This window comes from Sylvia atricapilla, chromosome 9, assembly GCF_009819655.1.
Source record: "Sylvia atricapilla isolate bSylAtr1 chromosome 9, bSylAtr1.pri, whole genome shotgun sequence".
NCBI lineage: Eukaryota > Metazoa > Chordata > Aves > Passeriformes > Sylviidae > Sylvia > Sylvia atricapilla.
Window position 1 is genome coordinate 583222 of NC_089148.1, and position 71083 is coordinate 654304.

The 71083-nt window shown below is 40.2% G+C and overlaps 3 protein-coding genes across 5 annotated transcripts; all 3 read left to right on the forward strand.

Moving 5' to 3' along the window:
• Nucleotides 1-13836: 13836 nt before the first annotated feature.
• Nucleotides 13837-31185, forward strand: RNPC3 (RNA binding region (RNP1, RRM) containing 3). 3 transcript variants are annotated; one of them, XR_010744186.1, is made up of 16 exons: nt 13837-14095; nt 15136-15183; nt 16273-16391; nt 17020-17100; nt 17844-17955; nt 18433-18501; nt 19102-19250; nt 20163-20288; nt 21032-21168; nt 21956-22117; nt 22283-22377; nt 22456-22514; nt 23040-23172; nt 24011-24083; nt 27637-27713; nt 31135-31185. XR_010744186.1 is itself a non-coding variant. In XM_066324569.1 (15 exons), exons 1-14 carry the CDS (start codon nt 13856-13858, stop codon nt 24068-24070), a joined length of 1590 nt encoding a protein of 529 aa, XP_066180666.1. In that variant the 5' UTR covers nt 13837-13855; the 3' UTR covers nt 24071-24083; nt 26718-27864. The 3 variants fall into 3 exon arrangements, 2 of the variants coding, with proteins under 2 accessions (XP_066180666.1, XP_066180667.1); XM_066324569.1 differs by lacking the exon at nt 31135-31185 and having other exon boundaries at nt 26718-27864; XM_066324570.1 differs by lacking the exon at nt 31135-31185 and having other exon boundaries at nt 27637-27864.
• On the forward strand, nt 31178-39078 carry LOC136364620 (pancreatic alpha-amylase-like). The gene is made up of 10 exons (XM_066324571.1): nt 31178-31346; nt 32826-32972; nt 33255-33452; nt 34324-34554; nt 35399-35532; nt 35619-35741; nt 35838-35937; nt 36156-36277; nt 36381-36506; nt 37105-39078. The coding sequence occupies exons 1-10, from the start codon at nt 31179-31181 to the stop codon at nt 37292-37294; spliced, it is 1539 nt and encodes a 512-aa protein (XP_066180668.1). The 5' UTR covers nt 31178; the 3' UTR covers nt 37295-39078.
• Nucleotides 39079-41077: 1999 nt separating this feature from the next.
• LOC136364621 (pancreatic alpha-amylase) lies at nt 41078-46566 on the forward strand. The gene is made up of 10 exons (XM_066324572.1): nt 41078-41274; nt 41882-42028; nt 42229-42426; nt 44276-44506; nt 44907-45040; nt 45127-45249; nt 45346-45445; nt 45663-45784; nt 45888-46013; nt 46261-46566. Exons 1-10 carry the CDS (start codon nt 41104-41106, stop codon nt 46448-46450), a joined length of 1542 nt encoding a protein of 513 aa, XP_066180669.1. The 5' UTR covers nt 41078-41103; the 3' UTR covers nt 46451-46566.
• The last annotated feature ends 24517 nt before the right edge of the window (nt 46567-71083 follow it).

Here is a 71083-nt window from a genome sequence, read left to right on the forward strand (position 1 = left end):
AACTTATAACATTATCACATAACTAATTTTAAAGAGATAAGAAACCACACTGCACATTGGTAGACTTATTAAAGATAAGGTAAAATGTATTAGGAAAAGAAATAGAAAAAAAATTCATAATAAACCTTTTTTTTTGGCAGGACTTCCCCAAAGTTTTATTCAATGTATTCATACTATCTGGATCTGTGGATTAGGTTAGACATTCTAGTGAATATTCAATATTGGGAGCCTCGACTTGAAGCTTCCTTTACATGATACTGCTCACGTGTCTCAAAGCAATTCCTGCAGACTGGAACTGTCTGTGACAGGTTCCATTAAAACATTGTAAAAAGAAGCATTGCTTCAGCATATTTAAATTACATACAAATTTTCTAAAATTCACTAAAATTAATGGAAGGAACTTGTTAAACTTCAGTAGACGGTGGGTGAGGCTGAGCAGCTTCAATCTCCCAGTCCATAAATGGGGCTCTGTTCCAATGGTGGGACCATGGTCTCATTTCAGACCTGGTGTCGCAACCTGGCAAGGTGAGCAAGCTGGAGAAGAGAAGGTCTGAAAAGGGAGTAAAGATGCAAGGACTGGGTATGACTAAACCTTACAGGTCAGGGGTACTTTCCTGTTTGTATGTCAAGAAGATGAACAGTGACAGCACCAGACTTTGCTGCCTGTCTATGGCATTGGCTCACACTCAGTGTGCCTGTCCCAAACTCACTGTTGTAAGACTTCTGCTTGCCCAAGGCACTGATTTCCTGCTGTCTTGTACCTTGTGGAGATACTTGTCTCGGAGCCAACTGCCTTAAACTGTACTGGATTTGATGGATGAGCTTTATTTGCAGCAGCTCTTTCCAGGTTGCTGAGACATCTTTGATCTTTGTTGCTATGGCAGCAAAAGAGAATCATCAGCAAGATGCAACTTTCTTAGCAGACTTTTTAGCTGATGCTACATTTTAGAAAATGATATCTTTTATGTATGGTTTCACTCAGATAACTGCTTCCTGATGCCTTCCTCGGTTCTTAGATGTGATGTTACTCTAGGCAAGCCCACAAACCCAATATCCTGTCAATTGTGGATGCCTGCAGCACAAAGGAAGGGAAACCCAGCTTTCTTCCGGCATGGACTAGAATATATTGTTTAACTGGATTTTTGATGCGAAAGCAGTGAAGTTCAGTGGCAATTCAATCCTATATTAAAGCAAGATGAAGACCTATTGCAAACTTCTGGTGACTTGTTAGCTGTAGCATGATTTTGTTGAATAACAGGAGCAGAGGCTGTTTTCTGAGTGTTTTAAAAATAATATTATACAACTAGACTGTACTGGACACTGCACAGAAGAGAGGCTTAGCACAATCTAATGATCATGGAAAGCACAGCTGCTCAAGAGAATTAAGAAAATCCTGGGAGATCTGCAGCTTGGTCAGCCTAGTGAATGGCCAGGACATTGCAATGATGGGCTGAAGGCTGATCAAGTTCTCACTCTTGTACTCACACTTTCCAGCTAAACAGTGACCAGGAGGCAGAAGAGATTTTCAGTAAGGTGAAAACCAAATACTGTCTGTTCCCCTGTTTTCTAGTAATGCAGCATCAACACAAGGTATAAAGCTTTCTAGACTCCTGCTTTACTCTGATTTAATACCAGCTGTAAAATAATATAAAATTACACCATTTTTATTTCACTATTATTTGGCTTCTGTGTATTATTTTTAATTCCCTCACCATTGAATGAATCTGCAGTATGTAAATTCTAAGTAAGAAAATAAGCACTTTTATATATAAAACTATTTGAAATATCTTAATTTTGGATTTACTTTTATTTAATCACACAGGAGTACAATTACTAAAAAAATTCCTGTGACTCATTTTCATATCTTGATAGCCAAGCAAATGTATTATATTGTACTTACAAAAATTATGTATTTAATGTTAACATCCATAGCTGGCAAGACCATTCCTGATATTCCTTAGAACCACAGTGTAAAGTGCCAATGACAGATTCATTTTGCAGTATAATTCACCAGAGAATTACTCTAGTTCAGTGATATTCACTGGGAATTTTTCTTCTTCAATGGTGAGCGATTTAAATGCAGAAAAATGTGTTATAGGCCAAATAATATTAACAATATACTCAAGGATAAAAGTATGTTTTCTTAACCTGAAACCTAGAGTTGGGATTTGAAAGTTATAACTTATTCTGAACTTTATACTGTCTGCAGTGTAGAGCACTGTTTTTGGTTTTTCAACTAGAGCACTTCTGTAATGCTAGAATAATAAAAGTCAAATAAATGGATTTAGAATGAAAAGGCATGAATTGTCCACAGAGAGCTGTGGTATAAAGTAGAAATATACTTATCAGAGACTTTTTTCCCACTGGCTACTTTTCTAAAACTCAGCATTTATGGAGAATCTGCTTTCACTGAGGGAGTTTTGGGGTGGTTTTTTTCAGCTTATATTGTGTATGCATTACTCTGAGATATATATAAAAATGTACACTAAGACTACTGTAACTTCTAAAAAAACAACTGGAGAACCAGTAAACACATTAGAATAAATATGTTAAAATCCGTATGGTTGCCTTCTGAAATACTAATCACTTGCAGCATGCTGGGATAGCTAAAAGCAGTGACTACTTTTAAGTCTACTTTACTACTTTAAAAGGTGAGAGAGATATGCAACAAAAATGTTGAGCTATTGTTTATTGTATTCAAATACAATGTCACCAAATTAATAATTGGGTCTTATGCACTGTTATGGACAGAATCCAAGCTATTTGCTCAGTGTTTTATTATTTACTGCTTGCTATTTATTAGAACACTTGCATAGAAGTGGAAGGTTACCTCAGCTTTTTGCATTTGAACTGTGGGATATGTTCCCTATCTGGGAGATATTGCAGCATAACAGATGTCTCCCAGATGGTTCGCTGATCCACTCATACACAGAAGTCAGGTCAGCAACTTCGGAAACAAAATTCAGCTCACAGGAAAAACTTATAGTTGATTCAGCATGCAGCAATATGACCTTTATTAGTGTTGAAGGAAAAAGAAAAGAAAAAGCTTATATACTTAGAATATACTTAGATTTTGCTGAAAATTTTTAGTTTGATATTCCTAGGGCTTACCCAAAGTTAAAAAAAAAAAAAAAAAAAAAAAAAAAAAAAGAGAAAAAGAAAGGGTTTAATGGAATAACAAACATTTTGATGAAATTATTAATGAAACTTTTAGTTTGCTATTCCTGAGGCCCATACAATGTAAAACAAATTTGACACAAAATACCTAATCTTTCACATACCCTAACTGCCTTTTTAAGATGTAGACACCCTGCAAACCCTGCATTCAAAATGACAATAAATATTAATGTCCATAGGTATCTATCTGAGGTGTTACTCACAAAGATTAACTCCACGATTCCTAAAGCCAATGCAGGAAGAAAAGCTACCAAAAAGTGCTCTGTGCTATAAATCTCTTCTGGGGCAGGGAAGCAGCAGCATCTCAGGCACATGTTAAAGAAAGGGAAACAATCCTGCTCTTGTGGGGTTAGCTCACAGCCAGAGCAGCAAGCAGAAACCCCATGTGGTGGGACAGGAGGAGCACTCAGCTGGCACAGGGAACACAGCAGAGTGTGTATGCTTGTAATGTTCACAAAGAGGCCACAAAACAAAACAGATGACTAAAACTTGCATTTGTATACGGTTTCAGTTCCTAGTGTCATCTTTATGGAAGTGTCATTTGATATGTGCTCCATTTTTCCATTTTTTTAGCGTGCTTTGAAGTATTCTTGCTGCACACCAAATTAATTTCAAATTGGCTGGTGTGGTACTTATTTGTGCCAAACGTAACCATCAGTTGTAAAGTGGATGTTCATATCCTGAAGGTCAATGGTACATTTTAAAGGCCTTACAGAATGCCAAGGTCACTGTGCTCGTGTCCTCTTAGTGTCAGAGACCTCAAGCCCCAACGGGCTTTAAGGGCCCTGAGCAGCCTCAGCTGGAGCCTCCACTCACACCCCTCGTCCATAGGCCCGGGAGATGCTCTTTAGCTGAGCCTTTGGCTGTCAGTGGCAGCACTGCTGGAGGAGTGCTGCTCTAGTTCAGTGCTGGTCATACCTGCACTTGGCTACTGAGCTCCTTGATTTGGGCCTTAACCTTCAGACTTCACCTTGGACTATTGCAGTGCTGTGGACCTGCCTGGCAGCTCCTGGAACTGACCCTGATGTGTGGGGGCTGACTCTGTCCCTCCATGGCAGAGCTGTATCATCACAGTGACCTTGTCCTGGGACATGGACTCTTGGTTGGATGTAGTGGCTGTCTCTGGAGGTTTCCTGCTCACCCTGCTCAGGTGCTGCAAGGCTGTGCCCTGGCTGCTCTGTTTTGCTCAGCTACTACCTTGCCTTTCCTGATGGCCAGAGATGCTGCCCACTGAGGCTTACTCTTGTGTAGCTTGTCCTTAGTTTTCAGTGTATCTTCTCATTATGCAGTGGTAAGTATTATTTATTAGATTTTATTTGTATCTTTCTGTTCTAGATTTTCTATCCCTTTTTCTCTCCAGGTTTCCAGTTAATTTTGCCCCTCCTTTCATACCCTTCTTCTCAGGTTCTCACTAGGCCTCGTAGTTGTGAATCTCACTCCTCTCTCAAATTCCCATCTCTTTCCTCTAGGAAATCCCTGACAGTTGTCTTCAGTAGTACTTCATGCCTATCCCTGATGAATGAAGATTATGACTTGATCTGTCCCTACCTCCTCAGGCAGCTTCCTCACAAAATACATTAGAAGAATTTTACTGAAAATGAAAGGGAGAGAGGAATTATTAGAAAAGTAATAATTTATTATCTACTCTTAATGAAAACCAAGAAAGGTCACTGCACTTAGAGGATTGAGGAAGACTGGGAGGTTGTGTGTGAATAAAATGCCAAGCTCTCCCTATATTTAATCTTACGTATACAAATCCCAAGCTCTTCCTCTTTAAAATATTAATGTAAAGTTTCTCTTGCCGAAATTGCTGAATAAGCAGAAAGAAAAATGTCATAATGGTTTGGTTTGGTTTAGTTTGGTTTATTTCTGGTTAAAGTTCTGGCATAATTAATAAGTTAGAAGAATGTTCTGCAGTAAATGCAGTGTTTGAAAGATGTGCTTATTTCAGAGTAGACAATAAGTTTCCTCCACTAACCAAAGCTTATGCAAAGTGTAAATAAGGATCTGCTATTTGGTTCCTTCCATCAGGGGGTACAAACCAGAAACCAGAAATATTAGGAGATGTCATGAACCCCATGCAAGCTTTGTGGTGTATTTTCTATGCTGATGAACCGATTTACAAATGAAAGGGCTAGGTAGGGAAAAAAGAAAATTAAAACCCACAAAATCAAGCAAATAATAAAAATTAAAAAAAAAAAGAAAAAGAAAAAGAAAAAAAAGAAAAAGAAAAAAAACCAAACAAACAAAAACCAACACCAAAAAATGAGGCAAAAGGAAAAAAACCTCAACACCAACAGGAAAAAAACCACTGCAAACCAAAGCCCCCCAACAGTGCCTGACCACGGCCACACAGGGACAGTGGGGTTCTACCTCAGCACAGCTCTTGGAAGTAGTATCAAAGCAGATTCCTCTTATCCCTATTGTTACAGTGGGAAGGGGCAGCTCTCTCATGAAGAAAATCATTCATTTCCCACTCCTCCAGCATTTATTTTCACAGCTTACTGGTCCAAGCATTTTGCTGAATGTGAGATTGGGGTTCATTTGGGTTTTATTTTCTTCACTGTGTAAAGTGAAGTGATTGACAGTGTCAGGTATTGGTTCATTAAAAATTATTTTTCTGTGACAGGAATGAAACCATATCAGCCAAGGTTTCTACATTTTCAAACCTTGCCTTTGTCATTTTGATTGCCAAAAGCCTTTTATGGCCTCCTGACTACCATGTTCCCAAGGCTGTGTTCAATAGTGCCTTGTTTCCATTTGTCCCACCATTTCATTTCACTGCTATATCCCTATAGCAGATGCAAAGGCTACTTCAGTAACTAAAAAGGCAGTATTTATTCTTCCTAAATTAAGGAACTAAGAGTAGGAAATTCCACTGATCCCCTAGACAGAGTACGCCATCTGCACATTCTCCTTTGATGAACAGAAAATTTAAATTGCAGCTTTTCTGGTGGCTTTCTGATCTGAACTACATTGAATGCTCGGACTTCAATCCAGCCAGTAATTAATGGGACTAATGTGCTTCCAGCTTGCTTCTGACGGGCTCTGCTTGGGGCAGAGTGCTCAGCCCCAGGCCTGTGGAAGCTTTTGGCAAAGGGAGCAGTCTGTGTATAACACTGGGATGCCTTGGCACTCCATGGAGTGGCCTTGCCTAAGGTAGCCTGGTCTGACAAAGGTTTATAGGAAAAAAGGATTACTAAGAGAATGATCTTTCACTTACAGCCCTCTTCCAGATCATTCTGGAAGCACACAGTTGAAGGCAATGCCATGCTTCACTGCACAGATTTTATTAAAAATGCGCTACAATAACTGTTCTAAGTGTACAAACAACTTGGTTAGCCCCAGAGGTTTTTTTATCTAGAAAAAGAATGTTTGTCTTGGGAGGATAATTAATACTTAAATATCATAATATAAACATGAAAATAATTTGTTTTATTAAAGCTAGGTTAAAAATAGTGGACTTACGACAATGTGCATTTGAAAGCTTTTCAAAGCAGTCATGCTCGTATTCAGTAGAACCAGAATAATAACATGCTAGATAAAACCTCTAATTAGGGTACAACAAGCAGGTCCTAGGGGGAAATAAAGCCATTTATAGTTGTGTCTTAAATGAAGCGGAGCTGCAAAGTAAATTTTATAGACACCGTGCACTGGAAAAAATTTAGCCACTAGTAAATATCCTTATGTTCTGCTGTTTGGCTTAAAATAGTGTCCTCTCATTCTCTTATACTCCTTTTAAATACGATCTGATTCCAATCTCTAGGCTGACTTTGGCACAATATATAAAGTGTAGATGTACATATCAGATATTAATGATTGTTTGAGCTCTTCTATTTAGCAGTAAAAGTGGGAAGTCTGCTTCATTCCCATATGAAATTTGTTATCCTTTTCGGTGATTTACACAAAGCCTTAGTGATAAGTGAGCTGCTGTAATACAAGTCAATAAATCACCAGAAGTGTGGAGGCTCCCAAAGGCGATGCAGAAAGAGCAACGCTCCCGGCGCTTCCAGGGAGGGTGTCTAGCCCTTGAATTCCTCTAACCTAGTTATCTAACCCCTTGTTTTTTGAAGTTAGCAGTTAAAGTTACTTCCTGGTATGTTAATTACCCTACCCCTGATTGGTTGCTGTGTCTTCCCCTCAGTTCTGTATCCTGATTGGTTCTTTTTGGATCCATTCTCCAGTTGGCTAAGTTTTCAATCCGTGTCCCTATTGGTTGCTTTAGCAGACCCCACCTCCTGAGTTAAGAATAAAAATCCACCTCTTGGGACCTTCGGGGTCCTTCCTCAGAGAGTCATCGGAGAATAAAGAAGGCTCCTGAAGGAGACCCCCATCTCCTGTGGTTTCTCCTGCGCGACCTGGATAAACCCCTGCCTAGGAGGAAGCCGCTCTGAGGGCTACAGCCTGGCGAAAGCTGACAGGCCTGATCACTTTGGCGATCTCACAACTGAGCTGGTCACTCTAGAGGAGTGCCTGTGCTGCCTGGGTCGAGGCTGTCTCTCCCTGGGCGACTCACTCGGGAATGTCGCGGCACCCAGAAGACCCCCGCCAGGGAACTGGGTGGTCGGCGACACAGAAGACTTTTAAAGTTATCAAAGAAAATTATTTTTGCAGCAGAGAAGCTTCTTCTGCAAGAAGAATGAAAGTCTCACCAATGAAATTCTGCCAGAGGAGAAGTAGATGCACTTCCTAGCATTAAAAAAATAGAGTTGAGACACAAAGAAGTTTAAAAAAAAACAAAAAAAAGCACTCAAACAGAATAGGAGTCTGTTATAACATAAGACTCCTCAGAGTTTGGGAAATAGATTTTTTAATGGAAACTATGGTGATGAAGGCTCTTGTATCAATTTTAGTCCTTACAGTTGTATACCAATAGTTTTAAGACCACAATAAGTCCTGGTAGGTATTCTTACTGCTGATCTTACCAGTACCGCAGAAGTGCCTCACACAGTACCTGGATATCAGTGGGACTATTGGTGAAACAATGTTCTAAATTGCCTGGTTCTGGGGTAGAAGAAGTAAAACAAGTGGCTTTTAACCATTGCTGTGAGTCTCTTGGAAGCCAAGGCTGGCCTCTGGTTAAGGCTGAAGAAAGGCAGAGGATTTTCTGTGGTGCTGTCCTGTTGGAATGTGTTACTGCAGGGACAGTGCAGCTGTGTAAGCACATGCTGGACACTTGGGCTCCCTTGCACTGCCATCCCACTGGCACAGTATTTCCAGCAACTTTTAATGGCAAGTTCTTCTCTTGTAGAGTTTTAAACCTTGGATACTTGTTGCCTACATAAGTATATAATATAGAAGGCTGTATTAGGTGTTTTTGAAGGTGACACTAACCTTACACCTGGAAGTAAAATGAGTATTATCCTAGGTATTCAGCAACATTACTGCAACCTGGTGATTTTGTACAAGCCTACCTCAAAGTAAATTAGTGAAAACATGTCAAAATAAGGGCACAGTTATGTGACAGGAGCTCAGTTTCAGTATATTTGTTAATGAGTTTGGAAAATGAAGCTTACTTGTAAAATGAATGTGAATTACCCTTCACCTCAGAGCCTACTGTGGATAGAACCATGTCCCAGTGAAGCTGGAACTGTAGTGTCATGTAGGCATTTCCCAGTCAGAACCCAGTGTGAATGGCAGATGCCATTTCAGTGAGGGAAAACCAGGCTTTATGTACCCCTTACCTTTCAGAGAGTGTAATTTCCTTGCTTACATACTGAAAATAAGATCCAGATCTCTGACTGGCAGAAGTGTGCTACATGCACGTCTGAAAGTGGGAAAGGCTGATATTAAGCTAGCTCCAAAGCTCTTTTCTGCTGGAACTGTGGGGCACTGACCTAGCTTGCAAGCTGTTCTGAATTGTATAACCTGTTTTCATTCCTTCTCTGGTTTTGACATATGGGGATCACCTGAATGGAGTGGTGCCTTTAGCACTTCTGTACAGAAGGTAGCTGGTTAAGTATGTTTGCTTTGTCTGCTGCAATCCATTCAGCCTTATTGTATTAACATGTGTGATAAGAAGATGGAAGAATTGTTGCAAAAAATAAAAAAGTGTTTTGTAGGAGTTCATAGAAATGGCAAAGGGCGAAAAACCATTAGCCCATATGAAAGAATGCTGTTCTCTTGAAATCTCTGAGAAGATCATCAGTACAATGGTGTCAGGTGTGAAAGTCTAGTGGAGCTCTTGGCTAAAACCCACAACACTGTGGATCAAACCACTGCACTTCCAAATAGAGAAGTGGGAAATGACTTATGGAAACAGAAGACAGAAATAATGCCTATGCAAATAAATAAGACCACCTATTTTTTTAGCAATAATTGCTAAATAGAAATGTCCTCCCTAATTCCAGATGCTCTTACAGCACAGAAAAATAAATTCCAAAACTGAAACTTAACCCACCATTCTGACTATGTCGCACAGATAAACAAAAATAAATATAAATATAATCCTGATCTGGATATCTCAAATCTCTGCTCAGTATAGTCTCCCTTTTTTGCAAAAGTCTTTACTCAAAGCAGTTCGCATCTGCATCTAGGGAGAATATAAGAACAGCTTCAAAAATAATGTGAAATTCCTCTTATTGTCAGAAAAAAAGCTATTGCTAAGACGTCTGATCTATATGCATGTGTACAGAAACTACCCAGCTGATAGCTGCTTACAGCTACCATGCATGTGAGAAAAAGAAAACACCAACTTTTCATATATATAAATGCTGCAGTTCTATAAAATAAACCAAAATGTTAACAGTACAGAATCATTTGCAATTAAGAGTCACAGCATCATCTAGTGGTCAAATATGAAAAGGAGAATTATTAGGATTACCCATTGTTTTGTATTTTATCAGACAGAAATATTAAAAGCATAAAGAAAATGGCTGCTTATGCTCAGGAAAGCAGTTATCTGACTTAAAGCCTTTTTAAATATCAACTTTCTCTTTTTGCAAGAAGTCATTTTTATGGCAATCATTTGCAGTCTCTGCTGTATGTTTGCCTGTGTAGCTGTGGTGGGTTGGCCTTGTCTGGATGCAGGTACATCCAACGCTCCTCTCTGCCTGCCCTCCTCAACAGGACAGGGCACAGGAAATATAACAAATAATGGGCCGAGATGCAGATGGGGAATGCCTGTCTTGGGCAAAACAGTGGCAGGTCCACCTTGGGGTCAGCTGGCATTGGCTCTTGTAGAAGGGGAAACTTCCAGCAGCTTCTCACAGAAGGCACCCCTGTAGCCCCCTTGCTACCAGAACCTTGCTACCACACAAACTCTGTGCAAGAGGACCTGACAAAATACAGCTCACCCACGTCTGCAGCCTCTGTACCACAGACACCACCCTAGCAGTAACAGCCAGGATCCTGCCAGCCTCAACCAGGATCCTTCTGCTGCCTCCTTTCTAAAGCTACTTTCTTACACCACTGTTGTTATGGATATGAAGACAGTCACTGAACTGCCACCATAAAAATCCAATTTTACCCAATAGTGTCGTCATTTGTACCGCAAAGCTGCTCTGGTGCTTTTCTTTTTTACCTTAGTAATCAAACATTTTGGCCTGAGGCTTCCAAAACCTTTAACAATAAAACACCTAGCTAGGCTTGTGTAGCTCACAAGAAATTAGGCAGGAAAATTATCCTCTGGGATACCGAACATCTAATACTGCCTATAACTCCAATATTTTTGATCTACAGAGTTGTTATTGCAGCAATGACTTAGTAATACAGGATGTTGGCCTGCAGGCCGGTAAATACAGTATTGCCATTATTAATAAAGAGCCACGGGCTTTCAAAGCCTCAGGACTGAGGGATGTCAGATTTGTTTTGCTTCAACTCACATAGGCTTGTCTGGAGCTTTGTCTTAACTTGTTTAGATGTAGCACCAATTTTATGAGGTGGCTATGCCAAATTTCATTTACTTTTACCTCTGCACTGAAAACCAGATTTGATCTAAGCCGTAGTAACAAGTAGTCATTCTGTGGAGAAGGAAATATTTATCACTAACGCAGAAACACAAGGCCTAGCATGACAGCAGAGGCCCTGGAATCAATGATGTGTATGGAGATACACATGCAAACACACAAGAGCAGCTTAGCTTTATAGAAACTGGAGTGTTGCACAGCATTTGGAACCCCTATTTTAATCCTATTAGGGAAAAGTAAAAGCAGACTCCACTTGGAGAACAACTCAAACAGCCCTGGCTGCACAATCTACAGTTCTGCAAGTCACTGTTTGAATAGTTACAGATCAGACTATCATTCTTACCAACACAATACATTTTATCTGGAGTTTGAATTTTTGTCTTCGTGAAGTTACCACATATTTATAAAACTATAGTCACCTTCAAATGGACAAAAAAAGGGAGAAAAAAAATCACTAGGAGGTTAATTAAGGCATGAAAAAGTTTGTCTATGCAGGCTGTGGAATCTTCACCCTTGGGGCCTTTTGACACGAGGCTGGAGAAAGTCCTGAATGATGTGGTTGGATTTCAGTATTAAGCTTTGAGTAGGAGACTGGACCAGAAATTGTTGCAAAAGGATCTCCCTCCTTTCCCACTCGAATGAGTCTGTACTTCTGGCTGATACTGGTATTGCTAAACTGTTTAGATTCAATCTCTTTGCAAGTAAAGAACTTCTAAACCATTTTGACACAAAACCACAATGCATTGGTGTTGAGGGACTCTACTGTTCAAAAAGCTAATAAATTTAACATCTTGGAAAGTAAAAAAAGCTAACATATTATTCATATATAGACATGATGGTGAGAGAAAGTGTCTTTTTTTTTTTTTTTTACTTTCTTTGTCTTAGAAAAAACACATTCATATTTTTACCAGCATGTTGCAATATTAAACCTCTGCTCTAGAGGTGTTCCCCTTAGCAGCCTTGTCTAGGAGGGTAAAGAGACTTTAAAAGAGTTTTTATCTTTTTTGAGGGGGATTTTGTGCTAGGAGGAACAGGTGGGCTGAAGAGCCATGAGGTATTAGTTTTTTCAGGTGAAACAGTTCTTGTCAATTCTTAGTGTAACTTCTTAGTGTAACTAAAGAGTACATATTTTCCTCAGCCTTCTCTAAGCGGAACTGGGAACAACGTTCCTTAGTTCTGAGGGAAAAACATATTTGAAGTTATATCATTTCACCATCTGGTGAATGATGTGCAGATTAATAATTGGAACGTACTAGAGCACTAAAAGGGAAACAGGAAGGTTTGCATTGCCTGCAAAGTTTCACAGATCTGCTGCATAAAAAGTTCTCTGGAGTCATTACCCAGGAGTGAACTACAAGTCAGGCCAATTTAAACAGGATGCAGCAGCACAGCCACCACAGGCTTGCTTTCACCATTGTTATCCTCCCATCTGCTACAATTGCATATCCCAGAAAATCTCCTGAACTTTCCACACAAACCACAAGCCACACAGAGAACTGGCTAGGCTGGCCTGTGTTATTTTTAATGTTTCAACAGCCTCTGAAAAAGCACAGTAGTGCTGGTTTATCTAGAGAGAAAATCCACTGCTCTATTTGCACAGTGTCAAATATTCCACCTGTTTCCCAGTTTATAGATATTTCCTACCTCATACTTATGGTAGCAACAAAAATGAAGTAACAGATCCTGTGAGAAATTGCTTCTACATTTCCAGTTTTCTCATAGATCCCTTTAGAAGATCCTTTTTTACCCAACTCCTTCCCAAACTTGTTTGGATGAATTTGGAATGTGGTTATGAATTTGGATTGACCTAACAAGACTGCTGTGGCCACCCGCAATGGCCAGGTCTTTGCCCAGACTGTCAGTGTTCCGTCACCAAATACGCACGGCCAAGGCCCTCCAGGTGCACTGTGAGCACAGCGCCAGGTCCGTCCTTACCACTGACGAAAACTGAAGGAGCCTGGAGGATTTTATGGACTGAAGGCTTTGCCTTTTGTACGGAGACGTGTAGGAAACACCCGTCCCTACTGAGCAGGTACTGAGCACGTTTTCTCTGTGGCTGGCCCCAGCAGAGCCCCGGTGTCCCTGTGTGCTCCTGCTGCTCAGAGCCACCAAGTCCTCCAGGCTCTGCACTGCAGCATCGGGCACTGACCTCTGGGGCACCCACAGCCAGCGGCAATAGTGACACAGGCAGCCCAGGGCTTTTGCCAGGCGGCAAACAGCTAATTAAGTACGGCAGGACCTGAGATTTCATCAGTCAAGGTCGGGGATTTCACACTCTTCTGAGATCACAGTTTGTATCCTCCAAAATAAGGCAGGCCTATGTGGCTGCGGCGGTAGGTGGCAGGAATCTGTCCATCACTGCTCACGCTGATTATCCCGGCACAGGTTGTAATTATGGATGTGCTTTCCCGAGGCAGCAGGTTCATGTCCCAGCCACGCCTCAGTACCTCATTGTTCAGGTCAGAGGGAGGGACAAGAATCTGCAATTAAAGGCTGAGAGGGCACTATTGAAAGCAACACTTCGGAGATTTGGTGAGAATACAAGCTCCTAAGCACTGAAGGCTCACAGCCCCCGTCTCCCTCAGGAGCGGTGTCGCGGACGCCCCGAGGCGGGCTCTGTGCGGAGATGCCGGGCCCGCCTTGAGCGCGCGCGCCGCCGCTTCCGCCCGGGGCGCCAGTCTCGCGAGACCTGAGGCAGCGGCCTCGCCCCGGCTCTCGCGCGATTTGCGCCGCTGACTCGGGGCGCGCGGCCGTGCCGGGCCTGTGGGGCGATGGCGGCGCCGGGCGCTGAGGAGCTGCGGGCGGGCGGCCCGGGACCCGCGGGCGGCCCGGGGCTGGGCGCCATCCCGCCGCACCTCGGCGCCCCGCCGCACCCCGGTGTCTCGCGGCGACGCGGGCGCACGCTGCTGGTACGGCACCTGCCCGCCGAGCTGACGGCAGCGGAGAAGGAGGATCTGCTGCAGCACTTCGGGGCCGTGTCTGTGCGCGTCTTGTCGGACCACGGGCGGCTGGTGAGGGCCGGGGCCGGGCGGGCCGCGGGCAGGCCGAGCCCGGGGCCGGGCAGGCCGAGCCCGGGGCCGGGCAGGGCCGAGCCCGGGGCCGGGCAGGGCCGAGCCCGGGGCCGGGCAGGGTGCGGGGTCGCGCTCCCGGGGAGCCCCGCGAGGCGGGCGGACAGCGGCCGGCTCCGGGTTCCTGTGCCCGCGGCTTTTGCCTCTTGCCGCTTCCGCTGAGGCTGGGGTGAAGTAGTGCAGAAGGGCTTCTTGGCACCTTTAGGGATTCAGTTTCACAGCTCTCATTGAATCTCTGTTTTGCTTTCTTCTTTCTGCAGATTATAAAAACAGGAATGTATTTTTTTTTAATATAAAATGCTCTTTATAATGCTCTTCCTTGTGTTTTACAGAACTGCAGATAGATGATGTCTGCATATTTTATCAGAGTCATGGGTAATAGGATATCAGATATACTAGCTTTGTTATAGTGATTTTGGGTATGGATCATGTAGTGGCAAGATGGGGTAATAAAGTTTGTTGAAGCAAATTTAACTTTAAAACGTGTATTATGTGTGGATTTGATTTAATTTGGAAAATTAGAGAGAAAAGTTAGAAAACGTTCAGACGTTCATAGCACAATAGTTGCAACTTTTGTAGCAGGAAGAGCATTACTTTTAGGAGTTACTTTGATGAAAATGTTTTGTGAGGTGCTCAGATGAAATTTTTGGGTTTGGAAGATGATTAGACCTCTTTATCCATATGTACTGCCGTTCAGTTTAGAATGGTTTTTGCTTGCTAGAAGATACCCACCTGTCTTGTATTCCTCAAACTGCTGAGCTCATGTCTTAATTTTGACTGCAGGAGGAACTTTCTTCCTAAATTCATACAAAAAATGTTTTCTAGTCCTTTATGTTTGGCCCGAATGGGAATTAGATGACTACCACCTGGAAGCTTTCAAATATGTAAACTTGAACTAACAAGATGCTTGTGGGTCAATGTTTTATGTGCAATCTCTTACCTTTTTCATTGAAATGCAGTATAACTTTTTTTTTGTTTTCTAGAAACATACTGCTTTTGCCACCTTTCCCAGTGAAAATGCAGCTGCAAAGGTTTGTATTGAGTTTGTTGCTGAATGTTTTAGCAAAGCACTGAATTGCCAGTGTTCTAATATGGTTTACATGTCATCTGGTACTTAGTGCTAGGAAAAAACAAAGCAGCTCAACGTAGAGTTAGAGTTCTGTTTCAGGATCTGCTTGCAGGGCTTGATGAAATTCTTGGACACTTCTGCAGAGTGCTAAGAAAGGAGGATTGAAAGGGGTTTGTGAAAGTCATCTGATCCAGCCTGTCACACAGAGCCTGGCAAACTTACAGCGCCGTGTTTAGGGTGTGTGAGCATTTATATACAAACTATAAACCAAACAGAGTTTCCTTGTTTCCTGTGTAGTTGTGTATTGGCCATAAAAGTCAGCCCTGGTGATACTCAATCCAAGTCTGCCTTCAGTGCCCAACTTTGATAAGAAAGCTACTGTATTAATAGGGGGTATGGATGCCAAAAGGCTAATACTAATAATGCTTTTTAAATAGTAGTCTGGTTAAAAAGCCTGTGTCAGAACTTCCCCCTTATACCCTGCGTTTGGTTTTTTTTTTTCCACATTGCTTCTGGTTTTTTTAGATCACACTTTAAAGGACTGAAAAAGTTAAAGACTGTGTGAAGTGAACAGGGTGAATTAGGGGCTTGTGCCAATGTTAGCAGCCTGTTGGGTTCTGAACTTGAAGAATGCTGGTTCTTCCTAGTGTCACTGTTAAAATCTTGATTTTAAAATTCCTAGCTGTTACTGACAGAGTTTGGCATGTTTGTACTTGATGAGTAAAAGGTTGGTTACCTGAAATTCCAGCCATTTATAGGCTGTGTGGAAAGTCTGGTTGTTAAGGCTGCTGCTGTGCTCAGGTGACTGGCCTCTGCAGTGGTGCTGGTCGCTTTCCTTCCTGCCAGCAGGAAATGCTGCTAAAAGCAGGGCTGGGAAGACACAGACTGTGCAGAGCTCTCGTGTCCACAGCGGCACAGACTCAGCTTTAAGCAGCTGGGACTGCCTCCTGTGGCCAGTGTACCACTTATAGGAAAAACACTTGCGCTTTACAATAATTCTCATGGTTTTCCTCTTCCCTTTCTTTCTTTTCTCCTCTGTAATTACTTGAAGGCTTTATCAAGACTGCATCAGCTGAAACTTTTAGGTCACACGTTAGTTGTTGAATTTGCAAAGGAGCAAGAGAGTGCCCAGGTACTTAGTCAGCCTTCTGTCTCTGACAAGCACAAAAGGTACGTGCAGAGTAATTTCCTTGTGTTTGTGGTCAAGGAAAGGGGGATTCAGGATTCAAGATTCTTTGGTAGTACTTTTAGCTCAAAGGATAAATTGTAACCACTTGTAAGTCTTAACAAACAGGTTCAGTTCTATAGGAGAGTGGCTGCGTTCCTCCCAGCAGAACTGTGTCATTGCCTGTGGAATGTGCAAATAAGTGATAAAAGCTATGTGATAGTGCTTAATTAAAAATACTGTAGTCGAGTTTTCTAGTTACTTATTCCACTTTCTGAATATAAACAAATTGATAATTTAATACCTTTGACTTATGGTCTCTGAACAGAGTGCATGATAAATAATTTTAGTTCTTTTCCTGTGAGTGGATTTATGTCAGGAGTGTTTGACTATAGGGAGACTTACTTAAATCTACATAAGTATTTATTTTAAAAGACTGTCACTATTGTAATTATCCACATGTATTAATTATGAAGAATTGATAACAGCTGTAGTAATGCAATTGGTAAATGATGTTAGAATTCCTGTGCTAACTTTTTTTAATATTTATTAATACATGATGCATACTTTATATATTATATAAGGCATACTTAAATTTTGCCCTGCTTTAATTAAGACTAAATTAATTTTCAGTTTAGAAGAACCAGTGAAAGAAGAAGAGAAGACAGAACCAAACTGTGTTAAAGTAGAGACTGGAATTGCACCCAACCATGGGTTAGTGTTAGGTTTTTATTTATCTTAATTATTTTAGTCTTTTGAAGATCATTTTGAAATGTGTTATGTGCTGTTGAACAAGGAGTTTTGTTTCCTCCTATGCTGCTGTTCCTCATGCAAAGCTGTAGGAGTTGCCATAAAGAGGAAGTTTCAGTTCCTCACAGTTTTAGGGTTGAAGTTTAGAGTTCTCACAGCTGGGTAGTGACTGGTGCTTTGAGCTGTGAAGTTGTGGATTGCAGAACAGCCTTCTAGCACGATGCATTGCTTTCTTGGGGGCTTTCAGGACTGAGGTTCTCCCAGTGTTAACAGCAGAATACCACTGACTTGGTTTTCCTCATGTTTCTTCCTTTTTTTTTTCTCCCCATTTTCATTTTAGCATACAGAAAGTAGTACATTTTTTGAAGCTAATGCAGCCCTTTGAGCACTGAGTTTATGATAGTTGTACAGCCTGCTCTGCTGTGCTTTTGGTTTTGGACATGTTGATTGTTTCTGTTTGCTTTAGGCTTCTGCATGGCTTGATTCTTTCATTGTGCCCAAGCCCAGTAAATCTGTCATGCATTGGGGACTACTCCTTGATGTTAAAGGCATTGTAAGTGGCCCAAAACTGTTCTAGGGGAAATAATAATATATCAGTGTTACTTCAGATGTAATCAGTAGTTACGCCTCTAGTTAGCATTAATTTTTACTGGTGAATAAGTGGCAGTGTTGTTAAGGTGTCTTGTTTTCAATCTTTTTTTCCTCAGCCTCACCTTTCCCATCAATTCTTGCCTCAAATATTTGTATCCACCACCTTCAAGTGCAATTCTAGCAAATATAGCAAATGCCTTGGCAAGCGTGCCCAAATTTTATGTCCAGGTAAGTAAAAAACAGGAAAAAAAAAGAGTAAAAAATTTAAAATGTTTAGCTTTTCCTCTTTTGGTTATCCACAGAAGTAATTATTTTTGTCATGGTAAATGCTGACTTGGTTTTTCTGTGATAGTGTTAACCAGCCTTAGTTTTTTACTATGCTGAGGTGATGAGATTTTATTCACCTGAGGTAGATTACTTAATTGACACTGAAGACTTAACTGGATATGCTCTTCCTAATTAGATGTGACTTGAGTACCTGGAACTTCATTCTGAGAAGATGCTGTGCTGCTTTTTATTAGCCTTGTTAGAGTATTGCTTATATTGACTATTAGTGTTGGATCTCAAGTGCAGGTTTCCCATTGCTCATGAACATCTGAGCTGCTTATTTACACACCTGCCAGGAGTAATTGGCTGTTTGACCTAGCAAGGAACTGTTATCACTTACTTATCCAAAGGAAACCTAATTATTTTGGCTCATTTCAGGTACTTCATCTGATGAATAAAATGAATCTTCCTCCACCTTTTGGACCAATTACGGCTCGCCCTCCCATGGTAGCTTTTTAAATATATGTTTTCAGTACTGTAGAATTGATTCACAATTTAAAATGTTAGCAGCATGGTAGGAGATCTAAGTTTTAAGAGGATTGCAAATCCTGCTGCATTTCACTGGGTACATGTTGGTCTTCTAAAGCAATTCTTTTGACTGTGCTTAGTACAGAGGAATACCCATCTATGGTAGCAGCACTGGAATGTTTCAGATTGTTGGTTCACTGTTGAAACTGAGATGGCTTTGGAGCCTAAGCCTCCACCCATATGCTTTGACTATGTTCTTCTCTGTGTTCCTCTCACTGAAGTTGAGTGCAAAGTGAAAATCCAAGGCCATGGTTGCTGTATTTTTTTATCACCTCAACTTAAAAGAATTAAAGCATTCCTTGTTTGCTTCAGAAAGCAGATTTTTTTTTTGCTTGTGGAAAGTTTTTCATTAGTAATGTAATTTACCAAAAGGGTATCTAGATCCCCATAAGTATGCTTTGAGAAAATACTTGTTAAATTATCATTTATTGCTTTGACTGTTTTTGTTAAGAAAACAAGGTACATTTTGGCTTTTTCCTTTAAAAAGTTCAATATTTTAAACATCTCCCCCATAATTAGTATGAAGAGTGTTTACCAGTGCCTGTACCACCTCCCCCAATCCCACCTCTGCCTCCTGAAGAGCCTCCTTTGCCTGAAGAGGAAGAAGAACAACTGTCTAGTGGGGATGAATCAGAATATGAAAGTGATAATGATGAGGAAAAGGAGAGGTATGCATTTTACAACCATTTGCAAAGTGTTGGGCTCCCTTAAAATGATGGTTTTACTGTTCTAGCTCCTAGTTCAGCAGATGGTAACGTTTGCAGTGTAGAGATTTGGCATCTAGTAGACGGTATTTAGAAATCTTTCCAGATGCTTAGAGAAACTCCAGAGTGCAGAAGGCCAGTGCAGGTTTAAATGCAGTAAGAAAAGGAAACTGGCCTATTGGTGTGCAAATTTTCATTTGTTTCTATGTCCAGAAAAACCCTACTAAACAAAAACTCAGCTTGAAGAGTGCAGATGTAAGGAAGCAGAAATTTTTTGAAGTCCTCATTGTTCCACAACTTTCTAAATTGACTCTTCAGTCTGAATCATATGTGCACACCAGCTTCCAGAACATTCTTTGTACATCAGGGGATATTGCTAGGGGTGATATTTATACTGATGATTCTCTTGCAGGTTTGGGATTGAATTACATCATACCTGTATTTTTTTTAACCTTTAAACTAACACTAAATTAAAAAGCAGCTTTTTTTCTTTGCCATCTAAACCCAGAAGTAAATCAGAAAATCTCTATGTTATATTTGGAAAAACACATCATTTGGAAAAAGGTACCTCTGTGGAGTGTTAGAAGATCAGGTTCAGCTTGGGGCATCACAGCTTCAGTGTCCCTGGAAGGAGCATGCTTGGGCAATAAAAAGCATCACTGGCCTGTTAGGATTTTGGTCAGTCCTTAAGTGCTCTGTACATTTTGATTTGCTGTGTGTTGTTACAGTTTTGGTTTTAAGGTAGCTAGTCTTAGAATCACATTCTGAAAAGTTCTATGTCAAGGGCTTTAAGGGAAAGGGAGAGGAGTTTTAAAATGCATATTTTCAAATAAACTGTAAACATTTTTGTTTTGGTTTTATTTTTATTTAAAATAGAATGACCAAGTTGATGGAATTAGCAACCTTTCAGCCTAAAAGACCAATAAGCACAAAGAAACGTGGTGTTAGAAAAAAGCAAAGAATTAAAGACATGTTGAACGTTCCCGTGTGTACTTCCCACAGGTTTGTGGATTTTGCACTTATCCCTTTGATTTTACTGCTCTAAAAATCCAAATTTTCCTCTAGTGTGAACTAAAGTCCGCTCAACTGCCTTAAAGTGTGCCTGATTGAAGCTCTATTTCTCTTCCTGTCAAACTAATAGAAATTTCTTTTCATAAAAAGATAACTAATTTGACATCACAGCTGTGACAGAAGCGGTTTGGATTTATTCTTTGGCTGCTGCTTAAAACAAAAAAGTATGGCACTGGAAGAAGAGAAACTGGCTTGCTTTATAATAAGTTTGGGGCTTGGAACTGCAGTTCTGTGCCACAGTAGATAGCAGTGCAGTATTTCTATGCTGCGATGAATGATTGTGAATGCATTTTTACTGGTGGCTGCCTGCTTCCTCCAAGGGATTTGCTACATTTTTAAAAAATGTAGTATATTCTATACACTAGGTGAGAGCAGCAGCCAGGCCAATTATTTTTCATACATAAGTTACTGATGAAGGTTTTCATAAATGCCTGTGGGTATTGTTCTGTGGTACATGACGGGTGGTTTTGCTCCCACTGCCAGACTGACCTACTGTATCAGTGACCTACCTATGCAGTGTTGTAATCACCTGAAGCTGTTGGGTAAAATGTATGGAATGCAGAATGTGTGTTTGTGCTAAACAACAGCATAAAATCTAACTGGAAGAAGTCTTGAATTTGACCATGCATTCATCAGTGTCTTAATCTTTAATTAACTGCTGTTGTTTTGAACAGTAACTCGCACGCTACACTGTCACCGTCAGATGTCTTTGAGCAGCCGCAGCACGTGGGTCATAAAAAAATCGAGTTTCATATTAGCACCGAGATCCCAGCTGTGCTTCAGATAAACTCAGAAAACAAAGAAAAAAATGGTAAGAGAGTTTGTACTTCAGGTGTATTTAATGTTAAAGTCATGTGGCTTCAGTGTCTAAAAGGGTGCGGAAATTTACTCCAGGAAATTCTTGCCTTTTCCCTTAATGTATCAGAGCTTTCAACACCAAGTTGCATCATAATGAAATTTGCTTTTTTTTCCCATGTTACAAGCTTTGGAAAGGATCCAGAGGGTTTTCAAGGTTTCTCTCCTATGTGCTCTATAGGTTTATGGTGAACTGCACTGTCTTAAATTTTAGGATGCAAATGTTACAAATTCTCAGTATTTTGTGGTGTAAATGAAGGTATCAGGGCAGTTTCAGAATTTCCTTTTCCAGCTCTTAGAGAGCAGCATACAAGTGACTGCCAGCCCCTTTTTCTAATGCACTGATTATGTGCCATAAAAATGCTGGGTAATAGTAGCAGTGAGGTGTGATGGCTTTTTAGAGGATTTTGATCAGTTTGTGGTTCTTGGTGCTTCACAGTAATATCCAGTTTCTTTAAGGGAAAATAGTGAAATGGATACAGGATTGAACAGCAAGGCAAGTTTTATTCTAACTAATGTGTGCCATGGCCTTTATTTGGGCTATGTGGGGTTTTATAGGACTGTACAGAGCAGGTGCTTTTGTCTAACCAGGAATTGAGACTCATTTTTAAGGATGTATTCAAATTGCCTTACAAAGTCTGCTCTATTATAATGTTGTTTGAAATAGTATGGTGTTCTTGCTGGCTCTTGATCTTGGTGTGAATAAATGTACAAACCACTTACATAATTTGTTGAAATTTCAGACCTTTATGCAACCACAGAAGAAATGAATAATACAGGCTTTGGAAGGATTTTCCCAGCTCCTAGCTCAAATGATAAAATGGAAACTGAAGAGGAGGATGATGAAATACCATCAGAATTTATTTCTAGAAAGGATCTAGAAAAAAACAGACTTTCTAGAGAAGGTATAATTGTGAGAATAGATTATCTACTAATATCTGTTTGATTTGTTGCAAAAAATAGCTTAAATGTGTTTCTTTTCTTAATTGAGTATATAGTAAATTATTTTATACTGAGCAAATGTGCAAAGCAAATGAGCTAAAGCATGGTTTATTTTTTTTGTCTTCAAGAAATGGAAAAATATTCTGTTTTCAAAAACTATGAACCAGGTGATCCAAACTGCAGGATATATGTGAAGAATTTAGCTAAACAAGTTCAAGAGAAGGTAGGTAAACATGCAGATTAAGAATCTATCAAAAGCCTTTTTCTTAGCATTTTTCTTACACCTGCACTTTAATTTCAGGATCTTAAGTTCATTTTTGGAAGATATGTTGACTTCCAGTCAGAGGTGGAACGCAATATGTGAGTTCATTTCATACTTGGTTAAAATTAAGCCTTTTATATTAACTTCTATGACACTGCTGAAAACTTGGATTTTAAAAAGAGCAGTATTTACATTTTCTGTGTTTCTGCATAAACAAAAAGTGTGTTACACCTAAAAATCTTCATTTATGCAGATTAAGAAATAGAATTATTTTATGAACGGTGACTGCAGACCCTATTATTTTGCCTTCGTATTTTCATTCCCAGATTTGCTTTTCTTAGCTGTGTAACACAGAATGAGCCGTGCAGGTGTTTGCATGTATCTGATCATTTTGCATATGTCCTGTTTAGTAGTACTGCACATCGGTTTGCCATCCTGCAGTTTAATATTACCTTTTAGTAAATGGTTTCCCCAATCAAAACGGTCTCCAATGACATCATGCCTCCTTGTAGGCTTTGCTTCTGTTTCTGCTGTTTCTCCCATCTGAAGGATGAGGATGCATTTGTACTGTGAGACTGCAGGGTTAAAGCTGAGTGTTTCCCATTTTCCATTGTGCCCCCCAGGTTTGATATCCGTCTGATGAAAGAAGGCCGCATGAAGGGCCAGGCCTTCATTGGACTGCCCAATGAGAAAGCAGCTGCTAAAGCACTGAAAGAAGCAAATGGCTATGTCTTATTTGAAAAACCCATGGTGATTGTATCCTTCCAGCATTTACATTATAGTCTTTGTAATCTCTGCCAATCTCTAGCTTTGTTGTCATAGTGTTTTCTGCAAAATAGAAAATGCCAAAAGAAAACCGGTCGGCAGAACATAAGGCACTATTTATGGTAGCTGAAAAAAAAGCAGAGGCAACCCTGCTGGAATAGGAAAGTAAAAGTGCTTTATTTAAGACCAAAATTCACTGGTCTTACATGTTTGATCCTGCAAAGACAATGCAAAAGATAATTTAGCTTGTATGACCACTGTATTTAAATTAAATACAAGGGTTTTGACTTGGTTAGGTCTATGTTTACAGAATCAAGAGCATAAGAAATGTTTCTGGTAGAGTAAGTGGTCTCTGGACTAGTTTTTCAGCTGGAACTGTCACTTTTTGATTGCACTGCACTGTTTTTTGTGTGGAAGTCCTTTCTTATTTTTCACTTAAATATTTCATAGTTTTTTTCACTTAAAAATTTCAGTTTCTTTACACTCACATTAACCCCAGAACCTGCTGCTTTTACTGTTTTTCCTCCCAAATACTGAGACATCAAAGTTAAGAATTATCATGCTGGGTTGGAAGTGGGTAAATATCAAGCATTTGTCCTACTCTAGTTACCCTGTTGCTTCTCACCCATTCCCAGTTAGTCCTCCTTACAGGCTCTCTAATGACTTCTGTACTGTGTATCAGTGAGGCCCCGATCTTTAACTAATAGACACTTGTTACACTACTTCATTCTGTAGTGGAATTGATTCACAGATAAAGGTCACCTTCTAGACTAACTTGCAGAATAGACTGCTACTTATCAGACACTTGTAGTCCTTAACAGAATCTCAGCAATTTGCTCGTTCAGCTAGACCAAAACAGGATGCCAACGAAGGGAAAAGAAAAAAGTGAAACACTGCACAAGGTATGGACTCTGCCTGAAAGTAAAAATAAATATTGGCTTGGGGGTTTTGCTAGTGTGTGGTTGGTTTATTTACTCTCTCTTTAACAGCTTCTTTAGGAATACTGATGATGGAGAGGAAATGTGCCATACAAATTTCTTTTCTTAAATATGTGCTTATATCAGAAAAACAGAGTGCAAGGTATATAGTTGGTGTAAGTTTAAAACTTTGCTTTTTTCTTTGTTAAAAACCTCAGAGACTGATGTTTTCCTAAGCCTGATATTGTAGGACACTTTTCACTTCCTCTAATCCTTAATCTGCAAAGATAAGGAGAATAATTTTGTAGAATTGGACCACTTGCCTTTTAAGTAATCTTCCAGGGTTTTGGTATTGAAAAGTGTTGCCTCTTAACTCCTTCCTTTCTGTGCCTGCCGTTGTAAAGTGATCCTGAAGAACTGGTTCCAGCAATAAACTGCTAGCTCTAAAGAATCCTTTGCTACCTTTAGAAAATGAGTTCCTAATGCTGTTGCAGCATCCTTTAAACTTGTCTGAATTAGTGAAGGATATTCTGCCAGAAAGTGCTGCTTCATGTAACATTGATCAGAGCTTTCTTTGTTGTGGAATGTGTAGGTCCTGATTTTCGGCATGATTTAAACATGATGAGAAAGTAACTTCTTAGCAGGAAGTTATTTAACTTTATTTCTTGTCATGGAGCTTTACTTCACTGCTACCTCCTCTGAGTGTTTAATTTATGCAAGAATAAGTCAAGCAAAATCGGCTCTAATTTACCTGAATGGCCTGCAAACGTTTGCATAGTGAGCTCTCAAAATGACCATGTGAAGTAACTGGTGCGAGAATAAACAGCACTTATTTCTCAATCTGACCCCTCTGATACATGAGCTAGTTCAAATTTAAAGGGCATTGGCCTTAATTTCTGGTTACAGATGAGATCACTCTGGTTGTGCCTCTGCTTAAAATTAACTGAAATCTTAGCCTGAGTGCTTATGAAACATTACTTAACTCATGGTGTGTGTTTTCGTCTGGAGCTTGATCCTTGTTACTCTGAAGAAAACCTGAATTTGAAATAAAGAATGTGAACAGTTGTTAATTTTTATAAACTGGCTGTAAAGGCCACAGTGTTGTTATTGTGATGTATTTCTATTTTTAACTATTTTATATATAGGATAGTATTTCTGTTTTTAACAGCTCTTCTAACTTTAGGTTCTTCATTCTATCCATTGTCTAAGGATTTTTAAAATCAGATTTAAGATTGTTTCCCGTTTAGCTGAGATGCTATTTGGTCTTCCTTCCTAGTTTGTTTTATTGTTTGTGGTTTGCAAAATCTGTGTTTTGTCAAAGATCACTTTTTTATAGGCCTTCTTGTAATAGTTGTCATTGAAGAGAGAGAAAAGAGCCTTGGCTAAAGTGTTCTATTAGGATCTAGTGTTTATGAGACTATTTCAGTCTTGTTTGTCCTTTCTTGTTAGAAAAAAACCCCTTTTATTTGTATTATCTAGTGTCTAATAAGATTACTAAGATTTCTTATATTAAAAAAAATCGAAGCATTTTCGCTGTTGAAGAGAGTGATGGATGAAGTCTAAGCACTTTCATTCTTTCAGGAATTCCATATCTTTTCAGCTAATTTTTTACATTAATTCTGAATTCATTAAACATGCTAAATACTTGAATTGCATGAAGAAAATAACAATATGCTTATTAGTAATTATGTTGATGGTCGACTCAGAAGCTTTTTTCTAGAGTGAGCAAACCATACTTAGGCAAGATTTAATTGTGCACCTGAGAGTCTTCCTTGAGTTACCATCTTACAAGTGTTCCTGGTGTTCTGTCCATGGGCAGAACTTCTCACTTACCTTGACTGTTTATATGTTGTAATCATAACAATGTGGCATGGAGTTACAGAGATTTCTAAGGATCCATGAGGTTTAATTTAAAGTATTTGTTGCATTTCCCAAGTAATGTTAAAGTTGAACCTTAAACTGCATGACTGCTTTTCTGTTCCTTCTGGAATATTCTGATGGATGCTGATTTATGATGCAAAATTCCATGATAAAAAACTGAGTCTAGGGTTGTCGTTTCTTTTTTCTTCTACAAAGGCTTTATCCTTTTATTTTTTGACAAAACAATAGATATGGTTTATAAAAATACTGTAGAACTCCTTGCTGGCTGAAATGGTTTTTTTATTGATGTACTGGTAAAAAGTTCATCTAAAGTGACTTTTCCCTGTAGCTAAACTACAACTTTTTGGGAGAAAAGTTATGTTGAAGAAACTGATCTTGAGAGATCTCCAGCTTCTTCATAGGGAAGAAGTGGTTTGAAAGTTGGCATTTAAGGGAAACATGATGGGGTTTTGGACCTGATGGAAATAAAGCGAGTCTGTAAAATGGTAAAGACTTGAAGAAGATGGGAAAATCTGCTGGTGTCCTAATAGTTCAAGTTACCAAAAATGTATTTACTTTTGAATATGAAGTTTAGTGTTGATGGACTCATCAGCTCTCATTAAATCTCATAAGGGGTTAGAACTGTTTTTTATCAAAGAGGCATATTTGCTTTTTTTTTTTGCTAGGTAACATAAAGTTATGTGTTTGCAATACTGAGAATCAAGTAAAATTAAACCACATTCTGCTGTTCTTCTTTAGAAACATTCCTGCGTAAATACTGCAGTAATACTGTCATGCAGAGTGTATCCTTTCTTGTTGTATCCTTTTTTGTACAATGTTTCCTGTAGCACTCAACTGCATCTTAAGTTTTCATATAGAGTAGGTGTGGGGAGGAGTTAATATGTTTTAAGCTTGATCTAATCTAATAATTTAAAAAGCAAATTTTTTTTTCAGGGGGGTAAAAAGAAATCAATGATTTGTCTGTATTGTGTGAATAGACACAATGAAGGTTCTTAGTCTTAAAAGGTGCCCTTCTTCCTCAGATACCCTACTAATTTGTGGTCCTATTCCTTAGTGGAACAGTTCTAGCTCATACCAGCTGATCTGTGTGAAGCTGTGCTGAGCTCACGCTGACCAAGTTACCTTGTTTTTCTTTAAATTCATACTAATATAATAATATGTTGGCTAAAATACATTCCAGAGCAGTCTTAATATTAAGGAGTTGACCTGTATTTTAGATCATTTGATGATTACTGTTGTCCTGGTACATGAGAAACAATCTGGAGTTGATTTAGCTTATACATTGCTTACTTTGTCTATTTTGAGTAAAAAAGAAAATTAATATCTTGCAATTAAGTATTTGGAGCTGGACTAATAATCAACTATTAATCACTGCTACCTTTTTGTTGGTTGTTTGGGTTTTGTTAGATTGCTCTCTGCACTGAGGTAGTGTTGTTGGTAGTGACTTATATGTTTCCTGTGGGTTTCATACTACATTACTGTTTTAACTTTCTATAATATAAAATTAATACAGCCTGCATTTATTAAGATGTATTTTTCACAGACAGTAAGCGCTTTTAAAAACACTAAGCATCTTTCAATTCAGTTGTCAAAAGCCAGCATAACACTGCTGTTTTTTGGTAGTTCTTACTTTTAACATGCCTTTGTGATGTTCCAGGTCCCTTTTGTGTTCCATCTCTTTCAAGTGTTACCAAGCTGTGGAAGAAGCAGTGTAATCATCAGGACTCTTGAACTGTGCGTAGTAAAATTTCTAGAAGTATTTAAGGCAGAGAATAAATTTTACCATTTTAAAGATTCCATAATATCTTTAAATATCACAAGACTTACATCATAAATGTATGTTAGATTGCTTGTGAAATCTAATAAATTATTTCCCTTCTCTTCATTTGGCTGCCTTCTTTTTGCTTTGACTTCTGTTCTTGGGGTTTTGAGTGGGACAGATCTTGTCTTGGATACCAAGCAGAAGGACTGGTGCATTGACCTGAATTTGTAGTGTGAAACTGGGCACTGTTCTTCCTCAGTAATTAACTTGCACTGTTCATCTGCAACTTGAAAGCTGTCACTGGGGAGACTGAAGTCATTAAAACCAGAGTAGCAGTTAAAACTGGTGTAGATGTGGGCCTTGCCCTGTTGAGGGTGCTAATAACAGTGGTCACCTAGTAGGATTTGCTACTTATTGGGCTGGTTAGTGGAACTGTCAAAAACCAAGTGGGAAACATTGCAATGACATTTAATAGACAAGAGATCCTAGTCCAATGGACTTGGAGAAAAAGTTATTCCATAAATGACTAAATGACAGTCATTTGATTCATGGTGTGGGAATTGGCTGGTGTAAAAGATTTATTTTGTCATTATTTCAGCTGCAGACATCTAAAACGCTAATATTGGTGACTGGACCAAAGTCAGTCTATCTTTGCTGTTTTTTTCCAATATGAACTGGCTTAGCAGATTGCTTTAAAAATCTAATTTACTGGAATTATTCTTAGCTTACTTGCTACATTCCCATGGGAACTCTCTAATTATTCATTCAATCTTAGAGGGCTTTTTCAACTTAAATGCCTCTGTGGTTCTACAGCAGTATGTCCTAGCACCGATGTTGGGCTACACGCACAGGACCAAAGGCCCGCAAGTGACTTTTCAAGCGGCCGAAGTAGGATAGCAGCCAGGTGGTGCTGTGCTCGAGGACAAACATACTTAGTACTAGCATTGGGCAGAGCGCGTTGCGAGAGCTGTGGCTGGGCGGGGCGGGCTCGGCGGAAGGGGCGGCCGCAGAACGTGAGTACCGCGGGCGCTGCCGGGGCTCGGGGGGCGGCCGGCGCCGGGCTGCTCTGCTTTGCTTTGCTTTGCCTGCACCGTGCACGGGGCTGCTCAGCGGGGTTCTGTGGGCAGCCGCTAGAAGGGGCAGGGCCGCTGCTGTGCTTCCCTGTGACAGTCTTTAGCAGCTGCAGCTTCAGCAGGTCGGCGTCGGACGTCCCGCAGATCTACAAGCGATTCCGGGGGTGTTGGGGATGGCGGCTGGGCGCCGCAGCTCGGGCTGTTACCCCGCAGAGGACAAGGTGACCCGAGCTCCTGTGTTGGCCAAGGCAGCAGTAGGGCTCTGCAGAGACACTCTGCTCCCAAGTTCTCTGCATTGCAGTCGGCGTTGTTCTCTTCCCCATGGCCTCTTAGCATTTTTCCAAGCCTCAAAAATATTCTGAAGGTAGAGCCTTCAGAGTGCGATGGGGATTTCAGCATCCCCATGCTCTTATTACTGCGTGTGTTGAAGGTGGAGCAGCCATAAGCCCGTTGAAGATAAATGAAAATCTACTTCGAGTCTTTAAGCACTAGGCTTTGAAGCTGGTTGGGTTAAGGTACATTATTCTTACTACTGAGTATTTTACTGCTTTCTGTATTTACTGCTGTAAGTAAAACTTGCCAATCTGATAAATGGCATCCCTCATCAGAGAAGATCGAGTTTTCTTAGCTCATTTTCACTTAATGTATGTTCCTATCAGGGCCAAAAAGCATTCCTTCATGAAAATGGAAGCATGCTGATCAACTGCTTGTGGCTGAAACTTCATCTGTGTACTTTAGTGACGATCTACAAGTGAATTGTATTAAAGTTATTTTGTTCACAAGCAGAAAAGCAAGCTAAGTATACCGAGTGCTTAATTCTAAATAACTGCCTGCTTTTGAAAAACAGTGGCAGCTGATAGCAGTAGGCTCTGGAAGGCAGGTTCTACACTTATAAACCGGTATGTTTTGTGCCTAAATTTGCTCCAAATAGTGCTCCACTACCTGGGAGATACTCCAAATAGTGCTCCACTACCTGATCGTCCTTTCCTTGAAGCAGAAATGAGGGCAGTTTTGTAAAAGCCACAAAGTTTTATATAAACTTATGTCTGGGTAACTGTATCACAGCAGGTTGGAGTTTTCAGCAGTGCTTTCCCTAATGTGTATTAAATCAGGAAAAGCACTGGTTTCCTTCATGCAGCAAACCTTTAGGGACTTTGTGTTCATGTTTAAACCTTCACTGAGGTGTTTGGTTTCCCCTGTGACAGGAATCTATCTTTGCTTTATGTTGTTTCTGTAAGATAACTTTTTATAAAGAATAGATACAGGAAATAACAAGATTCTGTATTTGTTTTATTTAAGGGGAAGTATTAGTTCAGCCATTTTTGGTAGAAGTTCTTGTAAGACTTCTTTGTAGTTCAGACTCTTAAATCAACTTCTAGATGTGGAGTGGGAAATGAAGTTCTCAATACAGTAATGGTAAATCCTGATAGTTGTTTATTTTCTGCTTTGTTACATGTATCTTTCTGGGTGAGGAAAAGGAGAGGCAACTTTAATATAAGAGTTATCATCTTTGTTTGTCCCTAAGTAAATACAAAAAGGATATGAGTCAGGAAATGCAGTTCTTAGCCTAGCTCATCAGAAGGGAATGTAGCTGGTTTCAAGCCTCTGGAAAGCTCCTTTTGCAGAACTGTGTACTTGGGCACTCAAAAGGAGATTTATTGGTTATGGAGTTTCACAGCACTTCTCCATCTTCATGCCATTGGCCACGTTCTTAAAAGGAGAATATCTCCTCTCAAACAGGTGTATAGGCATCAGACATTTAGCATTTCTGTGTTCGAGTCACTATAACTAATAATTTCTGTATCTGAGAGATCTTCCAGGTTTTGGGCTGTTGTTTGAACGAGGGATGTTATGCATGTCATGATAAGCTCTCATGTTAAAACCCAAGACTAGCTGGGGTTTCATAACAAATTATGTTAAGAAATATGCTGCCTCTGCAAGGTTTTGTCCAAATAAGTTCAAGTTGTAGCAACACCATTTTGAAAAGAAAGATAGCCTGTCAAGGATAAATAGGAATGTAAAATAATGTGCGTTAAATTGAAAAAAAAATGTCCATTTCAGTCTATGTAAGTATTTTGTGGTAGTTTTTTCCTTTATACTAACTAACCCACAGCTTTTGCATTCTGGAAGCAGCCTGCATTAGGCAACATCTGAGTTTTAACTGCATGAATACGAAGTTACTTTTAGTATGGGAATTCGATATAGTTTAGATAAATCCAATTCTTATACAAAATGACAGGTAAAACACCCATCTCGATGCCAGAGATGGGTGTTTACCTTTAAATGTGTATATTCTAATGTGTATTTTACCCTTTTGCAGGAACACTGACAGTAAGAGGAGCAGAACTGATCACAGAGCACTGGATGGGGGTCTATTTTCTGCTGTTAATTGTAGGGCTTTGCTGGGGCCAGTACAACCCCAACACTCTCCCTAAGAGAACCTCTATTGTGCATCTGTTCGAATGGCGCTGGCAGGATATTGCTCTGGAGTGTGAACGCTACTTAGCTCCTAATGGATTTGGAGGAGTTCAGGTATGTCTGCTCCTTTTAGTAAGTAGTAAAATTGCTACTTAGATGATAATTTGTTTTTCACAGAAAATGTTCAATTCATGAACGGACAGATACTGAGCAAGAAAAATAGAAATTGGTAATGGAAGTAGTAAATGCTGACAAATATATTCTTCAGCTGTCATCAAGTAAGCATGAATTTATTTCATTGCTCCAAAGTGCATGTTTTGCAGTCTGTGCTATTACACTTAGATGAATGAGAATTGCACATCACTTGCTAGATTTTTTTTTTACTGCTGTGAAGAGTAACCTATGTTTATCTGCTTGATGTTATTTAAATCAAGGGAAGCTCTTAAGAGCTGGATAAATGTAAAATGGAACTATGACTGAACAAAGGGCTTCCAAAGAGAACAAAAAAAGTGCTGAAGGTTTTAAATAATTAAGTACAGGAGGCTGCTAATTGTATTCACCCAAACTGGCAAGTTTGTCTCTGTAAAGCACAGTGTCACAATAAGCTGCTAAGAGACCCTTCTTGGCAGGAATCTGGTGTGAGCAGGCAGAAGTAAACTGAGCACAGGCCCTGGTGGAGGTGTCCCTGTGTGAGTCAGTTCCATCTGAACAACAGAGACATGTTCCCGTGGAACCAGTACTGGCACTTGGGTGGGGTAGCATGGCAGGAGAACAGCCACTTATTAAAGTATCTGAGTCTGCCTGTCCGATTGCACGGGGAAAAATTGGCGCGAAGTCTGCCTGTTTCTTGTAGCCCAAGAGATTGCAAGGTGGCCTGAGTGAGAACTTTCCCATAATTTTCAAATAATCATCTTTTCTTTGCAACCTTCTTTCCAGGCACACAGACCAGATGGATTTTAAACTGATTTCTCAGACTGTGGCATACGCCTGTTTATCTTTTTAATCGATTCTGTGGCAAGGTCTCAGGGAGTTTCTTTCAGATGACTTGCCGAGCTGGTCAGGAAGGTGTGGCAGCCAAGAGGCTGTAGGAATCTTTCTGAGAAATGGTTGGATCAGGTTGTTACACCCCGAGGCTTGGAGGTAGCAGCAAAAGCTTGTTTCCTAAAATATATCCTGAAAAGTCTATAAAAAGAAGAGGTATAACTCACCTGGAAACTTACAAGAGTTAGATCAAGAGTGCGTTCATCCAAAACATTACAAAAATAGGAAGTTGGATCAATTTTAAAGGCAGGATGTTACATCAGTTGTATGCAGTCACTTCCTTCCTCTGCTGACCTAGTTCTTCAGTTTCAGATGCTTCTTTTTGAAGCTTGCAGTCACAGAGATAATTAGGACACTGTTCATGGACCTAATTTTTATACTGTGTTCTTACCTGTTGAAGGCCCAGCCTAAGTCTTTTATTTCCAGCCTACTACAGTGTAAGCAGAGGATACTGAGGATCTAAATGGGTTATGTTCTTTCTCTGAAAATACTGGGCAAACAAATTAACCATTATCAGTATCCTGTTACCAAGTGTCATTGTTTTATTCACAGATTTCACCTCCAAATGAAAATGTTATCATTACTGACCCCCAGCAACCATGGTGGGAGAGATACCAGCCTGTCAGCTACAAACTGTGCACAAGATCTGGAAATGAAACTGAATTTAGAGACATGGTGACCAGGTGCAACAATGTTGGAGTAAGTATTTTTTAAACCTTCTGGTGTTTGCAATGAAAGGATACAGGCAAGCAGTGATTCTACCAGTTAAAAAAATGGATGCAGTGTTACCTGCCTGTCTGTTGAGCTGCATGTTTTATCACCCTTGCTGTATGCTAATAAAATAATAATTGAAAAAAATGTTGAGTGAAGCAAGGAAGCAGAAATAGGGGCATAGGGCAGGAGATATGGGGTAGAGAACATTAATTATTGGTGCTGTGGGAAGTAGCTTTTTCAAATTGTTATGTGGGTACTGTTCTCTAGGTGCACATTTATGTGGATGCAGTAATCAACCATATGTGTGGAGCTAATGCTGGGGCTGGTGACCATGCTAGTTGTGGAAGCTATTTCAATGCAAAGACTGAAGATTTCCCAGCTGTACCCTATTCTGGCTCGGACTTCAATGATCGTAAATGTAAATCTAGAAGTGGAAACATTGAGGATTATCGTGATATATCTCAGGTAAACCTACAACTTCAGTTTTCATGTACATCTGTTCCTGTGCTGTAATTTCTTTGCTCTCATTTACAATGGGACATTTTTGAAAAGGAATAAAAAACAAAGCATCATGAACAGCCATTCAAATTAATAACAGAAGTTAGTGTTGCTATCAGAACAGCACTTATAAAGGGGTAGCTGTACTTGAAACAATGTCTTAATTTCAGATTCAGACAAAGGTGCTTGGGTAATTAATAAAGACCATTTAAAGCTCATAAAATCCATTTAGTGTGTTAAAAAAAGGTAGAAGTTATTTGTGGACCTGACATTTCTGGATCTGAGAGATTTTAGCCTGTTAGCAGCTGCTAACTTTTTCCCAAGGAAAAATTGCACTAGAAAGTTTCTTCTCAAAACAATCTTGGCAAACAACTATCCTGTCTCAAAACAAAATTTCTCCAGGTGGTGTTTTGCTGTTTCTCTAGTTAACCAATGGGATTAGAGAGGTGTCGTCCTTATTCACTAATTAAGTTAACTCTATGTTGGAACACCTTATAAAAGGCAGTAAGAATTAAACAATAAAAGCCGTCTTTTTCTATGCTCTTTGCCTTCTGAAATATTTGGAGTATTTCTTTTGTGCCCTACAGTGACAGTTATTATTTGCCTTTTATTGTAATTTATAAGTTTTCCTTGGTCTCAATTTCAGAAAAGAGGGGTAAATGCGTTTTTTATTGCAGCTTCTGTGTAGATGACTGTCCAAAAGAAAGATCTGCATTGGGAACAAAGGCTACTGGAGGTTTTATTTGGCATCCTGCTCTAGGCATAGAACATTCAAAACATGTGTAGGACTACACTAAGTTTGTTGGGTGCAGTGTTTGATTAGAGACTCCGTGCTCAGGTGCGGGACTGCCGCCTGGTGAGCCTGCTGGACCTGGCCCTGGGGGAGCAGCACGTGCGCTCCAGGATCGCGGACTACCTGAACCGCCTCATCGACGTCGGCGTGGCCGGCTTCCGCATCGACGCCGCTAAGCACCTGTGGCCTGAGGATGTCAGGGCCATCCTAGACCAGCTGAAAGATCTAAATGCTCGATGGTTTCCTGCAGGAACTAAACCTTTCATTTACCAGGAGGTAATCTTAATTTTTTTTAAATTTTACTTCGCAAACATACTTCTTGCAGGCCCAGTACAGACTTGGTCAGACATGGCAGTGCTTGCATGGGCTGAGCCCAAGCAGATCTACAGAAATCATCCTCAATAACATCCTCAAACATAATTTACAAATATCTAATCTGCCCATAAATGGTAATTGATGTGCAAAATGCCCCACTTGTTTTGGACCTTCTGGAATTAGGTAACGTGGAAATTTTATTGAGATGTAATTTACAACATTGAAGTTAGTGTAAAAATTCGATTGGTATATGGTATAAAAAAGAGATTTCATTTCTTGAATTTTAAATTCTGGGTAATAAATTGAAACAGAAGACATAAATTTTGATTATGGTCTGAAACTTTATTTTCCAATGGCATAACAACTATTACTTGATATTCCAAAATTGTGCTTTACATTTGAATAACGAATCGGAACAAGCAGGTAAGTGTTGGTTTCAGTCAGCAGAAGCTAAATGTGCTGCACATTTTATTAAATTAGTATCTTGCCTGCAAAGTTTAGACAAATAGAAACGTTCTTCAGCTCCATAGTGAGAGGATGCAGCCTAGCTGCTGGAATCAGAGGCATTCGTGACCATATTAAATATATAAAAAGTACAGCCCAAGCCATAATCATATGTAAATGATCACTTGGGTTAAGGAGATACAGGATGGAGATGGAAAAGGGGTACACAGCTGGGCTGAGCTGTGGGAGAAGATAGAGGGAGAAAATAGCCATCTCCTTACTTGAACCAATGTCTAAAGCAGTGACTTTTATTTCCTTGGTTTTTGAGCGGAAAGAAATGCTCTATTTTTCCTGTAACCAGGTAATTGACTTGGGTGGAGAGCCCATCAAAGGCAGTGACTACTTTGGAAATGGCCGAGTGACAGAATTCAAATACGGTGCCAAACTGGGGACAGTGCTCCGCAAGTGGAACGGAGAAAAGATGGCCTACTTAAAGTAAGGATGAAGGTGCTGCAACTTACCCAGGATTCACTGGATACACCAATTGACAGGGGTAGCTTCAAGTCCGTGTTTTTGTTTAGGAACTGGGGAGAGGGCTGGGGCTTTGTGCCTTCCGACAGAGCCCTAGTCTTTGTGGATAATCACGACAACCAGAGAGGACACGGCGCCGGTGGATCTTCTATTCTGACCTTCTGGGATTCCAGGTAAGGGGATGCTTCTTGCTTTTGCTTGTTTGTCTGTGTGTTCTCTGGCAGGTTCGTCCTTCCATGTCTCATTCCTTGTTTGTTCAACAATCACAGGCTGTATAAAATGGCATCTGGTTTCATGCTTGCCCATCCATATGGGTTCACACGTGTGATGTCAAGTTTTCGCTGGCCAAGATATTTTGAAAATGGAAAGGTGAGCTTCTAATGCTCAGGATCCTTCCACGGGGATTACGGGTCAGAACAGGGCTAGAGACGTAGTCCAGTGCATTTCAGTTTGTGAAGTCATTTCCCTGTCCTGTCCCATGCTGGATGTAGCCAGTGAAAGTTTGATGCTCCCTCCAGCTTTGGTCTCCAGAGGGGCTCTGTGCCTTTTCAGTCCGGAGATGTAAACGTGTCTTTTTGCAATGACAGGACGTCAATGACTGGGTTGGACCCCCAAGTAACGCCGATGGCTCCATAAAGCCTGTTACAATCAACGAGGACACGACCTGTGGCAACGACTGGGTTTGTGAACATCGCTGGCGTCAAATCAAGTAGGGCACTGGGGAGAAAGAAGCAGGAAAAGCAGTTGCTTTGTGCTGGATGTGGCTTTAGAGGTGTTGCAGGTGCAGTGACAGACATGGCTTGTGTTTTCAGGAACATGGTTATCTTCCGTAATGTGGTAGATGGTGAGCCTTTCTCCAACTGGTGGGACAATGGCAGCAATCAAGTGGCTTTTGGCCGTGGAAATAAAGGCTTCATCATCTTCAACAATGATGACTGGTGAGTAAGAGGGAAGTAAATTTTAATTTATTGTGATAATAATTATTATGTTTTAAATATGTATTTAAAAAATCTAGTTAGTAATCAAACCATTTAAGGGGTTGCTAGCTTGAATAGATCTTTCTAGGGGATGCCTCAGTTGTTGACAATTTAAAGTTGGCATTTTCCACTCTACTGTAGACACTCTTCACTCTTGGCAGTGTAGGCCTTGTACTGTGGTCTTTCTGTTTCCTATTTCTGAAGCTGGCTGTGTCACTGGGCCTGGTCAGCCAGCAAAGTCTAAATTTATAGAAGTGAGGGAACTTGTGAACTCGGGAATATGTTACAAATGTGACAGTTTTAAAAATAGTTTTGGAGTCTTTTACACAAGAATGAGATTATAAGAGAATGGGAGTATGTCAGGGCTGTAATAATTAGCTGTAGGTTGTGGTGATGAGCAGTTTGAAGCATGTAGTGATTGAATAGATTAGGCAGTGTCCAGAGAAGTACTAGAGACTTAGTAACTGCAGAATTACTTAATATCTGAGGTCTCCACTATGATTTGAAGAGCATTTAGAGTGCTCATAATGCTTACTGCACACTTCACTCTTTTCCAAAGGTCCTTGAATGTATCTCTGCAGACGGGTCTGCCTGCTGGGACTTACTGCGATGTCATTTCTGGGCAAAAGGAAGGTGACTTCTGTACAGCAGTTGAAGTTCATGTTGCTGCTGATGGCATGGCTAATTTCCTGATTGAGAATGAAGACAAAGACCCATTCATTGCCATTCATGTTGATGCTAAATTGTAACCAGATGTGTTGTGCGTGTGCTGTTCCTTCTCCTCTGTGTATCTTTATGAACAGCAGACAGATGTGCAGATTGTCCTGGCTTTCAGCACTGCATGAACTGAGACAGAGCCAAGGGTGTTAGCTGTGATACTAATGAAATAGTGAGCAGTAGCTGTACAGAGATGGGAACTGGTGGTGCCAGTGCAGCTCTGGGGATGGTGCTCTGCATTTCTGTGCATTTGTAAGTGCACTTTATTCAGTTAATGTACTAATAAAAAATGGAAGAAGATTGACATTATTAAATTTAAAATGGTGCTGCTCTGTGTACATAAGTGGAAATGTAGTTCTCTTTAGGGGCAAGCAGGATTGGGAATTGACAGGATAGCCAAAAAGCAAGAGAAGACTCCTTTGTGCTGAAACATGGCAAAATTCAAGTTGATATCAAGTTATATTAGTTGAAAATGTGTTTATTCTGTTGGTCTGTACATTTTCTCTGTCTGGTGAAGGAAAAATGTCATTCAAATTGAGTTTATCTCTTTTTGCGACTAACCAAACATAGGGCCAGGGTCAGAAGAAGCTGGTCAGTTATTTCAGCCTGTAGCATCAATCAAGCCTCTGTGTTACCTGGTTCACAGTCAGCTTGTGCCTGTACAATCAAAACCACACATCTTCCATTGTTAGCCCAATACTGACTTGATCTCTCTTGCTGATGCCTATACTGCACTTACCATTAGGATGGTGGGCATTCCCAGTTATAGGAAAGGAATATGTGGGTTGGGACTAGCTAAAGCCCATTGCTACCTTCAGAAAACTTCTGTTAGTTGTTAACTTTGTATAGTCCTTCATGCTGAGTGAGCTGTGTGTACACTCCTCCCCATGCTGGTGTGGCTGAACCAAGGATCCTTCACACCCCTTTAACTAACACTCAGCTGATGCACTCAGGTTGACACAGTTGTTTATCTGAAATAAAGGCCACCTGTGAGTCCTTTGTGCTGACTTTTAAGTCAGCATTTTTTTGCAACCTGCTTGAACAGTCAGAGGCTGCAGAGCCTCTCATGGGAGGGCTCCCAGTCCCCTTTGCCAGTGCCGTTGCCATCCATTGCATCAGGTTATTGAGGACGAGTCTGTCCTGTTCTTGGCTGACAGTAGTGTATTTTTCACTGGAAAATGCATGCCACTGGAAACTGAAAGTCATGCAGTGACATTCCATTACCTCAATGAGACTCCACAGGGAATGGTGATGTAAAAATTAACCTCAGGCACATTTGGTTGCTTTTAGTAATATTGAAGAATAAGGGAGTCTGTTTTCACTGAGTTGGTAATCACAAGGTGCAATAGCTCACTGGTTCCTTGCTGTTAGTGAGTAGGCAAGGTCATTTGCAGTAACTTAGTATTTCATTGAAGTAGTGGAAAAAGAGTCCTTTAATAAGGTCTTGATATGAAAATGAACAGGTGGAGAAGTGGGACCTGCTTGTGTGTTTTGTCCTTGAAGACCAAATCTGGGCAAGAGAAGGATGCATGTGACATACTGGCATGGCTGGTTTCAGAAAGAACACACCAGAAGCAGTTCAGATAAGAAGTGCACTGATGTTTCTTTTCTCCTGGAGTAGCTGTGACATTTTTTTGGAACTTTTTTTTCCTCACAGGTATTTATCAAATGCCAGTGATTTTCAAGTTTTCGTGTTCTCTTGAAGTATTGTTTTATTGTCAGTATCACTCAAGTTTATTCATGGAGGATTGCCACTGAGACATTGATCTTGTAAGTCAGTTCCAAATGAAGACCTGAAACCATTTAATGAAGAAAAGTCAAAGGTCTTTTCTTTGAAGGAGAAATTGTAGGAAATGCAAGAAAGGACTTAGATAATAGCTCTAGCTTTCAAATTCAGTTATATGTCAGGCAGCTAAACTCTTCTGTACTATCATTTACGTCTGATTTTAGGGTTTGTTCCTTGACTCAGATGAATCATTGATCACTTAAAATGTGATGAAACCTTATCCAAAGTTTCTACTGGAGAGGTAGATGCAGCTGATCACTTTCCATCAGCTGCTCTGCCCAAATAGAAGTGTGAAGAAAACTACCTGCATTTCTTAGCAGGGACTGGGCAATGACAGCAGAGGAACATTAGGTATGAGAAAGTGTCAGTTCCTCGTAACCAGTGAGATTCTCTTGGTGAAGACCCACAGCCTCTCACGTGATAAATGTGTTACTGATTAAATATTGCTGTTGTATTGGTTTTGCATGACCTGGTTTATGGTAGCCGGGGGGCCACAGGGGTGGCTCCTGTGAACAGCTGCTGGAAGCTTCCACCATGTTCAGCAGAGCCAATCCCTGATGGTTCTGAAGATGGACATACTGCTGGCCAAAACTGGGCCAACGAGAGGCTGATAATGCCTCTGTGCTGACATATTTAAGAAGAAAATCAAAACAAAGTCACAGTTTTTCTTCTAATCAGAAAATAGGAGGAGATGAGAACATTTGAGGGAAACAAGATGCAGACACCAAGGTCAGTGCAGGAGGTGCTGCAGACCCTGGAGCTGAGATTCCTCTGCAGGCTGTGGTGAGACTGTAATGAGGCAGCTGTGCCCCTGCAGCCCTTGGGGATCCATAGGGATGCAGATATGCACCCACAGCCCATGCAGATCCACGGGGGATGCAGAGATCCACCCACAGCCCATGGGGATCCACGAGGATGCAGAATTCCCCCTGCAGCCCGTGTCAGAGGTGCCCATGCTGGAGTGGGTGGATACCTGGAAGGAGGCTGTGATCTCATGGGAGACCTGGTGGAGAGAAAGGTGCTACTTCCAGGCTGGAGCAGCCTGTCCTTGAAGGACTGCACCCTGTGTAAGTGTGACCCATGCCACAGCAGTTTTGGGAGGGTTGTGTGCCTGTGAGAGGGACTCACGCTGCAGCAGGTGCAGTTGGGCTGCTGCTCATGGGAGTGGACCCACACTGGAGAAGTTCACAGAGAACTGTCTCCCGTAGGAAGGACCCCATGGTGCAGCAGGGTAAGGACTCCTCTCCCAGAGCAGCAGAAGAAAATCTCAGTGGTGAACTGACCAAAACCCCCTACCTGTCTCCTTGCCCTGTCTGTGGGAAGGAGGCAAGCACTGGGAGGAAAAAGGTGTTCTGAAGGCTTATTTTACTTCTCATTATCCTCTTCTGATTCTGTTAGTAATAAACTCACTTTGCAACCTTCAGTTGAACCTGTTTTGCCCTTGCAGTGTTTTCTCCTGGTCACCCATGAGCCTTTTGTTAATTTATTTCCCTTTCCACTGCCCAGCTGTAGCAGGGGAGGGTGAGGAAGCAACTCTCATGGGTGCCTGGCATTGGGCCAATGTCAAACCGCAGCAGTTGTTCATACCCTGCTCTGAACTCAGTCTACTCCTCAGAGCCAGACACCTCTGAATGCTGGCAAACTGATTCATTCTCTTAATGCTGTTAGATTTCCAGTCATCTTTCAATCACTTCTCACTCCTTTTGCCTTCTAGAAACCTTTTTGAGGGTCTGTGTGTTATGTTTTGGAATGCTTTTGGTAAAGTATCTTCGTTTGTGTGATTGGAAAGAGTGCACTTCTGGATTTGGGTGTGCTGCTCACGGACCACTTGGTTTTTGTTGGCATATGATCATTGTGAAAAGTTATTTAATCTTCAGGTGTTGGGTAATCCAGGAGAAAAAAACAAACCAAAGGAATGATATTGAGCTAGCTATCTAAATAATAACTGGTAGCATTGATCCATGTGAATTTCGACACCTGCTACAGGAACTTTGTCATCTTGCGGACACATAAATAGTCAGTGAAGAGATCACACAGCCTTACACTGAAGGCACCATGCAAGTCCTCCTCCTCCTCCTCGCAGCTGCAGGGCTTTGCTGGGGGCAGTACAACCCCAACACTCTCTCTAAGAGAACCTCTATTGTGCATCTCTTCGAATGGCGCTGGCAGGATATTGCTCTGGAGTGTGAACGCTACTTAGCTCCTAATGGATTTGGAGGAGTTCAGGTGAGTTGTTTCCTGTGAGTAGTAGGAAAATGGCATTGTAATATTTTGTTAATAAATCAAAATGCCTGAGTTGGACACAGTCATCTCCAAGTAACTTTGCTGCTGAGGAGGGAGGGTTGGAAATATTAACTCCTTCTAGAAGCAACCCAAATCCTGCAGGACCAATGAATGATGGTGTATCTCTAGCAGAATCATAAGCAAGGGGCATGCTTTCCTCTGAAAGGCTTTCCCTGAAAGCTAAGTAGTAGGTAAAGCCCTTTACCTTGTTCTAAAGGAAGTATGGAAGCAGTGAGGTTTGGCATTCCTAAGGCTGTCACTATTACAAGTAACAATAATTCCTGTGGCTGTGGCTTCAGCCTTTCCAGGCATCTGTCCTTGAAAGCAAGCCCATGCTGGACCTGGGCAACTCACAGGAACAAACCAAAATGCCTTTCTTGCCAGTGTACAAGACAGACATCTCACAGACCTGAACTTCTGCGGTGGGAGAGAGACTGGGTTGGGTACTAGCTTTCCTCTGAGGGCAGAAGTACTGACTGCAGATTTTGCCCTTAAAATGTTGAAACAAAACAGTTTGATTTCTTATCAAAGTACATAATTTTATCTGCAGGTTTCACCTCCAAATGAAAATATTGTCATTACTAACCCAAACAGACCCTGGTGGGAAAGATACCAGCCCATTAGCTACAAGCTCTGTACTCGGTCAGGAAATGAAGAGGAATTCAGAGACATGGTGACCAGATGCAACAATGTTGGAGTAAGTGCCTTGATAATCTGTGTCTGATACAGCAAGAAGTGCTGTATCAGCTGAGGAAAGGTGCTGCTGTCCTCAAAAGAGGTATAAACTGAGAAGAAACTGAAAGGGATTTAATCAACTTAATAGTGATGTGGTAAAGCCCTGGCCATGATTTCACGTTTGCTACAAAACATACTGAAATGCACATATTGCTTTTCCAGGTCCGTATCTATGTGGATGCTGTTGTCAACCATATGTGTGGGGCTGCAGGTGGCTCAGGCACACATTCTACTTGTGGAAGCTATTTTAATGCTGGAAACAGAGATTTTCCAGCTGTACCATACTCTGGCTGGGATTTCAATGATGGCAAATGTCACTCTGGAAGTGGAGAAATTGAAAATTATGGTGATATATATCAGGTAACTGCCCCTGGCAAAATTTTCAAATCTTTTTCCTTTTTTTTCTTTTGGATAAGTTCTGTATCTCTACAGTAAAATCAAATGGTGCAGTGCCTCACAAAACCTGTATTTAGTCACTTGACAAGTGAATGAAGTAGTGACCGTAGGTATGTGTATATGCAAAATATTCTAAGTACTGGGGAATCAAGGATCTGTGTGCAGAAGTTTGCTCCTGAACTGAGCCCAGTGTACTCAGCTCAGCCTGTGAGCTTATTTTATAGCTTATAAAGTCATCTGATCAGGATAAGGGGCTCTCTTGGAAAACTGACAGCAGTGCAAGGTGGTGCCCTGGTTACACGATTTGCTGTTTTTTTGTTTGAATATGTAGCAGCTCTTTCTCAGCTTCTTCCTTCAGCCACTTTGCAACAATACTTCATGATGTTTCTGCACTTGCGCTGCTTCACGTAAGGCTTGTCTTTCATTGGCTCAGGTGGCTCCTGCTATGGTAATCCCTATAAAACACATCTCAAATCCTGGATTACAAGAAGTTAAAGTTATTTCCATTACAATGTCCACTCCCAGTTCCTTTGGACTAGACCATCATGTTTAATGTTGCAGTGAACTCCTCCCCTTAGTCCTGCTCTGGCTTGGATTTACCCAGAGACTGTAGTCCCTCAGGGCTGTACCTGCCCCAAGTGCAGCCATTTCTGTGAGCCACAGACTCTCCAGGGAGATGCCTGCTGCTGCATGGATTGATGCACAGCCATAGTGAGGGGCAGCTGTTCCAGCACAGCCCTGTCCATGGCCTCAGTGCCCTCAGGAACAGACCTGCCCCAGCACGGCCTCACCCACAGTCACCATGCCTCCAGAAAGCCAACCTGCCCCACACGGCTGCAGGCCCTGCAGGGTGTCCTGCTCTGCTGTGGGTTTATCCATGGCCACACGATTTCAGGGGCTCCAGCACAGCCTCATGAACAGCCACTGCTGTTTCCAGGTGTCCCTGCTGCAGCACAGAGCTGTCCTTGGGCCCTGATTCCTTCAGGGGTGTCCCTGCTGTGGCACTGACACAGCCATGGCCACAGGCACTGCCAGATGGACCTGCCTGGTGGGGACTTTTCCATGGCCAGAAACACTCCCAGATGTGCCTGTTCCCCCGTGGACTCCCCACAGGTCACAGTCCCTGTGGCTGGAGCCCACTCTGGAGCTGCAGCAATGTCCAGGCAGGTGCCAGCCCAGGCCATGGCCAGTCTGGGATCAGAATGTCCCAGAGTGAGGGATCACACAACAGCAAAGGCTGCAGCGAAAGCACACTCAGGAGCTCTAGACTCTAATGCACAGGGAGGCCAGTGAGCCCCATGGCAAGCACAGGAGCCTGTCAGTTATTAGCCAAACAGCAATAACAGCTATAAATTCCGTCTAGCACATTAATAATATCCATTGTTAATATGAACCCTTTGAGTCCCATCTTGGATGCCAAAGAGGACTTGTGATTTAACCCAGCCTCCTGGGTAGCTGATCACCACTCAGCCTACTGCTTTCAGTGGGATGGAGCAGAGAATTGGAAGAGTAAAACTGAGAAAACTATGGATTGAGAAAAAGAAAATTTATTAGGTAAAGATAAAGCCATGCACACCAGCAAAGTAAAAAAAGAATTTATTCACCTCTTCCCTCTGAAAAGCAGGTGTACAGCTGTCTCCAGGACAGTAGGGCTTTATAATGTGCGACACTGACTTGCAAAGACAAAAGCCTTTACTCGAGGTATCACTCTCTTTCTTCTTCCCAATCCAATACAATCTCATTAACCACCACCCCACCTCCACCCCTCCTTTGATACAGAGGAATCTTTATTTTTTTCTTTTCTGTTGCACAGGTCCGGGACTGCCGCTTGGTCAGCCTTCTGGATCTGGCCCTGGAGAAGGACTATGTGCGCTCCAAGGTTGCGGAGTACCTGAACCATCTCATTGACATTGGTGTAGCAGGATTCCGACTTGATGCTGCCAAGCACATGTGGCCTGGGGACATAAGAGCATTTCTGGACAAGCTGAATGATCTAAATATTCAATGGTTTCCTGCAGGAACTAAACCTTTCATTTACCAGGAGGTAATCTCCGTGTTTTCTTCTTTGTTTGCTTTTGCCTTTTGTATTTCTTTTCCTCTTCCTTCAGAGGAACAACAAATACATCTTCATCCAGTTTACCCTTATTGGAGCTCACAATTTACTTGAAGCACCCCTGCAGACATAGGTAGTTTTGAATTTTAAAAATGCCTCCACAACAGATTGTCAATCAACTTTACCTTTTCGTTCTTCAGTCATGTTTTTATGTGTGTCCCTCATGTCTTATACTGACTTTGTGTTGATCTACACAGCACAAATGCATAAATACTTTCTTCACAATGTAAAGCAAAAACTCATGTTGAGTTCTGTGCATTGCATTGTTGCTTTTTGTGAGACAAGAAGGGATGTACCAGGTAATTGAGAGCCCATTCTTCCCTGTAACCAGGTAATTGACTTGGGTGGAGAGCCCATCAAAGGCAGTGACTACTTTGGAAATGGCCGAGTGACAGAATTCAAATACGGTGCCAAACTGGGGACAGTGCTCCGCAAGTGGAACGGAGAAAAGATGGCCTACTTAAAGTAAGGATGAAGGTGCTGCAACTTACCCAGGATTCACTGGATACACCAATTGACAGGGGTAGCTTCAAGTCCGTGTTTTTGTTTAGGAACTGGGGAGAGGGCTGGGGCTTTGTGCCTTCCGACAGAGCCCTAGTCTTTGTGGATAATCACGACAACCAGAGAGGACACGGCGCCGGTGGATCTTCTATTCTGACCTTCTGGGATTCCAGGTAAGGGGATGCTTCTTGCTTTTGCTTGTTTGTCTGTGTGTTCTCTGGCAGGTTCGTCCTTCCATGTCTCATTCCTTGTTTGTTCAACAATCACAGGCTGTATAAAATGGCATCTGGTTTCATGCTTGCCCATCCATATGGGTTCACACGTGTGATGTCAAGTTTTCGCTGGCCAAGATATTTTGAAAATGGAAAGGTGAGCTTCTAATGCTCAGGATCCTTCCACGGGGATTACGGGTCAGAACAGGGCTAGAGACGTAGTCCAGTGCATTTCAGTTTGTGAAGTCATTTCCCTGTCCTGTCCCATGCTGGATGTAGCCAGTGAAAGTTGATGCTCCCTCCAGCTTTGGTCTCCAGAGGGGCTCTGTGCCTTTTCAGTCCGGAGATGTAAACGTGTCTTTTTGCAATGACAGGACGTCAATGACTGGGTTGGACCCCCAAGTAACGCCGATGGCTCCATAAAGCCTGTTACAATCAACGAGGACACGACCTGTGGCAACGACTGGGTTTGTGAACATCGCTGGCGTCAAATCAAGTAGGGCACTGGGGAGAAAGAAGCAGGAAAAGCAGTTGCTTTGTGCTGGATGTGGCTTTAGAGGTGTTGCAGGTGCAGTGACAGACATGGCTTGTGTTTTCAGGAACATGGTTATCTTCCGTAATGTGGTAGATGGTGAGCCTTTCTCCAACTGGTGGGACAATGGCAGCAATCAAGTGGCTTTTGGCCGTGGAAATAAAGGCTTCATCATCTTCAACAATGATGACTGGTGAGTCAGTGGCAGAAATACTGTCCCTAGGGAGAAAAATAGCATTCCTCATCGGCAATGCAACATGAACTATTTGCGTGTATATTGGGTCCAGGTTGCTAAAATGGGAATGTGGGAAGGGTAGGATCAGAAAGCTCATGCTTTACAATGCCCTTCAAATAAGGGAGTAAGATCATTTCCAAAATCTTACACAGTTTGAAATACCTGTTTTAAAATCACTGTATAAATAGTGTTTATTTTCTCATAGGAATATGAATGTCTACATCCAAACTGGACTGCCTGCTGGTACCTACTGTGATGTTATTTCTGGACAAAAGGAGAATAACCAATGTACTGGAAAGCAGGTGTTTGTTTCTGGTGATGGAATGGCTAATTTCCAGATTAATACCGATGTTGAAGATCCATTTATTGCAATTCATGTGGAAGCCAAATTATAATTCGGGAGAAATGTCCTCTTCTGTTTGGTCTGTGTATTACTCTTTTCCCACTATGTTATATCCTAGTTTTTGAGCATGAGTGACTCTATTGAATAATAAATTGCATTCAAATTGAAGAGCAATGTTTTTCCCTTGATGAACTTGATGAAACTTTATCCCCTCATAACTAGTGGCAATGCACTGGTAAGTTTTAAGGCAGTGCAGCACTCCAGTTCCCATGTAACAAAAAGACTGGAGAAAAAAAAAAAAAAAGAGTCCAAGCCAGCACCTGACTAAGCTAAAATGCAGTATTTCCGGGGCTTATCCATACACACACACTTGTATCCCAGAGCAGCCACATTATGGGCCATCAGCTATGAGCAGTGCCTACACAGAGAGTTTATCCCTTCCTTAAGCCAAACCAAGCCTGGAGTCTGGGCCACTGAAGGAAGCTGAGCCATGGCAATCAGTTGTTCCAGGCTGTGGCATCGGTGGAAGCAGCAGTCACCTGGTTCACAGTCAGCTTGAGCCTGGACAAAGCAAACCTTCTTGCACTGTTTGGCCGTGGTGTGAGGCGGACGCTGCTCCCTGTGCAGGTGCTGAGTGTACCCGAGAACACAGCCTGTATCCGGGCATTGCTGCCACCTTGTGTCACCGCCTGAGGGACGGCAAATTCCTGCCCCTAATTCTAATTCTAATAGCTCCAAGAATTCTGCAAACAGAGCACAGGTTTGGCAGCTTTCCCAAATCCCTTCTCTGTCAGCCCTGAGAAAATGCTGAGGTAAAAGCGAGTGTGCAGGCCTTGCTTTAAGTCAGAACCTCTGCTAGGCCAAAAGTACTGACTGCATCCCATTCTGGAGGGACAAATGTGTTGCAGAATATTTGAAAATGAGGTGTGAGCAATTTCAGACTGGGGCCTTGGCCTGCAGAATCTGTGGGCCTCTGTGACGCAGTGAAAATTAAGTTGTGGCGCAGAAAAAATTTCACCCCTCTCTCTTAAGGTATTCCGGGTTCTAACAGGTGTTCATATGTAGTCTTATAGTGTTCATACGGAAGCCTCCTTAAGGCAGCAGATGTGTACATTTTTTAAGTGCCTTGTAATGTCAATAAAGTCACAAGAGAATAAATATGAAGAGACAAACAATAAACGTCAGTGCGACATGAAACACGGTCTTGGTGTGAGTGTCGTACTCAGCCCAACCTCAAAAAGGGTCCCCAACTTTACAAATGGAAGGAGGTTGCTCCAATTTGAGGTCAAGGTGTACTTTTAAGGGCTGTTTGCTTTCGGTGGTGTTGGGGTGGGTGTTGGGTCTCAGTGTGCCATGGTGTCAGGGCAGCCATGGTGTGGGAAGTGTCCCTGGCCCAGTGCTGGACCTCCATCTGTCTCCCTCGCTGGCTGTGGCCAGCACCTCCTGGATCCATCCACTCAGCATCCACTGGAGAGGTGCCAAAGGTCTGGGGATGTTAGCGAAGAAAACACATAATCAGGGGGAAATGATTACATGGGTGCTTTATTAATGAGAGCTCTGGGAGCTGGGGTACAAACCCAAATCCAACTCCGACGAGGGTCCAAAAGGGGCCCCGTATTATACCATTTTGTTACATAACTCTATGTAAATCATTAAACCTACATTGTTCTATTGCATACACCCAAGCATGAATTTTGGTAAATATCTTCCCTTGTGATTCTCACAATTCTAGTTTGAGATAATAATCACGTTCAGCTACCAACAATCGTTACAATTATATCATCTATCTTATGATGATTAGGTACAGTTTCACCCAGCCTAGTAAAGGATAGCTTTATTTCCAAGTACAAATCATCCCAACCTTTTCCTTCTCCCCCCACCCTGATTACCCAGGCAAAGTATACTTGATTTGGTTGGAACAATGGAAGCAACATCCTGATTGCAGTAAAGCTGAGGCTCTATTCCCAGCTTCTGTGGTAACAGAAATTATTAACCCTATCCTAACAGGGATTCCTGTGACAGGGCATTCATTGCCTTTACAAACCTGTCATTTGCCCACAGCAGCAGGTCAGGGAGTCCTCAGGCCCCTCTGAAATTGATAGGAGCTGTCTTAAGCCCTGCTTTCAGCTCTACCCCTCAGAAACTGGGATTCCACACTCTATTATTCAGACATTGCCCATTCCCAAATGGAATAATCAGTTCACACTTCAAATTGCAAATCCACCCCCAAGCCCCACAGCTTTTGTGGCACATGTTTGAAGTGACACCCACTGATCTGAAATGACACACACTGAGGTGTCCATAAATCAACAGGCTGAATATGGAGAAGATTATCTGTGCCAGTGAACATATGTGGATCCACTTTCCAAGGATTTTGGAGTGCAATGAATGTTTTGGTTAATGTGGGTTCATGTAGCTCTGCATTTCACAGTGGCATTAAATAGAACATGGAAAAAAGAAATCATGAGATGCTTTCTTTAGGTGCAAGTAAAACTTTGTGGCCCAAATGTTCACTTCTTTGAAAGGATCTAACTTGGATTCAAACCTTGGGTTTTTTTCCTTTTATTTCAGGATTTTGGCACATTGCCTTATAATTTGAGCATAAAGATGATGAGAAATCAACAGTGTCATCCAGAGCAACAGCACATCTTTCAGATAACTCACTAAACCCAGAGTTACAGTCAACATTACTGCTGATCTCTATGCTCTCAAAAAAATGTTAGTACTAGGAAATATTTATTTTTGTAATTTCTATTGTTACTCTTCTATGTGAAGTGATGACACAAAAGCCTAATATTTTATACCAATAATCAGTGAAAATTTGAAGTTATGATATGAATTTTCTCGAATTTGAGGTAAGATACTTGCTGGGGCACAAAAGGATGGCACAACAGATCTGCTGATTTGTAAAATTTTAGAATTCTGTGGCATAATGCAATATTTAATTTTCGCTTAGAAATAGTGCTCACTTTCATTGGCCAAACAGTGAATTTAGCTGTGTAATTAATCTTTGAATCTATAAATGCATTGGAAATTGACAATTATGTTCTTTTTTTCCCATTTTCTCTATTTATTCTTCTTTTTCTCATCCTCTTTTTTTTGTGTGTGTGTTTTTTCTTTTTCATTTTGGGGATTTTTCCCACCATAGTTGTGTCTCCAAATTATCTTTCAGCATAATAGTGATCAGAATTTAATGGAAGTGATGCACAGTAAAGCAAAGTGAATAGCTGCTTGTATGTACAAGTGCACTGCTCGTATTTAAGTAAGATATATATATATAGAGAGAGAGAGAGAGGGAGAGATTCAGGCAGTAAACACTTACACATTCATCAGAATAGAAAAAAGAAACTATGATTTGATAATTTATCCTTCTAGTGGGTTTAATCCGCAGAGTTAATATTGTATATTTGTCAGATAAGGGGAAATAAACAGTGAGATGAGAAAAACCATGACCTCCTAGTGGTCTATGAGTGGACCAGAAAGTTGTTTACTGAATTATTCCTAGCAATTTATTTTCTCAGCTAAGTGCAACAGCAAATATAGAAACTTTTGTTTAGCTCTGCATGCCTTTGTGCCATCCTATTATCTCCCTGAATTACTGCTACTTTTCTAAGAGAAGGAGTTCTGTAAAGGGAAACTAACAATCTAATGTCCCTTTATTGTCTCTTTTATGGAGGTTGTAAAAATTTTATTCAAGTTATTTTCTTTTAAGGGGAAACAAATGAAAACCTCAACATACAACACTATCTTTTAAATTGCTGATCGTGTGTTTATCTGCAATCTGTGTTTTTAACAGTCCTAGTGCATTAGTCTCATTGCACAATTCTGAACAGCATACAGATATTACCTTTGCAAGTGTTTAATGCTGTGACAATTTTAATTTTGCCTTAATGTTAAATCAGAATGCTTGTAAGAATGAATACTGGTGACACTGTTTGAGATGATAATGGTGAATTATTGCCAGTCACTAGAGTCAAAGTGAGAATGAGTGCTTGGATTTTCACCCAGCTGGGAATAAATAGCCAGAACATTTAGTGTAGGATTAAGAAAGGGACTTACATCCTGTAGGAGAGCCATAAAGTGTGAGATGTACTGTGACACTTCTGAGTTCCAAATGGAAATACCAAACGTTTGTCAGAGAATGACAAACGTTTGGTATTTCTTGGTCCTAAACTAATAATGAGATTGCATTTTCCAGCCAAAAAGGCTGAGAAGTAGCCAGCTAAATTAACTGCATTAGACTTTCCTATTTTTCCAAAATATATGACTGTGGTTTTGTTTGTTTGTTTGTTGTTTTCTTGGGGCTCCCTTCCTCCTCCCCCCAAAAAATTAAGTGTAATGTCATGGTAAATATGCCATCATTTTTTTTTTTTTTCAGTTGGAAGAAAGGCTTTGGAAGCTTAGTACTTCCTGTGTGTTTGTAGATGACAAATGATAATAATTGTGGATGCTGATTTCTGCAATCTTCTGAATACTCTGGAGCCTGAAGTCAGTCAGAAGACCCTTGAAGAAAGTTAACCTTTGGGGCTTGGGCAAGGTGACTACGTGGAACTCATTAGGTTTTAATAGTGAACATTCAAATTTTGGCCTAATTTACATTGGTGTTATTCATGAGCTGTTCCCTTACAATGTGTGTGGAAGTGGTCCCTAAAATGTTGATTCAGTGTCTTACAGGAGCTCATGGTAGATTTCAAGTATTGGAATTGGTCTGTATTTAAAAATGTGCCATTTATTACACCGTTATTGTCTAATCTCTTCTGTCTTTGAGGTTTGGTAAACATATCCGTGCCTTGGAAATTGTCAAGACTAAGCTCAAATAATTCCTGCCTGACCTTACAGAATAAAAAAATTCACTTGCAGAATAGCTGTGGACTGAATTTTGATCATTTAAATACCAGTCAAGTTGAATCTCATGTGGTTGTAATGTTTAGCAACAGAAAAAGAAGAGAAAAGGTTGGACAAATTGACACCAGGACAAAGAGGGTAATTTTTTTCCCCCCAGGTGTTTTCTTCTTGTTTTCTCCCATGTCTCTTCTGGTACTAAAACCGAAGTGAATGGAAAAAGCCTAATCTGTACCCAGTTACCAGGAAAACTGAGGTTAACAAACATTTGTTAAGAAGTCATGGGGTCAAATCCCACTGTTAAAAGCACAATAGATGCAGCAGCAGCCTTGGTCTGCAGACCTACTAATGCTCCTCGCAAAGCAATACAATTCCAAGAATAGCATTTCTTTAAATGGAAGTTTCTTGGAAATGAGGGTAGCTTCACAAACATGTATCCACACCTCTACAGGCATCTACATTTCTCTTCTCTTGTCATTCACTCTCCTGCTCTTCAGTATTTGTAATCACCCTTTAGATTATATTTAAACATATATAATTTGTGTGGTCTGGTAGAAAATGGCAGGACAATATTTTACTGTAAAGCTGCACCAAGATCATATTGGGATCAACAACATATCAGAATCTTTCTGCTGAGATCGACCCTGAGATGTCTGAACTGGCATGGAGTGAATGTTGATTTCCATGGACTGGTATCATTGCACCTCAGAGAAGTTCCTCTGAACCTTGTTAAGTCAGATAGTGGAGCAGAACAGTAAGTAAGGCAATAAAGGCTACTAATACGAGGTTTCTCAATCTGGGTTTTGTGCACTTTGTGCACAAATGTGTTTCTGCCTTTGCTCAAATACTCCTTGAATCTACCTTTTTCTAGACAATGCAGTTAGCAAAGGACAGCTGACAAGTGCAGTGGGGGCAGGGACAGGACACAGCAATCAGAGCAGTGTTAGACAGACATCAGGGCAGAACAATTAGGTAGGTGGCAAGCTAGAAGGAATACCAATATTAACAAAAAAGGTAGCTAGAACAAGACAGAATACAGAGAAGAGGCCAAGTCCTGGATGACTTGTCTAGGGGACCAAACTGTATTTATGGGTAGAAATTGCAGAGTGAAATGGCAAAAGCAGGACTAAAACTAGTAGTTCAACAAGCACCATGTTTGTGCCTTGTAGACAGGACATTTACCTGGGAGAAGAAACTGTATCTTAGAGCAGCTGTGAATGATAGAACTTCATGGTGCTGTAACCTGTTGCAAATTGTCTATTCACTTTATGATAAAAGCAAAGACCTTGTGCTGACAAATAAATAGATTGCCATATTTTAGTATCAGGCTTGTTAGCTTTACAGGAAGAATAGGATGTTAAAATCTCTTGATAAGAGAGCTCAGATGATACAAATAGAGAAGGAAATGTGTCAGAAAAATATGAGCAATGGATTTGATTCTAGTTTTCTACTGTTCTTTGGAATCCACTTCAGTATCTCTCCTACAAATGTTTAACGTTAACCATCTTTTACATACAATAGCTACCATATTCATTGCCAGCCTTGATATCATAAATAAATTGTGGTCTCTACATAAATACCCCATTTCTTGCCAAGGGAAGAAAATGTGGCAGTTCTGCAAAAAAAAAAAAAAAAACACAAAAAAAAACCAACAACCCAAAACCCTACATATGCCAAAACAGAAACCAAAATATCTGGAATGAAAACCCATTTTCCTGATTTTTTTACACTGTGGGAAAATGTTTTCTCTAACTCTTCAGGAGGAAAATCCACATGTTATCTCTGCTGATGTTCCTTGTGTCACTGTGTGGGTTTCAAAACTTCATTGTACAACCAGCCAAGTAATTTTTTTTTACCTCACATGAGACTAGACAGAGTTTGTCTTAACAAGTCTACAGCATATTTACAAAGCTGAGAAACTAGAGGAGGGATGTAACTTCACTGTGGAGGGCTGTGGCCTTTTTTCTAATAGAAGGAAGCATTCCATAATTCAGCTATGATTCACTATCTTCTTATTTGTTATGGATGAAATACAATTGCCCTTTTACATGTCTGCTAAAAATACTCATCTTCTAGAGATACAGGTGGCTTTCTGTTCATTTGATCTTCACACTCAAATGCCATGTTCTGTTTATCCCACACTAGAGATCAGAAGGTTGGATAAGACCATTGGGGTCATTTCAGTTACACTGTAATTACAAGATGATCCTCTCAACAAAACTCTTAAATGTTTTATCTGGTCTGCTTTGAACATGACTTTGTTGATCCATCCATGACTTCTTTTGAAGTGCTACTCTACTGACTAATGGACTTTATGGGTAGATTTCTTTCTATCAGTAAGATAAAAATTGCATTTTCATATTATAGTTCATTGCTCTTTAATTCCCTTAAAAACCACCTTTTCCTTCCCCTGACAATATTTCCTATCAATAGCAAGAAACTAAGTGTATGCTGCACATCACTGTAGTGCTGCAATGTAGAATTAAATCAACTGCCATAATATTAGGTGAATGAAAAAAACCTTTCATTTTTCTCTTCCTCTTTTTTTGTCTAGGTAGACACAAAAACTAGTAACAAGATTTTTCTAGTCCTACACAATTCAGTTGAATTTTGGCCTCAAATGATCTAACACAATTATAAAATTTATTAGTTAACCCATAATGGTTGCAGGTGTAAATAACCTCACTTCAGTGCATCTGCCTGCCCTGAAAATATTAGGAAACAAGTGGTCTGACTAGTGTAAAATCGAATAGCATACAACTGTGTATGCATATATATATATGTATTTATAGTGTGTGCATCCATACACATATATGCACACATCTCACACATCTACATCTATGTGCATCGTTCCTTGTGCTTCCAGGATATCCCTTAAGCCCTTAGCTGGAAATTAAATAAAATATTTACGGAACACTTTATGTTCAGTTTCTGCAAATAACTTTTTAGGAATCTGAATTAGCAAATAAGCTTGTATTCCTGGTAAAATTAATGGTGCAATCTCACATTTCTTGAGCATCCAGAATTTTCATTGAGATCAGATAGATATCGATATAGGAAAAAAATATACCCCTGAGACTGACAAGATACAGTTAACTTCTTTTGTTTATGAGATTAGAACATCTTTAAAGATGCTTGTATGGTTTTGCAGTGAGATGGAATTTTAATTCACCCTTATCCTAACACAGTGGAGAACTTTTTACTGAAGCCAGACACCCTTTACACAGTAAAGCATTTTCAGCCTGAACTCTTCCTACTCCTATTTCTCAGAAATGGCAGTTCTTTTTCAAACTTGTCTTTATGGGGTTTTTAAAGGAAACCTGTTGTCTGTCCTTCTCCCTTCACTATTTTGCAGGAATATGTTCTGGTTCTACGTGGCCACTTGAAATATTTACTGTGGTGTGAAGTGACTTCAGATTTGGAAGAAGGAAAAGAGAACAGATGATTTTCCTCTCTTTTCATGTGGAAGAGTCTCATGAAGAAAACCAGCAGAATTGAAAGGTCTGTTTGGTGTCTCATTTCAAAGCAGTCACATACAGAATGAAATTATTACTTGCTCAGCTGTTCAAAATACATTTGTGCTGCTGCTAATTGAAATTACTTTGGACTTTAAGGAACATAGTGCTGTAGAGCACCTTAGCAACGACTCTTCAGGCCATGGCTCCATACATTTTTCTACCATCCTTGAAAAATAAGAGGCATTCTGCTTTCAAAAAACACAATTCCTTTTGTCATGTCATTAGAAAACTATTTTCTTTGCAGCTATGTAGTATTCTTTAAGATGTTCTCTACACTCTACATCCTTTGCCTGTTTTTAGCTTGGAGCCATAGTACACAAGTCCACAAAGGCTTGTATCAGCAAAATTGAGGACTTTCCAAAGTTTTAATAAGTGTGAATGTACAGATTTTCTGAAACAAGTATCCAAAGATTTTAGAGAAAACGTCCATGCTGCGATTGAAATCATGGACACAATTTTGCTAATTTAAACTATGCTGCTGTTTACTTTAGAAACAATATGCACTAAGCCAGAGCTAAAGAGTGTATAAAACCAAAATTCTGTTGCTGTTTGATTCTGAAAGTATTTAAATTGTGCAAAGGAAATATATTCTTTCTCTAGGTGGTGGTATGTTTATATTGCATATACACAGAGATACACAAAAAGGCAGTGTTGGATCTCTAGTTATAATGTAGATGACATCATCTGTGTATTTAAGAGACCCTGCATTTGTACAGAATGCAGTAGAGTTGTAAGCTTTGCTGAGTATCTCACTGAAATGCAATAAATAGCTTAGGCTCTTCAGATTCCATTTTTATGCTCAAAAAACTGTCACTAAGGATGTAGCTTTGCACAGTTTATGACATTTTCAAGAGATTTGCAGTTGTGCCCTGAATGCATGCAATTATAATTAGTATCAAGCTTTGGAATTACTTTTTACCACTACCCAGACAACTTCAGCACAGAGGAAAGTGCTTTGTTCAGAGATAGTATTCTGATGTCATCTATTTGAACATCTGACATATTGAAACAGGCCACTCTCTGTGGAGGAAAAAATACATCAAGTTTATATGAAATATCAGAGGCCCTTTTCCTCCAGTTTGCCCAGCCCAGCAGTTAAACTGCAGTGACAGGAGGCTGAGGGGGACAGGCTGAGCCTGGGAAATCCCAGCTGCTGTGAAGCTGTGTAGTGAAGAGAAGCCTTGATTTTTCTTTTTAATTTCAAATCGTCTCTACTCCTTGAATGCCATCCTATGATTTTTCAATTAAAAAGTATTGCAAAAAGATCAAGTGTAATTCAAAGATAAGGCCCAATTGCTACGTGTTTCTGGGAACATAATGTGTCAGTAATGAGTCTCTAACAAAAAAAAAAAAATTAAAAAGACTGTCTACAGAAGTGCACTCTTACGTAGACATCCTGATGGGCCTAATTAAAGAAGCTGAATCATGATCATCAGGGTAATGTAAATACTAATAATGTTAATAGCTTAGCTTTGTCTAAATTGGACTGTTCTGGAAAATAGCCACTAACTGGTATTGATAGGAAATGATGAAGCAATGTAATTTTTGCTGACAGTACTATACCCAGCACACAGAAACAATTTCACTCCAATGCTCAACAAAAGATTTCTGCTGAACTGCAAATAAGCACAAAGTATAAATGGTGCCTTTTGCTAAGGGCTAAGCATCAACGACGCAGCCTCAATTAGGGAAAACTTCGAGTTTTGGCAACTGTAGCAAACCATTGTAAGTGCTGGCAGGGTTTGGAGGCCCGGCTCAGCTGGCTGGGGCTGCAGGAACAGACACATGGGGTTCCCCCTGGAGCAGCTCTCAGGCAGCCTGAGCCAGTGGAGGCAGGCCCCCAAGATCCCTGGTTCTGGGAGATTTCCTTCTTTGGGAAAGTTAACACTTTGTTGAAGTCTTTACAACCCTGAAAAGCTCCCACATTCTTATTGTTGAAACAAAGACAATAAAATTCTGCCAGGCTAGTGATGGCTGTGCAAGCAATACAGGAACATATTAACTAAGTCAAATGATCTGATAATATCCTGGTCTCTAACACTTTTCTCGTATTGAGCACTGAGGTAGAGTCAAGGTTCTAACATCTGCTTCTTACTTTCCCTCATAAAATGGAATGTGCTCTTCTGCAGTTTGAGAAATTATATTAAAAACAAAACATTAAAACTCAGCTGCTCATATGAAAAACTACTTTGTCAATTTGTTGTATGATTGTATTGCACTTTATATTTATGCAGTGATAGAACCTTTCTGCATTATTTTGTTCCCAGAAATATAAAGATTAGAGTTCAATGATTTCATTGCAGACTTCAGTATCACCTTAAGAAATGTGTATGTATTTTAATTTCTGTGTCATGGGCTTTTATATGTGTCTGAAATTTCTGTATTACAGTTATACAGAATAACTCTTTTAAGCAGTACACCCAACATGATGCCTTTTAGTCATTGATAGAGCCTAAACATTTAAACTGACATTCTGTTTTCTACCACTCCAGCTGCTGATTTTGACTCAATGAGTGTGTACCTGCTGCAGGTCACCATCACTCCTACAGATGGATACCATTAAAATGTTGTTTCTGTTAAACGAGAACAAAGTACACCAGACAGGTGATCTTTTGATTTAGCTCTCAGAACAAGATCTTTGCTGATGACAGAGCAGATGGTCAGCTTTGTTGAACAGGAGAATTCAAATAACTAGATATATTTTGGCAGATGTTCACTACATTCATGCATGGATAAATTTAATCCTCATCTTTTATCTCAGTCAGGCTCTAGGTGTAAAGGATGTGTAGTGTGTTGTTGTGGTTTGACGTTCGTCAAATTTAGTTTATCAGCTGGGAGATCGGATTTTTGGGAGAAAAAGGCAAAACAGGTACAACTTAAAATTAAGAACAGATAGATTTTATTAATACACACTAATGAAAAAAAAAGGAAAGACAAAAAATGAGACCTGCTAAGACATTCAAACACCCCCCCCCCCACCCCTCCCAGTTGTTTATTTTTTTACACACTACAGAGAGAAAACTATGATTTTCAGTCAGTTTCTACCATTTAAACATGATTCTACATCACCTTGGGAGAGGAGCCTCTCTAGGGTTATGGGGAACACGCCACAAGAAAAAAAAATCGACTGGTTTTCAGAGATCTGCAACCGCCCGGAATTTTGCAGATTCTGTGCAGTCTCACCCACATAACAGTTTTCCACACTGTTTATGGGCTTCCACGTGTTTGGGGTATCATTTTAAGAATGCTTTTCTAGTGCAAAACAGGGATTCTTTTCAATTTCTAAATTCACTTCTTTCTCAAAAGAAATAGAGACCTCCTTATTCTTTCCCAGGGGCCGGGGATATATTCTATATATTCTATATATTCTAATTAAAACCCATGTATATCAATACACACAACCCTTTGGCTAGAACTTGCATTCCCCCAAGCAGCATTAGGATATTACAAAAACAGTCCATTCCCTCCATAATTCACATCTAGAGAAGTCCGGTCAGAAATGTCCACTTCTTCCATCCCATCTTTCATATAGTCTTTCTCAGTTCTTTCACTGACTTTTTCTCAGTGCTCTCTCTCTCTCTCTCTCTCTACATTTCAAATGTCTTCCACGGAGGAGGGAAAAGAGTTAAAGTCTTTGCTTAGGGTTTTTCTTCTTCAGCAGACTCAAGGCCACAGATGATGGTCAGGAGAGAGGAAGGAAAAGCGCAGGCTCAAGAACATTGATAGACTAAACCTCCTCCAGCCCTGGTCAGATCTCAAGCGACTCAAACTTGGATCAGCTCCCTGAAGCTCTGGAGAAAAGTTCTTAAAAGTCTCTCCTCCTTCGGCGCAGCGGCTCTGGCAGCCAAGGCCCAGAGCAAGGGCACCGTGGTCCTGGCGCAGGGCCAGACTCTGGTCTGCAGTCCTCCTCCTCCTCTCCCCATCGGAGGGGCCGGGAGGGGACAGAGGGGACACGGCCAGCCTCACCCACTGTCCCACAAGCAGGGCCTGGCCCCGGGGGGACCAGTCCAAACCCCGAGCCATGAGGTGATGTTACCTTCTCGATGACCGGAGAAGGAAAGAGCCGGAGTCACCCGAAAAGTTCGGATTTAAGGCTGTGTTTTCTAGAGGTGTAGAAACACGCCCATCCATCAGCCAAGCTGTGAATCACAATCCATGCTAAACCACCACAGGTGTTCTGAAACCTGAACCATCGCAACACAACATTTTCTGGTATCAGTGCAGTAAAAGCATGATTTATGTTGCTTTTATCTGTCAGAAGACATAAAGAATGTTAAAATCTTAATTTATTTTCATTTGCTTGCTTTCTGGTTTCTTACAGCGGGAAAGTTTCTTACCAAGCAGAATAGTGGTTTTGGAATAGATTATTCATTTTTTGAGTAAAAGCAAGAACAGTGTAGCACAGATCTTCGAGCAATGCTCACTGCTCAAGGAAAAGACTGAATTTCAGTAATTATTATAACTCATTCCCGAAACTCATACATAAATACAGATCCTGTTTGTTGCATTTAGCATATTTCCATTAGCAGGCTGCTCACTTTGGGACTTTCTAGGCTGAAGATAGTACTTCCACAATCCATCTATTTTGATTAGTGGCCAGGAAAATTAAAATAGAATACTTCACCAATATGTACAGCTTTAATGAGCTTGAATATGGAGAAAGTTTGTCAGGAATCCTTGGTTTATCAAGCAAGGTTTTTTACCAATAAAATTCTCTCCCTAACAATGTGCTGTTCCTGGACTTTACCTCCAAACCAGAAAATTCTTCTTTGTAAGCTCAGTGTCCTGAAAGAAAAAAGATGGAGTTGATGAGTTCATGTACACTATACAGGGTTTCACTTTGGAGAATCTCACTGGCGAGATTTTCAATGGTACCTGTTTAGCTGTTTAGTAATTGGCAGATTTCTATAGGACCTCAAATCCAGAATATTGAAAAATACTGATTTTATAGCAAGTAGAACAATTCCAAGATGAGTGTGAAAGAGCAAAGATGCAGGGAAAACCATTGCTTTCTTACAGGGCCTTGCTTCACATATGGGAGGCACTGGCTCTGGGTGTGTGTTGGGTAATATTCCCTCGGGGTCACCAGAAGATTGATAAGAATATAAGAAGTTCTGATATAAGACTTGCTATTTGAACAGAAAATAAGTAGCTTGACATTTTTCTTATGAGAGAGAAAAAATTCTTGCCTATCTCTTAATCTGCAGCAGAAGTCACAGCCACTTTCTTTCAATGGGAGCATGTAATACCATACTCAGCACACGAGAAGATTCCAGACACTTGCTGAAGGATATGTGTCTGGAAAAAATTAATTTCTAAAGTGGGCAATAATTAATAAGGCATCCCTTACAAGTAGGTGTCTCACTATGATCCTTCCTTTCAGTGGAAGAAGTTAAAATTTCATTGTTAAAGGACTGATGAACATTCAGATATATTATGGCATTCAGATAAAGGCTTTTTTCTTTCTGTAAATCTTTTATAACTGGGTCGATACTTATTCTGTTGCATTTGCTACAGCATTTCAAGAATTCTTGCCAAAAAATAAAGATCAAAAAGTTGCAAAAAGAAACATAACTATAAAAAACTTGCTGTACCACAAGATGGCAGTACCGTTTAAAATATCAAGCCTACTCAATTGAAACAATAGTGTTATGAACATCCATAGCAGATAGTACACAGACCACTTGTTTACTACTATAGTGCAAGATGGATATTTTCAAGGAAGATAATCACAAGTTAGTGATATCTGCAGGGTTTGTTTTCATTTTCCTTTTAAGAAATACTGTAGAGCAGGTTCTTGTTCCATATTGTGGCTCAGACTCCAGTGGAACAATGTAACTGGATTTCAACAAAACTGTGTAGAGATAAGAATGAACATATTGCAATCAATGAACGTATTGCACACTCGTTTTCTCTTTCATGTCCTTGGTTTCTGAAGAAGAGAAATTTGAGGCCATTAAATAGTGTCTGGCAGCTATTCTTGTTGATCAGCTATCACGTTAATAATTACAGCCACTTTCAGGCAGCAGAGAGCGCAGATGCAGGAAGCTGCCATGACATTGCTTCATCAATATAAAACGTGCTGCATGCTGAAGGTGTCATTCAGAGCAAGCAGATAAAATGATACTGTATACTCAAGGGTAAACATCATATTCCCTTTTCTGAGGCACTGCCTGGTTATGGTATTAAATTGTTATTGCTGTTGCCTCTTATAACAAAGCACTGGCAGCACGGTGTTTCTGCTGCAGAGCTCAAAGACAGATGGGGAGCTCCCAACATGGGAGTGAGAACTGGGTGGTGCCACAGCCAGGCCAAGGAGGTCCTCAAAGGCAGGGGAACTCGGGCACAAACACACATAAGCAAGCTTTCACAGTGCTGAAAGCAGTGCTGGAGAACTATGAAGAAGTTTTGTTCCGGGGGGCACATAATGATATAAACCCAGAAAATCTAGTCTTGCCTCTCCCCTAGTGGCCAGGGGAGTCCTAGACACATGCATGCCTCCAGAGTCATGAGGGAAATCGCTGTCAGCAGGTCAGCCCTTGCTGCTTTAGTCCCTGTGTCAGGCAGCACTGCTGGGAGCTGGCAGTTGCAGCTGCAGAGCTGCTGATTTGCCTCACTAATGATTTGTCATGGTTTAGTAAGAACTTGTTAGTCTGCCCATTGCCATGACAGGCCAACATTTCTATTTCTGTTTGCAGTGGCAGATGCAAATAACCACATCAATCACTACTACAGAGCCTAATTCAAGGCATGTTTTTCAGCAGTGTGAACACAGTGCCCAGTAGTGGTCTAAGAAGAAGAATGTTATTATATTTAACTACAGGGTGTATCTATTTTCCTTGATGTATACTGTAGTATGTAACTCCCATTAACTTTAAAAGGCAATACACTCTAGGAACATCAAAGTAGAACATACCCTGAGAAAAAAGGTCTGTCTTTGGATGCTCACACCGTTGCTATTGACATTAATTTAAGAGTGCAGTTTTTAGCCCAAAGTATGCCTCTTTCTACTGGATGTAGAACTGAGCTCAACTCGCATGGAAAAGTTTTACAGGATTTCCAGAAAATAACAACTCTTAAGAATATGTTTTAAGCCAAACTATTTAGAACCAAAACTTTATTAGACAATGAGATACTTACTGCATTGCACAAAACTAATTTCAAAATAAGCAAAGCAAGTATCTCACCCTGCTTTATTTGTAGGTCTTACCTGTCTCATATCTTGAACTGCATAGTCTCACTCTTGCAGATTTTTTCAAGAACTTTATATCAAGAGCCAGATGAACCCACCTTTTCCACTCATTGCTTGCCTGGACATCCAAGCATTGTGAAGACACTGCTCAGGCATGATTTTTAACCTAGATTTTGCTGCATGATTATCATTAATAGCCATCAATATCTACTCTTTATGGAAGCAAAAATTTTACATTGATCACAGTGTGACTTCTCTGTCATAATTCAAGTTCTCCTGAGAAAAAATAACAGTTCTCCACACAAATATTAAAAATTTCATTTTCTCCTACACCTCCCGTTCATACCTACTCACCTGTTTGAGTGTTCCATGGGGGAGCTCTGCTTTTATAGGGGATTAGGCAAAGAACTCTCTTACCTGCCTTCTAACTCAAATTCTCACCTCGTATGGAGTGCAGCAGGCTGAGAACATACAGCTTTTAGTATCAAGTGTATGGGGTGCTGGTCCTTAAAAACAACCTGCCATGATTTACCATAACAAGCCAAACCTGCTCCAGGTCAGGATGCAAAAGGGTTCACTGAAGCAGTGGAGATTTGGAAGGTCAGAACAGGAAAGGATTTAGCAGAAGTTTTAGTATTTTCCTGTGCAAAAGTGGAAACACAGTGTGGGCCAGACTGTGCATTCACAGGTGTATCTCCAAAGCAGTATGAGAGACACACACACATGCACAAATGATAATTGATATTCCTAATTATATTATTCACTCTGCACTGTGACATTACCTACCTCTCCTAAAACCCAGAATCTTTTTGCTGCATTTTTTGTAGCACGACAGTGTGGAAGAAAGCATAAATAAATAATAAAGTGGCCTGCAGACTAATACTCTCCCTAGTTCAGAACTATTTTCAAGTATATATTTTAGGATGACATGCCATTAAAATAAAAAATTAATAAACAGAAGTAAAAAAAGAGCAACATATTTCATTTCACATTAAATACATCTAGGTAACTTGTCACTTTGCCACACCTTCTCAGTGGCTGACACAGGGAACAGGCTCCAGGACCAAAGGACAACAGCTGTGCTGTAAATCACCTTCAATTTGAGCACTGGATCTGCTGTGCCAGAGCACGAGCCCCACATATTGTCTCCAATATTCTGTCCTTGAAAATGACCAGCATCTATATAAAGTGGAAGAAAAGGATGGAAGGGAATATTATGGGATAGCAGATAGCTTCTTTAGATGTGAGGAACTGCTCAATTAAATAAAATAAGGCACAAAGCACCAAGGTTTCTAGCCTTTACACTTCTTTATTCTATCTTAAATATAACCAGATCATTCCTTCACAATATTTTCAGGTTAAAGAATCCTTACTACAGCAACAAATATTTTGTACCCTTTTTATTTGCTACTAAAGAGCAATAATGCTGCCACAGAAGCAAGGAGCACAGGTTTTATTTTTGTGTTTGAGAGGTGGCAGAAGGCACTTGCCAACAGAAGACACTGGCAGAAAATTAGAATGATGCTATGGCCACAAGACAGATCTAGAATTACAGGTGACACAGATTAGGGTGTGGAAGGAGGCATTTAGCAAGCAGCAGTTGCTCCCTGTGGGCTGGCACTGTAAGTGGAATTGGTTACCTTGTGTGTTTGCCTGCAGGTGCTGTACGAAGGAAACTCACAGAGGAAAGCCTCCTGTGCTATCATATCTTTGTGTTTTCTCTGCAGTGACTTCCTACATGAAACAGCTCTAACAGGTGAAAACCAATACTCTCATGACACTGAAAGTTTGTGGAGACAACCATCAGCAATAAGAACCTGAACTGCTCACAGTGAGTGGTGAAGAGCTGAAATACTGACTGCTAGTAGATGGCTTTTGGCCATGTTTCTGTGGTTTTGTTTACTCCAGTCACTTTAGCAAAACCTGCATCTCATCTGCATCTCTACATCTCTTTGTACATGTTTATTTACATCTTTTCTATAAGACTGCAAAAGCTCTGCAAGGCTTTATAGTCTTTCTCCTGGTACTGGAGTCCATTCTTTGCTTTTGAAAAGTGACTGAATTTTTGACAGTTTCCCTAGCAAAAGAAGGACAACACTGTGTACAAGTCAAATGTACTTTTCTGCCTACATTCAACATGAGCAGGGGAGTCACCATTCTGCTCCAAATTCAACATCTCCTTCCAGTGTCCTGTTAAAATCACTCCTGCTTTAAATTTGTTGTCGTTGAAACATCTGGAATATCTCCCCAGCTTATCTCCTTTTACTCCAGAGTATTTAAAAACTTGTAGCAATAGTGTTTTGGATTTTCCCCCCTACAGAATCTGACTAATACAGAATGGCCAGAAAGAGGAAGAGTGATAATGGGCAGGAAGACATGATACAATTTTCAGCAACCTCTGGATAGCATATAAAGCTAGGAAACCAACAATAGGAGAGATGAAATTTCAAAACCCAGAGACTTAAAAATAGTGAAAGAGGTGTTCTGCTAAAAATTTAACATCAGCACAGTTAATTCCAGATATTGTTATATTTTCATCATATCTATTAAAAAGCCCAAAGATAGTTATATAATAATTCTAACATTTTTGCATGAAAAGTGATCCAGTAAGCAGATATTCTAAATTTATATAAGGAAATATAGCACTGTAGATTTAGCTTCTTAATATGTTACTGCAATATTGACCAGAAGGGTAAAAGCCAAATGAGTGAGCAGATTTCCCAGCTCTTTGAACACCCAGTGCTTACACTGAACAGCCCTAAAAGATATGCCAACTTCTGAAGTTTAATGCACATTTTCAAAATGCATAGTCCAGAGAACAATTCAGATAGAGCTCTCTGGGGGCTACTTTTGTTATTCTAAGTATTCAGCTGAATTTCTAAATTGAAAGAATAGAAGCTTACATTTAACAGAAAGGTTCTCAAGAGTGTAGACATTTGTAAGCTACATCTCAGTGATTTAGCTGGAAATTTTATGGAACTAGAGGAACCTGCTAGGATGGTTTTACTACTCGGTATAACACAACCAAAATTCCATCAGTTCATATTTACTCTAAGATGAATAGCTTTAAATATCCTAGCATGTTTAAAGCATCTAAAGGATTTAATATTAGAGTCCTCTAACTTTTCCTCCTTTAAAAGAAACACATTCTGACCTTCCAGAAGAAAATTTTAGTTCTAGAAATTCACATTAATCACAGTACTGATTTGTTCCTGTCGTGTGAGAGATGTCCTTTCCAAGTTTTTCTAGCTTTTGCTAGATGAAAATCAATCTTCGAAAATTTTAATTAATAGTATTTGTTTAACAGAAAGCACATGTGGAAAAAGGCAGTCTATAGGTTTGTAGAGATGGTTATTTTATTTATATTTTATTTTATTTTATTTTTTTTTCCCTACGGCTTGGGCTTATTGGTTTATAGGTAGCAGAGAGGATATGGGGTGCCATTGTAGCACGGTTTCCTACAGAAAACTGGATACTGACAATATTTCATTGATAGAATGGTAGTGCAATATCCCTGCATTTGTTTGTTTTCTCATGCATAGCAAGCATGAGAAAATGCTGCTTACATCATCAAAACAAACTCTCATAGAAATTTTATAAACCAGCAAAGCACAGATGGTTGAAGGCATATGTTAGATCACTATTATAGTTTATTTGCTTAGGAAGACTTTCTCTGCTCAAGTCCTCAAAACTTTCTGTTAGAACTCAAAATGAGCAGGCGAAGCAAATTATATAGCATATCTGCATAAATGTCCTTTCATTCCCCTATAAGGCCTTTCCCAACAAAAATGCAATTGAAATGCTTTACAATAATGAAAATATCCATTATTTGTAACTGTTTCTACTAGGTTTCTCTTTGGTATAGTTTTATTTTAATAAGCAAGACCAAAGTACAAATCACTAAAGTCAGTTTATGTTAAAACTCCCCATGTTAGATAAGGATGGAAGGGTTACTTGTTTCAAAGATTCAGCAGCTTTTCACATTAAAAAAAAAAAATCTGTGAATGTGTTTTTTTACTTTATGTGCTATTTCACAGGTTAAAGAGGCAATTTTAAAAGGAAGCTTTTGCTTTCCCATTTAGAATTGTTTTTGCACCTTAGTTCCTATGGATCCAGGCAAACCTAGGATACCCAGTATCAGCTTGTGTGCCAGAACTGATCCCCCAAATCTGGGCTTTTACACCTATTATCTAGCACACTGCAAATCACTGTTAAAAGCTCATGGTGGCTGGAATTTAGGGACAACAATATTTTCTTTTCAGCTGTGTAAGTCTTTTGGGCTCTGATGCCTGACTTACATTTTGACACATATTTTCATCACACCAGTAGTCCATGGAAAGTCTCTGAGTCAGTTTTGCAGCCAGGGGTCTTCCTGGGACACAGTTAAAACCCACTGCAATTCCTCATTGTTACTATGCAACTGCCAACAACAATAGACTTGGGATAAAATCTCATAAAGGATTTTTTTTCCAGCCAACCTTTCAGGAACCTTAAAGCCTCAGAATTTTAGCTTTTATAAAATTTAGTCAAGCATTTTATTTCACAAGGTGCCGTAAAAAGCAAAGCAGCCCAATAACATAGCGCAAGTGCATTACCACTTCCTCTCTGATTGACAGTGCATTAAAACAATTTCCAAACAGTGGGGAGACTTCAAATATCTGAATAGAAACATCACTTACACATAAAGATGGGAAAGCCCCAGCAGTCCCTCTGTGAATACAGGCACACACACACTGCATGAAGAAAGAGGCTCTGGAAGACACCAATGCCACTGACTAATGATTGTCTTTCCTGCCTCTCACACCCACGGAATCCAGAATTTGTCTTTCTGCCTAGCAAAGGCAGCTGTGCACACCAACAGCTACAACATGCAGGGTGGGGGAACATTTCCTCTCACCAGAGCCTTAACAGGTCAAATGAAAAGGTCTTGAGACACTGACTAAACCTGGGAATTAAATTGTCGCCCTGATCTTTTTCAGCCTTCTGACGTTTGCATTTTTGTAGGGAAGTTTCTCACAAATTTCATGTAAACAAAGTGATGTTATTGTAAGCTGTCCTTCTGTTTTTCATACCTCTCTTGAGGAAGGACAATTGATAGAATTCTAGTTTGACCAGTGGGTTTGGAGAGATGGCAACCTCACCCTCCAATCTCTGGTCCTTATCCAAAATCTATATAAATCAAAATAAAAAAATAAACTTCTCTCTTTTTGCCCTGATGACCTGACTGTGTTCATTTTGTGTCCTATAGCAACATCAAGTGTGAATTTAGCAAAGTTTAAGCAAAGTTTAGTCTGGGCCCTAGGAAGCATTTCTTTCCTGAGAGGTTGTTCAGGCACTGGAACAGGCTTAATTGCAGTTTTGTAGTTTTAGATAATTCCAGACAACAAAAAACTAAGGCATACATTCTAATCAATTCTAATCAATGAAAGGATTTGTCTACTCAGCCACTGTCATTCAGCACAGTTGCAAATATATTCATCATATGTATCATACTTATAAAAAAATCATTCACGTATTTTAGTCAGTAATACAATGTAACAGATACACGTGAACATTACAATATTTTTTTCAGGTGATTTATCATCAAAAGAAGCTTGAATCCTATAACTGATTACTGAGACTTGATTCCTAACTCTAAAGCAACACAAAAGCACATGAATATTTGCCTGAAATTTTGATGGACTGCAGTACATCAGTACTGTTAGATTTAAGTATCTTGACATTGATCGTGGTTAGAATGACCATACTAATCCACCTCTAATTTGCTTCTAATTATGTCTCATTTATCTATCATCATTCAAGGTGCACTTTTGGGCTGTAGAAATACTATGGAATTCACATATCCTGAAATGGACATATTTGTTCTAAAAAGCTATACTAAATTCTGCTTGAAAACAGTTATTGGTAAGAGTTGTGCACCAAACCAATACAATAATTTCACAATGGCCATTCTAAGGTTATGTTAAAAAATGGGCCACTCTGAGGTTATGTCAAAAATGTTCTGTTTGTATATATTTGTGCACAGAACATTTGCAGCAGAGAAACTGTGGAAGTACTGGTTTCTTTCGAGACAAGATAAAAATCAATATTTCATTAAGTGTTTGACTCTGCTTAATATATCTCTAGCTACATTTTCATAGGAAAACAACCATCTCAAAACAAACAAATAAGAAAAAGCCATTGGAGGATGTTATTAAACTAAATAATCAACACTTAATCCAGTATTCCTAATTTTCCAGCTATGAAGCACTCCAAACTGAAAAATACGTACTCTTCAAAAGGAAGGAAGGTAGGAAAGAGGGACTCAAATTATTAGATAAATACAACTAAAAATGAATTTCCTATGTTAAGAAGTTGAATGTTTTAAACCAGCTTGAAAAGGCTGATCAAAAATATCTACAATGGAGAAATGCTTCCTCTTTAAATACAACCCATTTCAAAGAGACAGTGAGGACTGAGACACTGAGGGCAAGAAACTGCAGATTTATTAAATTTAATGTTTTGCTCCTGAATTTCTTGATTAGAAGCAAAAGTGAAAAGCACCAGAGACCGTATTCCTTCATGGGATAAAGCTGAAATTTGGAAATGTTTCAGATACAAGTACATTTCTCTGAATTTTAGTTATAATAGGTAAAAAGAGACTAACAATGAATTTTGCCCTGCAGAGTACTGAATTTACATAAACTTTACTTCAAAATACATAGTAAAAAATTTCCTATGATGGTTAAAACTGTATTTAACTTGCTTTTCTCGATTCTTCATTCTCAAGGTCATTTACACTCTCCCACATAAACATACATGCACATTTTGTTGCTTAAAGCTAATTTACTTTTGTTGATTGTTCAGCAGTGGAAGTCATACACTTCTCCCAGTAGCATCATTACAATGAATTAATAGCACTGTTCACTGTTACTTTTATTGGAAAAAATTACTTTCAACTATTATGTCTCAGCTGGACCAATCATATGACATCTTAAGTTATCTTATTCATGCCACATCTTAAAAATAACTTGAGTGCCAACCTTAATTGGAAGAATATTGTAGGATATATTAAGAGAACATAATGAAACACTTTATTTTCTTTAGACATTTCCCAATATGGGTTTAATTAAACTCCCTTTTTCGTAGCTGTTGTTAATTCTGACCAAGTTTTGTGAATCAATCTTAAAGAAAACTAAAGAGGAGACATTTTGTGTCCTAGAGGCCCAATTCTGCATTTATTATTTGTGACACTGTATTCTACCAGAAATTTTAGTGTTTAAAGACAGAGGAGTTACACCTTGGCAAGGAAAAGAAAAAGATAAATCAATTTACCTCTGCTGGGGACCAAATAACAAAGACTAAGAATATATTGATTACTGGAGCACAGAGCAAGGCTAAGCATGGGAATGGAGAAGCCAGATCCTGCTGTCACCACCACAGGCTTCCAGGGTGCAGGAGCTGCTCCCTGGCTGTGTGTCACCTGCAGGGAGGGGACAGAACCCTGCCCAGCCCTGGGTCCCCAGCCTGCCCTGGTCTGTGCCAGCGGGCTGGGGCTGCCTGCACGCCCAGGACTGCTCTCAGAGTCAGCCTGCCTTATCCTTGGCTTCCATCAGCCCCTGTCTAAAGGACTGAGGGAAATCATTAGGAGGAGATTAGTGCCATAAAAGAAGTCACAGGAGTCTGTACACTCGTGGCAACCGAAGGGCATGTGGGTTTGATTTCTATCCTCTGCACGGAACAAAATTTGCCCAGGTGACCCTTTGCCCATTAGAGGTAATGGCTCCTCTCTTGCCGGCTCCTGTAGCAATGTATTCTCAGTGTGTTGCCTGTCTCAAGAGTAACCATCACAAAAGCAATCAGCAACCAGGAACAAAGCAAAACAAGACAGTTTTGCTTTTCAGCAAAATAAAAACACTGATTGCTTTTCAGCTTACTCTTGGGCTCTTCTTTTTATAAAGTGATCATAAGTTTAAAGGCAGAGGAAAATTGTTCACAAAACCAATAAAATTTGGAATATGCAGCTACCCAGCAATACCAGGGGATTTTGAACCAATATATTAGCCAACAAATCAATAACAAGAGTAAATCCTTCGGCATTGAGGGCAATCAAATGCTCACTAAAAGGTACTATCACCTATATTAATATAATCCCCCAAGTGTCAAAGTTAATACCAAAGGAAGCTTATGCTTCACATGTGATAAGCTGAAGGATATTTCTTAATAATGGTTTAAATAAAAGGAAATTGCATGGAGATTTTGCACTAAATGATTCTGAACTGAATCGGCTCTGCTGAAGTTTCTTCTTTCTGGATATGCCATGTTTGCTTATCCCAGAGAACATCCTGGTCCATCAGGACTGTTATGCTAAGCCTGGAATGAATTCACAATGCTTTTAATCTAAAGACTTTCTAAAAGTGGCTCTTTCTCAGTATCAGGAAGTTTACAAACATATTTTTTCCTGACCTGTGAAGGTCAGGAAACACATTGTAGTGTTTATTTCAAAGTTACTACTTGTGTATCTTTCCAGTTGAGAGTTTAATATTGGTATGTCAACCTAACACTTGCTTATTATTATCATTAATAGTATCTCATCTGGACTGTGATTACATAAATACACAGTGGGAATTTAAATCTTTTAATCTGAAAGGTCCTACTGGTGTTATTTTGTGGTTTTGCTCTAGGGGAAGAGCTATTTGTTGATTATTTACATCTGTGCATAGTCCAACTCCAGAGTTTGGCCAGTCTATCTGTTTCTCCTAGTCAAGTTATCTTCAGGATGTTCCTTTCTCCTAGGGTGTTCTTGTATGAAAGTGCACATAATAAATAATTAATATAAAAGAAGATAAAGTAACCCTGAATAGGGTTCCCTGCTGACTCAATTCAGTTAGAGGTAGGTGAATTTGCCTTTACCTTATCTGATTAATATTTTCTATCAGTTAAGGGCTGACTCAGAGGCCTTATCTTTTTAGAGGGAGCAGTGTTGCAGTTAAGCCATTTACTGGCTTTCTGGAAATTCAGTTGCAGAGTTACTACAGGTCCTGGGCAAACAGACCTGATTTCTCCTTGTTTTACTGATCCATACTCAAAAAGATAAAATACCTAATCTCCTCTGTTGTTCAGCAAAATGCACAACAATGCATATTTGGGCTGG

Bases quoted from the DNA above. Each gene is read 5' to 3' on its own strand.
- LOC136364621 (XM_066324572.1), top strand. From the start codon at position 41,104: ATGCAAGTCCTCCTCCTCCTCCTCGCAGCTGCAGGGCTTTGCTGGGGG. The intron at 42,029-42,228 runs GTAAGTGCCTTG...TTGCTTTTCCAG, and splicing joins CCAGATGCAACAATGTTGGA to GTCCGTATCTATGTGGATGC. The intron at 46,014-46,260 runs GTGAGTCAGTGG...ATTTTCTCATAG, and splicing joins ATCTTCAACAATGATGACTG to GAATATGAATGTCTACATCC.
- RNPC3 (XM_066324569.1), top strand. From the start codon at position 13,856: ATGGCGGCGCCGGGCGCTGAGGAGCTGCGGGCGGGCGGCCCGGGACCC. The intron at 14,096-15,135 runs GTGAGGGCCGGG...TTTGTTTTCTAG, and splicing joins TGTCGGACCACGGGCGGCTG to AAACATACTGCTTTTGCCAC. The intron at 22,515-23,039 runs GTGAGTTCATTT...TGTGCCCCCCAG, and splicing joins TCAGAGGTGGAACGCAATAT to GTTTGATATCCGTCTGATGA.
- LOC136364620 (XM_066324571.1), top strand. From the start codon at position 31,179: ATGGGGGTCTATTTTCTGCTGTTAATTGTAGGGCTTTGCTGGGGCCAG. The intron at 32,973-33,254 runs GTAAGTATTTTT...ACTGTTCTCTAG, and splicing joins CCAGGTGCAACAATGTTGGA to GTGCACATTTATGTGGATGC. The intron at 36,278-36,380 runs GTAGGGCACTGG...TTGTGTTTTCAG, and splicing joins CATCGCTGGCGTCAAATCAA to GAACATGGTTATCTTCCGTA.